At 43.3% G+C, this 71760-nt stretch overlaps 2 protein-coding genes and 1 long non-coding RNA gene across 10 annotated transcripts; 2 read left to right on the top strand and 1 right to left on the bottom strand.

The window, feature by feature from the left end:
* Window positions 1–12979: 12979 nt before the first annotated feature.
* LOC308471318 (uncharacterized protein) lies at window positions 12980–18322 on the bottom strand. Its single transcript, XM_080995221.1, has one exon. The coding sequence runs from the start codon at window positions 17754–17756 to the stop codon at window positions 14889–14891; it is 2868 nt and encodes a 955-aa protein (XP_080851347.1). The 5' UTR covers window positions 17757–18322; the 3' UTR covers window positions 12980–14888.
* A 179-nt stretch (window positions 18323–18501) lies between these two features.
* ARHGEF37 (Rho guanine nucleotide exchange factor 37) lies at window positions 18502–66667 on the top strand. 8 transcript variants are annotated; one of them, XM_080995230.1, is made up of 14 exons: window positions 18502–18638; window positions 37868–38286; window positions 45033–45241; window positions 46171–46294; window positions 48878–49025; window positions 50885–51084; window positions 52875–53005; window positions 54591–54695; window positions 57462–57572; window positions 58265–58594; window positions 60717–60845; window positions 61850–62048; window positions 63174–63346; window positions 63920–66667. In XM_080995230.1, exons 3-14 carry the CDS (start codon window positions 45041–45043, stop codon window positions 64151–64153), a joined length of 2085 nt encoding a protein of 694 aa, XP_080851356.1. In that variant the 5' UTR covers window positions 18502–18638; window positions 37868–38286; window positions 45033–45040; the 3' UTR covers window positions 64154–66667. The 8 variants fall into 8 exon arrangements, with proteins under 8 accessions (XP_080851356.1, XP_080851357.1, XP_080851354.1 ...); XM_080995232.1 differs by lacking the exon at window positions 18502–18638 and adding an exon at window positions 44383–44451 and having other exon boundaries at window positions 37788–38286; XM_080995231.1 differs by lacking the exon at window positions 37868–38286 and having other exon boundaries at window positions 18505–18638.
* On the top strand, window positions 21719–25047 carry LOC308471361. Its single transcript, XR_013982916.1, has 2 exons — window positions 21719–21901; window positions 24326–25047. It is a non-coding gene; the product is annotated as an uncharacterized lncRNA (long non-coding RNA).
* Window positions 66668–71760: the final 5093 nt, after the last annotated feature.

The following is a 71760-nucleotide window of genomic DNA, read 5'->3' as shown; positions in this document are numbered from 1 at the left end:
TAAGGGGCGGGGGGATTTAGCAGTCCCTTACCTCGCCTTCATCATTTCTCCAAACCTTAACATAGCCTTAAATGACTGTTTGCCAATACAGTGGTACCTCGGGTTACAGACGCTTCAGGTTACAGACTCCGCTAACCCAGAAATAGTACCTTGGGTTAAGAACTTTGCTTCAGAATGAGAACAGAAATCGCGCGGCAGCGGCAGGCCCCATTAGCTAAAGTGGTGCTTCAGGTTAAGAACAGTTTCAGGTTAAGAACGGACCTCCAGAACGAATTAAGTTCTTAACCCGAGGTACCACTGTAGATTAATTGATACAAAACTCCTACTTAGCAAACCTGTGTCTGTAGCGTTTCAGGCTGCAGTTGGGGACTTAGGTGACTGAAATGCTCCATACAAATTTTCCCCTCTCTATAAAATACTAAATGTCTGGGAGCAGGTTTCCAACCTAGCCTTCTCCCTGACCTGCTAGTTTTCTATATGTAGGGATTTATTTATCTTGTTATTTTTTACTGTGGAGGATTCTATTATATCAGCTCAACTGCAGTCTGAAGTACTGCAGCACTGCCCAGACTGTTGATTTAAAGCAGAGTCTCGTGCCCAGCGGAAGGATGAGGAGTACGTGCTGCATACTCTATATTGCTTTATTTACAGTTCAAAGCTGGTATATTACAGAAAGACATCTTGCCTCTGCCGGAGCAGAAAATGCATCCTCTCTCCTCAACAGCTCGGAGAGAATCACACAGTGAAAAACAGGAAACCAGTGTACGTCACATCCAGCCTCCCTTTCCCGTGAGAAACTCCAACAGTACAGACTGTGGAATGTAAACACCTGTCTCGTGACAAGCCCTTTCGCTGCACAGTGAAGGAAAGCAGAAACCAACATCCTCCCCCTTTCTGTGAACATCACTGGGCAGCGTGTTCGTACAATATCAGTACAAACCCAACTTCTGCACATAGGTACAGTGTTGATCCCTCGATACAATCTTGGACAATACATCAGCAGGAATTTCATTACCTGGCATATAGGACACCGTTACGAGTCCCTTCTGAATACATTCCCTAGCATGCTGCAACTTTAATTGCAAGTGCTTCGTGCTTTGCTTACAACCTTCAGACTTCAGCAAAGCCAAACATGCTTTGTTGTCCTGGTAAACCTGGATTGGACATTTGACAGGAATTTTCATATCTTTGCACAATTGTATTAACCATTCACAATCCTTAAGTGAATAAGACAGTGCATTCAGTTCGGCTTCACAAGTACTTAAACTAACTGTTGTTTGCTTCTTGCATGACCAATCAAACAGACCTTGATTGTACATGTAGCAAACTCCAGACGTACTTTTCCTGTCTGTAGTGTCACTTCCAAAACTTGCATCTGCAAATATCTCAAGACCACCAGACTTCTGATTGTTAAATCTCAGTCTGTAATGCATAGTGCCTTTCAAATACCGCGCTATGCGTTTCAGAGCTTTCCAATCCTTGACACTAGGATTGTTGACTTGTCTGCTTAGCAAATTACAGCTAACAGCAATGTCTGGTCTTGAACATCTGGCAATGAAGTTTAGCTTGCCTAGCACACTTCTGTACAGTGTAGTGTCAGAAAATGCTTCTTCAGTGTCATCTACCTGATAACCTGTTGTCATCGGTGTGTCTACAGGGTTAGCATCCATCAGATTTAGTTTGCTTAACACATCAGCAATTTTCCGTGACTGGTGTACTAGAATGTTACCATCTTGATCTCTCTCTATTTCCAGAGATAGGTAGTTGTTTACCTCACCAAGATCTTTCATGTCAAAGTGCTCTTTCAGTTGAGCTAGGGCGTTATTGTACATTGCGACATCTTTCCAAAAGAATAATAAATCATCAACATAAAACAAACAGTACAGTTTCTTCTGCCCCTCCTCTTTGACAAATACACATGGATCAGCTTTCCCTTGCTGAAAACCTAGAGAAAACAATACTTCAGTGAGTTTTGTGTGCCAACACCGTGCACTTTGTTTGAGACCATAAAGGGATTTCTTCAGAGCACAAACAAATCCCTGTTTTACCTGTACGCCATCAGGTGGAAGCATATAAAGTGATTCATCTAGAGATCCGTACAGAAAAGCTGTATTAATATCATGGTGACTAATGTGTAGACTTTCCTCTGCAGCTAGCTTGAGCATAAGCCTAATGCTTTCATATCTCACTGTGGGTGAATAGGTCTCGTGATAGTCTTCACCTGGTACCTGTGCAAAACCTCTGGCTACCAATCTGGCTTTGTGTCTGACTATCTTGCCATTTTGATCTGTCTTCGCTTTGAAGACCCATTTGCTTCCAAGCAGTTTCATTCCTGGAACTACTGGAACTAGCTCCCATGTGTTGTTCCTTTCTAAGGAATCAAGCTCAGCCTTCATGGCATTTAACCATGGCTCAGCTTCCTTTGAATCCAAACCCTGGATGTCTTGGAAACTTGAAGGTTCAAATACCTTCTTGGAGCTTTTAACAGCTGTTACTGCTATCGTAGCAAACTCATCAGCAAATCTCTTTGGAGGTCTGCCTTTTGTGGCTCTCTGTGACCTACGAATTAGCCTTAAGTCTTCAACACTCTCCTCTTCCTTCTTAGGAGAAAAACGACCTACTGTGAACAATGGTTCCTCCAATTCTTGATCAGAGCTTTCAGAGGGTCGCATAGAGGCTTTCGCACTCTTGAAATCCCCTGAATCACCCGATTCAGTTTCAGATTCAGACTCAGAACCTTCATCAGTGGGTTGTTGTGGTTGCTTTTGACTATCCTCAGTCTCATCACCGTCATCAGGATAACATTGGAAAATTCCCACATTCTCCCCCCACTTTGCATTGTACTCAACACTTCTCGTGAGCTTAATTGTCTTAGAGTCAGTCATCATTATTCTGTAAGACCCTTTCTGATAACCTAGAAAGATACCATGCAATCCACGCTTGTCTAACTTGGAATTTTGTGGTGAGTGAACCCACATGTCAGAACCAAAAATCTTCATGTGTTTGATGTATGGCTTCTTGCCAAACATCTTCTCATAGGGGGTACAACCAATCGCTGAAGATAACCTGCGATTGTAACTGTAAACAAAACACGAGAGAGATTCGGCCCAATAACTCTCTGGAAGATTGGCATCATGCAGCAAGGTTTTTAACCCTTGAAGCAATGTCTGATTTGCCCGTTCCGCAAGTCCATTCTGCCATGGCGAGCGAGGACTAGACAAATCGTGTTGAATTCCTTTCTCAGTCAGAAAAGCTTCAAACTGCTGAGAAGTGAATTCTCCCCCGCGATCACTGAAAAGAGTCTTTATCTTCTTACCGTGCACATTTTCCAACCAAGCACAGAATTCCTTGAACCTAGGAAAAGCCTCTGATTTGTGCTTGAGATTGTACACAAAAATATATCTAGAAAATGCATCAATGAGAACCATGAAGTACCTATTTCCACCCAAAGAGGGCGCTAGTGGTCCAACTAAATCAGCATGAACAACCTGGTATGGTTCTGTAGCTTGCCTACTAGACACCTTACCTTTCGCAGCCATTTTCACCTTGTTTGCTGCGCATGCTTTGCACTTCATGTGGTACCTGCAGGGTTTAATAGTCATACCTTCAACCAAGGCAGGCATTTTAGATACTGCCTCAAAATGCAAATGACCAAATTTTCTATGAAAATCGTGAATACATCCTGCATGCAAACTTTTGTTAGAACCTGCAATGCAACAAGTGTCATCCTGCACAACATCATCATAATACAAAACAAACAAACGATCAACATATTCAGCATGCAATACATAATCATTTTTCTTTGTGATGATGCACTTCCTGTTCTTGAAGGAAACGTCAATGTTCCGCTCATTCAGCTGTCCAACGCTGAGCAGATTATGTTTGGCGTCTGGCACGTAAAGCACATTCTGTATCGATAAGTCCAAACTGTGAAGAACAACAGTTCCGTAGCCTTTACTGGGAATAGTGTGGTCATCCGCCTGGTGAATCGCATCTTCCTGCGGTGTAAAAGACACAAACAGTCTCTTATCGTTGCACATGTGGTGGGTTGCCGCTGAATCAACAACGAAGAAAGATCTAGACGTCTTCTGGACCTCTGCAACCTTTGGAGTGAAGCGTGAAACCATAGCCTTGTGCTGCGTTGTCCTAGACACCGGACCTTTGCCTTTGCCTCGGCCTTTTCCGCGCGATGAGCTTTCGCTGCGCTGCTCTGTCTTGGCCCTGGGATATCTGCATTCCCTCTTCATATGGCCTAGACGTCCACACGAGTAGCATTTCACTGCCTTCAAAGCTTTGGCGCCATCTGGTGGTTCCACTGCACTATGGGATGACGTTTGTGAAGACTCCCCCTTGCCCATGCAGCTAGCACCCCGGCGATCTGCTTCATTTAAAATCACGGCAGTTACATAGTCCACTGTTAGCTGAGCGGTTGGCTGCACAGCAATCTGGGTTGCAACAGACTCCCAACCTGAACCCAAAGATTGTAGTATCATGAAAGAATACACAGCCTCTGGAAAGTTGAGTCCTCTCTGTTGCAGCTCATGTCTCAGATTTTGCATCTCCATCAGATGTAAACGCACATCTCCACCTTCAGCAAGAGCCATATTATGCAGCTTGTTAAAGTAAAACATAGTGGACCCAGCTTCTGTCCTTAAGTGAGCTTCTCTCAAAGCGTCCCAAATTTCTCTGGCTGAGGTCTTATCACGCAATAGACAGAGCTCTTCTGGGGATACTATCAATGTAAGAGTTCCCCTTGCTTTGGAATCCTTAGCTTCCCATGCATCTGTAACTGGAACTGGGGGGGTTTCTGTAATCACCTCAAACAAACCCTCTTTCCGCAGAATTGCCTCTGCATACAGAACCCAGTCCGCGTAATTTTTCTTGTTGAGCTTAGGAATCCCACAAGCATCCTGAAGGGCCATCATGACTCTGGCATTAGCCTTCAGCGTCATATATGCTGCTTTAAATCTTGCTGCGTCACTGCTGCAGCTGCCTTATTCCAAAAGCGCACTTAAAAGTTACTTTCGATTTCCCCAGCATAGTGACTTGTGCCTGGGAGCCTTTTGCCTATTCCCGGCAAAACGGCTTTGAAAGTTCAAAGTCCAGCCATAAAGCCATTAACTAGAAGCTGGCAGGCTGCCCGGAGCAGTAGCACATACCTCATCAATCACTTTTACGCGCAGAGCAGATTCCGTTCCGATCTGTCCCTCTGCATTCCGATCCTTTGCCGGCACTCCAATTCGACTTCTGGGCCCATAACCACGTGTTGATTTAAAGCAGAGTCTCGTGCCCAGCGGAAGGATGAGGAGTACGTGCTGCATACTCTATATTGCTTTATTTACAGTTCAAAGCTGGTATATTACAGAAAGACATCTTGCCTCTGCCGGAGCAGAAAATGCATCCTGTCTCCTCAACAGCTCGGAGAGAATCACACAGTGAAAAACAGGAAACCAGTGTACGTCACATCCAGCCTCCCTTTCCCGTGAGAAACTCCAACAGTACAGACTGTGGAATGTAAACACCTGTCTCGTGACAAGCCCTTTCGCTGCACAGTGAAGGAAAGCAGAAACCAACACAGACATGGCTTTATTACCTCAGCGAGAATAAATCCAGTTGAAACGAGTGATTCATATTCATGACAGGGTGGCCTACTGATCTCATCATAATGTGGGCGCTACTAACCTCTGGACTGGAAGCAATAGTTTGCTTAAGTACAGGTAAGTGCAGTTTGGTTTCATGAGCATATAGTAAAGAGTTCAGCTTCATCACTGAGCTAACTAGTTTTTCAAAGCCACTTTCATTTTATTCCGTTTTCATTTTATTTCTCCTCATCCTTTACAACGTTACTGTCTTTATTCTCGCAAGAAAACTGCAAGATGGATTCTGCGGAGACATATGGGTCGTACAGATCAGCCACCTTCATACATATAGCTAACCTCTTATGTGCCAGTGGCAAGAAGCAAGGCTTTTATTTACATGAGACAACCTTACAGTAACTTCATCATGCTTCTGACATCACCCACATCCTGCAGGGGCGCCAATTTGAATAAAAAATTGAGAGGGACCAGGAAAGCCCCGCCCTGTATAATTGATCAAATGACACTGTACACGCACACCAGTTGAATGGCAATGTCCATCAACTTTGGGGGCCCCCAGCCCACTCAAATATTTTATTGTGGGGGCCAAAGCCACCACGGCCCCTAGGAGTTGGCTCCTATGGCATCCTGTCCACATCCACAAAGTTCTTCCATATCCTAGTGAAAGGATCTGCTTATTCCCTCCCGCCCTTCTAGAGGTAAGTCCTCATACCTGACAGAATGGTACTCCAAAGGATTCCCCGAAATGCAGGGAAAGCTTATGCCGAGGTGGGAAACACGGGGCTGTGCTAAAGAGCAGTGGCCAAAAAGCTCTCATGGCCTGGGTATCTCTTTGAATCACAACCTATACTTCTGTTCCTACTAGGAAATTTCAAAACCGCTTACTCAGGGCTGCCTGTGATTTCCAATCTAAGCACTTACCAGGTTCATATCCATAGCTTCCAAAATTCTACAGTGTCAGGTGTTCTCAGGTCTTTATTTAAGGCACTGCAGCAAATCCAGCTGAACTGGAACACACAGGAGGAAGTAGGTCATGCTTGCCTGGAAGTTCTTCATTTTTCTTTTTTTGGCACTTTAGCACCAAAATAGAAACAAGAGCAAAGTGGCGGAGGAAAATTCTTCTGGCTCTGCAGAACACGACTGCTTCCCCCAACCCATGATTGTTTCTGCCTCCCATGCATCTCACTTATTTAGTAACCAGTTTGCATGGAAAGCCTGGTTAGCCAAAGGCTACTCTTAAATATTTGGCTTCAGTTATATCTGCTGGATGATGAAAATATTTTTAAGCCTACCTATAACTGAGATGCCAGCTTTTTATATTTAAAAAAAGATTCACTCATGTTTGCAAACACATAAGTGAGATTATTATGTATACAATACATAATATTACGTATATGTACAGGACACCACGGGGGGGTGATACAGGGTCTCCAAGCTGAGACAGAAAATGCTCCTTTTCCAAGTTTGATTTAAAGCCTGGAGAAAACTGAAGAGTAATCAAGTGCTGCTATATCCCTTCATATTGCTACGTCTTTTACTGCTTTGCCAGCAGCCCAATTCTTTGCTAGCAGCTCCAACTGGAATAACTTGTAATTTGCTGTAACCCTGAATGTTGCTGTAACTCTGAATTTTTATACAGTGCATATCCATGCATGATTGTAAGCCTGTTCTGCCATACTCTTGCAAGGTTATTGTTAGTTCCTGCCATGGGTGTAGCCAGGATTTTTGTTGGGGGGGAGCAGGATTTTGTTGGGGGGGCAGAACTTTTATTAGTGGGGGGCAGAACCGACGTGATTGGTCAGATAGTTATTTGTATTGTTTTACTTGATGGGGGGCAGCTGCTCCCTGCCCCCTCCCCTGTTGGCTACACCCATGGTTCCTGCATGGCTTTATTTAAAAAGTAAAAGGTCTTTCATGGATGGCTGCGCCAAGTTTTAATATCCTTGTTGTGTCTGATAATTTTAGTCTGTTTAATGGGGGCTGGATGTTTTTAATGTATGAATTTCCACCCCTTGATTTTAATGGGTTTTCTTTGGTGTTTTGTAGGTTGTGCCGAGTTGCACTGGCAGGAAAAAGTAACTAATCAATATATTAAATAATAAAAATATACAACATCTGTTCATGCATCTGTACTATCTGTACTTCTTTTTAAATACCTTTATATGCTTCCCACTTAAATTTAGGCTTCATTCCTCTTTGTACCTTGTCAGGTACATCAAGGAGGCTCAGGCCACAATCCTAGCCACCCTTTCGTTGGAGTAAGAACACTGTGGGACTTACTCCCAAGTCGACGTGTTATAAGATTGCTTTGTTATAGAGATTAATGTTAAGTGCCCAACTTCAGCTTTTAAAAAATACATTGAGTTATATTTGGCACCTCAGATTGCCTGCTATTTTGAGACTGCTTAATTCTCTCCTTGGAGACATAATGGGCTGAACGTGGAGTGGAATGGCGGAGGTCCCCACCCCCCACTCCTCAATTTCCTTAATACAGAACCACTTTATATTTCTTTGGCAGGTCTAGACCAATGTACTTTGATGTATCTTCATGTCCTTGATCAGCAACCAGCCTCTCTGGATTGCTTTGGCAATATGCATGCCATGCAGTTAAGTTCTGCAGATGCATTCCTGCTGGGAGTTATCAAATCAGCTGTTCTAATTTAGCACGGCACTGTGGTGCTGGTAAGGATTTTCCAGCCCAACTATCTTGGTTGTCGTTTTTTATTTGTCCTCGCTTTTGCTCTCATCCTCCAGCAGTTTCTACCCTCCAGAGAATTGCTCGTTGCTGAGGAGGACTTGATATTTTTCATTTATTTGTACTTCCCCCTGCTTCGCATGTGTGCTAACTGTCCCTGATCTCCCAAAAGAAAGCTGGCCCAAGAATAGTTTTAAGAGCCACCAAAAACAGCTTTTCATCGATGGTTGTGATATCTCTGGTACATAATCTCCCATGATAGTTTTGTTGCTAAGTGAGGTGCTCTTTTGTCATAATGCCCTCTTGTTCTTCTTTGGATTGCGATGTGCAAATGGTTTATGGCTGAGAAGCACACAAAGCACTTCTAGCTTTCTTTTATGGGTGCTTTTTATGAGAGCTGAGCCGTTTGGAAGCTTGAGTCATGCCTACTTGGAGAATCAGGAAAAACAGGTCTCCATCTAGGTGCCTGCAAGTAGACCATATATGGGTATTAAAAAGCAAGCGTGAACATTCTTGCTCCAGATTTACAATGTTGTATAATGCTGCCACCTAATGGATACCTGCATTATTGTTTGAATGATTTCTGTTGATACATGGATAAGCAAGGGGATATAATTGCCGTGAAACCAACCCTCCTTGCCCCAAGTGACTTAAATCCTTATCTGGGGACCAGGACTTCAACTCAAGAAATCACTTCAACTCAACATTTTTGGAGTCAGTGTTGCAATAGTAGCGAAGTGAATCTGAGAATGAATTCAAAATCAGGTTGGCAGAATAGTTAAGCATTTGCGTGTGTGCTTTCCCCCCACAAATCAGCTCAGAGGACAAAGATCCCACAGAATGTTGCTATGGATTGAGTAAGCACAACACATGTGGGGGAGTCCTTGAACCACATTCTTGTTCACACATGGATCACAGTCACCTGGTTCAGCAGTAAAGCAGTATTATCCACGCATAACCTTATATTTACAATATTGAAATACTTCTCAGGAACTAGCTTCCTTAAAACATTTCCTCTTTCCTGCATACTTCTATTCCCAGTACACCTCTGCATGCTCATGCAAACATTTGAAATAGCACTGAGATGATGTGGCCATGATTCTGACTTGCTGTGGAAATGTGGATATAAATTATGCTCAGACCCTCCAAGTGTCCCTGTTTTCCAGGAACAGTCTCAGATTTACAGAAGTCATCCCTGTTTCCGATTTGATCCTGGAATGTCCCACTTTTCATTAGGATGTCCCTATTTTGACTGAAGAAATGTTGGTGGGCATTATGTGACCTCTGATCCAAGGAGAGAAGTAGCTATACAACCTTCAGAAGATATCTGAAGGCAGCTCCTGTATAGGAAAGGGTTTTTTAAATGTTTAATGTTTATTATGTTTTTATATATTTTGGAAGCCACCCAGGGTGGCTGGGTCAACCCAGTCAGATAGGCAGGGTATAAAAATGATGATGATGACCATGATGATGATGAAATAGGACATCCCTGTTTTCGTCAGAGAAATGTTGGAGGGTAGGATTATGCCTCCTGAGTTGCTTATCAGTGAGCAGGTGCATGAGCATATTCCTATTTGCAGAATGCCATTGGGATGCTATACCTTGAGAGGTAAGCAACGAAAGAGAAGTTACCATTCAATGATCTCGGCAAAATAACAATAATTGGCTATTACTTCCTACCTGTCTCACAGTGGATCTCTTTGTGTGTGTGTGCATTGTTGCATCCAGTCTGGCATTGCAGCAAACACAGGGTTCCCATGATTTGGTGCACCAACAGCAGAAGGAGTTGAGTGGTAATTTCTCCTGTCTCTTAATTTTGGGCCCTCCTTGATGAGCAATATACAGCCGGGACCTTGCTCCCCCGCCCCCACGACCCACACAAAGAAAAAGGAAAGGAGCCACAGAAACCGCAAACTGGAGAGTTGAGCCTGGAATTCCTGCCCTTGGAGCCTTTCTATGGCTCCCCTTTGGCATCAGTTTCCTATCAGTTTCCTACCTTCAAGTCATGATTGGCTTCTGACTTGGAGGAGAGTGGTCATATATTGCTCCAGTTGATGCTGATTCCTGGAACTTTCCCATACAGAACCCCCAAGGAGATTTCCAAAGAACCTTAATGGAACACTGTCACCTCTGTGAGAGGTGGTGGTGGTGGTGAGGATCTGTGTATCCCAAAATATTAGCCTAGAATCTGTCCTCCTAGGTGTTTGTTTTGAATAAAAACAGGAAAGTGATATATGGGTCACCCAATAAAACATCTTCCTTGCTTCCTTGGGAGCCTCAGTACACTCCCAGCTGCAATGCAATTATTTCTGCCCATTGACTGGGATTTTCCATGCTTTGATCATTCTGTCTATACAGCCAAATATGTCCAAACCTCTGCTGTATCACTCAGAGGTCTGAAATGAGCCTAACAGAGCAAGTGGCCTACCATCTTTATAGTACAGCACTGACGGCAGAAAAACTCTGAGAAGAGAAACACACAATAATTATGTCTGTTTAGCACCAACAAAAGAAGGGACTTTCAGGTTTGGGCTGGCTCTTTATTTCCTCTCTAGACCATGGTGCTGCTTAAGGTATTTATCACTATCTTTGCAATGACAGATTCAAATCCCTGCTAAACCCTTAGAGCTGGGTCAAAAGCCACAGAAGTCGTGGAATCATAGAATGGTAGAGTTGGAAGGGGAACCCTAGGGTCATCTAGTCCAACCTCAAAGGATGCAGAGCCATGGCTAAAGGCCATGAAGGAATCTCAAATTGTATTTGTCATTCTCCCTTAAAGCAGCTCAAATGTAATGAAAGAAAAAGCGGCATCTGTGTGCTTTCTTTATGTTTGTACAGTTTTGAGCATTTTTAAATAGTTTATTTCACTTCTTCTTCTTAAGGGAAAAAAAGATTTGGCATCCAACGCTGCTGTTCTGCTTGCACAAGAGACTTTCACTTGCACAGCAGAACTTCCCCTCTTCTTCACTGCAGTGTGCGCCCCCCCCCCAAGAACCAACCCTCTGGAACAGCTTTGGGGGACTTGCAAGGAGAGGAGAGGAAGGGGGAATCCTGTTGCATGAGCAGATCCCTGCTCACACAGCATTGGCTACAACCCAGTATTTTTTAGGACAAGTGCCTTTCTGCTGTACAGGGTTGGTGTTCCTAAAACCCTTTAAAATGCAGTAATACATCAAAAGTGGGCTGAACCGAAGCAACTTTGTTGCCTGTGCCCAAGTTAGAACACTTCCTCTTGATGTTTGCTTGTGTTTTCTTTCCTGTGAAGGATGTGCATTTCCCATCACACACACTGGAGCACATCGCTCCTGTGTGTTTTTGTTCAAAGGTGAGAGGCAGCTTTCCTCTTGCAGCAAAACCAGGTAGTCTACCTGAACCAATGCTCTTGTGTCCTAGGTTGCCTACTGTACATTACGTCTGCTCAGTGCTTTTTTTCTTTAAAAAAATGTTTAGGGGTACACTCATTCCATCTGAGACTCAGAAAACACCGTGACAGCAAATGCGGCCGCCATCGGGGGTAGCAACGGAACTGACAATTCACCATGTTAGAGAAGAAACTTAAAATTATAACTTTTTCAGTTTCTTCTCCTGTTAGATTCACAAAATGTTTAGGGGTGTGCGTCCCCCTGCGTCCCCCGCAGAAAAAAAGCATTGCATCTGCTAGCCCAACACCAAAAGCCCCCCAGCTACTGCCTTGCTATGGCTACCAAATTGTACAGCATCTCTGCTCGGATTTCTAAGTTTCACATTTTGGAGCTGGCATAATAGGGTGAGATAATTAACAGTGCCACTGCAGGAACCTTAAAAAACACCACCACCATGCGCATGCTTTTGCATGTGGGACCTTGTGTTTCCCATGCTGCTTGCAGCTGGGTAGTTCTCTATAAAATTAGCTCCGGATGACTGGATTCACAGACTTTGCAGGATATTGCTTTCAGGACACCCATTCTGTGCTAGCATGCGCAAGCAACCTCTCCACTGCCCCCTCCCCCTTGCCATGCCATTATGTCAGCACTTTGCCCTTTATACAAGGGCACAGCCCCTGCTAATAGCTTCAGTTCTGAAGCAGATCTGTGGCTTTCCTGTGACCTTGGCTGGTGCATTACTACAGGAGACAGGAGCTTGTTTATGAGGCTACTTTAGAGCTGCCTGTTGTGCTTTTGGCTGCAGATGAAGAGAAGGGTTTATGCTGTTAGAAGTCAAATGGTACACAATGAAATATAGGGACAGAATTCAGAGATAGCTAAATAGCAAATGATGGACTTCAAAATTTGCAGATCTCCATATTTTTCAGTGCAGTCCTGCAATCGACTAATCATGCGTACAAAAAGGCAAAAGTTTGCACAATTTCCATATATTAGTGGAAATAAAATTATGTTTAGGGAAATGGCTTGCATCCAAAAATGTGACCATTAGGAGAAATGAGCACTAGAATGCTGACAAATTTTCATGAGGACATAAGAATAATAATCTCATACTGTTGTGGAAATGTGACAACTGGCTTTAAGATTGGAAAATGAGAAACAGAGAGAATCCAAAACTGTGTTTGAATGTCCTGCCCTCTAGTGATTTCTAGGATTCCCTCATGCCTGTCAGTTGTAGTGCATGTTGTGCCAGAGATTCCCATTGTGGTGTGCCCCAGCCCACAGTTTGGGAGTCACGTCTTAAAGAAAACAGACAAAGAGGCTCAAAACTTTAAAAATGCAGCTCAATATAAACAAAAAGAATTACACAGAAATGAAACTGGTAAAAGTTAATATGAAACAGCAAAATCGTTCAGCAGCATCAGTTGTTATTGCCTGCCCTTCACCCAGCAGGTCCCAGGGTGAGTTACAACAATTTAAAATTCAATATTAAAAAGAGTTGAAACAAATTACAGCCACAGAAATAGGGTGGGTGCTGAAAACACATATCTCAAGTGTCAGAGGCCAAGGTAAAGCAGTGCATCTTCAGCATAGATAGTTTCCTAACTATATAACGACTGTGCCAGATTCACCTTTGTGGGAAGCAGGGGTGCCAACTTGAACAAACTTTTGGGGGGGAGATAAGCCCTGCCCCACATAATTAATCACATGATGGGCCACCCCCACACCATTTGAATGGCAATGCCCATCAACTTGGGGGGTGGCCCCTCAAATATTTTATGGGGGGGCTGACAGGACCTTGGCCCCTAGGAGTTGGTTCCTATGGTGCGAGGGGAATTCCATAGACCAGGAGCTGTGCAATCAGCTTGAATTGATCCCCAATGCACCTTGGAATAAGTGCTTTGCAGTGCATATGGTTCAACTAGACCTACTTTCTGCCTCCAGAAACAACAGATTATATGCAATATATCTACCCCAAATATGCAGAAAGTAGCATGAGATTTTCACCCCTCTCTCATCCCTGCTGATCAGGAATTATTGTTAGATCCAAATAGGTAGTTTTTATGACTCTTAGACAAAGTTTCTTTTTCCAATCAATATTGCCACCCCCTTGTTTTGGAAGATCCCAGAGCATAGGCTTGGTCGCCTAACCATTTGCCCTTGTGATGTTTTACCTTTCTACCCCAACTTGGATCTTCTGTATCACATTTACACCTGGGTGTTCCTTTTTCAGGATTGCTTCTACTCTAGAGCGCTTCATGGTGGATCCCATGCAATTACCTTTAAAGCAGGCGGCACTATAGCCATAGCTTGGGGAAAATGGCACTTATCTGAGATGACAAGAGGAGGGAAGGAGAACATGGTAGTAGGCTTGAGAATTAATTGCATGGCACATTCATCTCTCAACAGAAGAGAACAACAAGAACAACAGCAGCAGACTTTGGTAAATAAAGGTGCGTGCAGCCAAATATTTTTGAAGATATAACTTTAGTAAAAGGTTTATAAAAACCTGAAGTATATGCCCTCCTGTATATCATAATTCCATACAGGAACAGAAAGGATTTTGTTAATTTTATTCTGGCATTGTGATTCTTTTGTAACTCAAGTTCCCATTTTATTCTACTTTCCATCTTTCGTGAGTATCTGTGGGTGGGTCTCCTTTTAGAACAAAATATGGTCTAGGAACATATGGTACGATGGCAGTTAGGAGTGTCATTGTTTAGATATTATTTACCCACCACCTACAGTCGCCAGACTATTGCTACACATGTCCTTTCCTCGCCTGCCCACCCAGAGAGGTGGAGGTTTACTCAGAAGTAAGTCCCACTCTGTTCATGGGGATTATACTCAGATGCACAGGATTGCAGCCTGTAATCCTATGCAAACTACATGGGGGTAAGACCATTGAACATAGTGGCAATTGCTTCTAAGTAAGTATGCATAGGATCAGATTGCAAGTTTGGATTTGCAAGAATCTCGTATCCTGCTCAAACCATTCCCCCACCATCACTGAATGCCACGCTCTCCAACTATATTTTTCCCACATCTATTATTCCATGAAAGAAAAGGTTTCATCACAACTGGCCCTGTGAAACATACCTGATGGGGACAGAATGGTGGCTGTCAGTGCCAGTGGCTATTGTTGTTATCTGTTTGTAATGCCACTGTATAAAGTGTTGTGTCGAATGAGGTATAATATACATACAAGGCATTTCCCCCCACAGACTACTTCCATTATGGCACTTCATCCGAAGCAAATCTAGGCAAAATGGGGTATTCCTCTTCTTTTCCTTCACCTGTCTTCATAGCCATGTCGAGCTTTTGCCAAAACAGTGCAACTTCCTTCTCATCCTGGGGCCATTTGAGGTATGTCTTCTTCCTAATAAGTTTTCTCATTCTATGGTAGGGTGATAAGTACTCGCTGGGAATGTCCTCCAGAAAAATGAGAATCAGAACATCCTTGTTTTCATCAAAAAGGCGAAAGCTGGCCACCTGGATCTCCTTGGAGCACCACTCACTTTCCAGGTAGTGACGACTTATGATACAAATGGTTTTCCTGCTCATGTAGATGTTGTTTACAATATTTTCCAGAATGGACCGTCCTGGCTCAAAGTCTCGGTGATGAAGACAGAGCTTCCAATGATACTGGTTTTCTAGCACTGGCAGGAGGTCATTTATCACCCACTCTTCATTGTGTGTGTTGTAAGAAAGAAAAGCGTCGTAAGCATAACCCATGACTCGCTCCTTCCTTTTTTCCCTCTTGTCAATGAAGTATGCAAGTAGTAGGTGGTAACTGTAGATCATGTGCAACCTCCACTGATAAATGAAGCAGATGAGCATCAGTAAAATTGCTGCAGATGTGTTTGTGATATACAGGATAAACCCATAGTCAATTATGCAAGAAGATGTCTCAAAGGTCCACAATTTCTGCCCCTTTTGTGTTGAAGGGGAAGCACAGATGTACTGGTAGAAATGGAGCACCTGAGTTTTAGGATCCTTTAGTGACCAGTTGAGGAACATTTCATTACTACAGGAACAGGCAAACGTATTTTCCCTGAGATCTAGAAAACCAAGGGCAGGCAAAGCTCTTATTTGTTCTTTTGTGATAACGTCTATTTGGTTTTCAGCTCCTCTGAAAAGAGTTAACTTGGAAAGGTTGCCATGGGAAACAAAGCTGAGTGAATTTAGTCCGTTTTTATTGAGGTGCAGTTCCCTCAGGTTTGGTACAGGCCAGAAGAGCATATTGCTGACATTGTTAAGAGAATTATCACTCAAATCAAGCTCTTCAAGCGTAGGGGTATATTTAAAAGTCTTGGGATCCAAAAAAGATATTGCCAAGTTGCCTGCATGGATTTGCACAATGGACTGCAGTCCTTGTAAGAAGTTAACTGGAAAGTTTTCAAGTCCGTTATGACGTTGGCTGTTTATATTAAATTTGTTTAAGGACTTCAGCAGTTTAAAGGGAGGATTGGCAAGCATTTTGGAGGACTTGTAACTGATATAATTGTTAAAAAGGTCTAGTTCTACCAAAGAGCTTAAGCCTTGAAATAGCCCTTCCTGGAAAGTGTCTTTGGTGATCTTGTTGCTACCAAGAACAAGGCTCTGCAGGTTACTCAAACCTTCAAAGGCTCCAGGTTCTATAGCAGCAATCTGATTGTCTGCCAGGTTAAGAACCAGTAGAGAAGTAAGATTCTTAAAAACGTCTTTTTTTATCGAATCCAGTTTATTTTGCCTTAGTATCAGGGTTTCCAGATTCTTTAAGCTTCCTGGGAAAGGTTCGTTGATTTCTGTTAAAAGATTTATTTCAAGATTCAGTTCTTGCAAGCTGTGTAGGTCACCGAAGATATTTGAATGGACATGAGAGATACGGTTTCCAGTGGCATAGAGACTCTTCAAATTATTTAGATGGGCAAAGTCATCTGGAAGAATTCTATAGATCTTGTTAAAACTAAGATCCAGGCATTCTAATGATGCCATGTTAGAGGTAGCATTTGGCACCATAGTGAACTTGTTGTTTGCCAAAGAAAGAAGTTTCAAAGAATGCAAGGACTGAAACAGTGTCATTGGCAGCACTTTCAGCTTGTTAAATGCCATATTCAGATACCTTAGATGTGTGCAGTTTTCAAAGGCTCCTTCATTAACACTTGTGAACGAATTGTGCTGTAAGTTAAGAGTCTCAACATTTCCATGCCTTAGACATACCTGCTCTATAAGTCCATCTGTTTCAGTCAGGTGTAACTGGTTTAGGTGGATAGCCTCTAGCCAAGTGCAATTGATCATTTGGATCACCTCTGAGATAGCTGGTGGTTTCATAGCTATACCTCCTAAAAATAAGGTCTTTAAGCCTTTTAAGAAGCAAGGGTCTTGTATCAACCATATAATGGAGATATTAGGGATAGAGAAGGATAAATCAAGTGAAGAAAGGCTTTGTAAAACTGAAGTTGTAACATCAATGAGAGAAATAGGGTTATGAGATGCATCCAGTTCACGAAGCTGCTCAGGTACACTAATGATCTGTTTGGTTGAGAAATTCTGCAGATCATTGTCTTTGATGTGCAGTTCCTGCAAGGATTCCACTTTAAACACAGCAAGCATAGCATTCATGGTATACAATCTGTTTGAAGATAAATCAATTACCTTTAATTTCTCCAAATGGGCAAAGGCATAAGGTTCAATCTTGAGTATTTGATTGTTGCCAAGCATCAAGACCGTGAGATTTGTAAGCCCATCAAACATGGAGCTGGAGAGAAGAGTCAGCCGGTTTGCAGTGAGGTTCAAGAACTCCAGGTAGCTTGTGTGTATGAAAGCACCTCCTTCGATGTGTTCTATTTTGTTCTGAGAAATGTTCAGAACTTGAAGGTGACCCAAGTTTCTGAAGTCAGTCCTCCACAGACTTCTAATTTTATTCTTAGACAAGTCCAAAGCATCAACTTTGCCAGGTAGGTGGGATGGGACATTTTTCAAGTTCCTGTTGTAGCACAGAACTTTTGTTCTGTTCCCCAAGACTTCATGCACCTCACATTTCTCAAATGAGTAAGGTGTCACCCTTTGGTCTTGGCTGAAGAAAAGGAGCAGTGTTGATACAAGCCTCAGAGAAAACATCCTCCGTGTTGTGTAACTGCTCCCAGTGAGTTTGAGAGCAAAATGGGTAAATTGACGCCGTGAAATATGTGCATTGCTGCATCGGAAATTCAGCTACTTACAAAATGAGAAGAAATGTTCCAAATGCGGAACATGAAAGTGCTGGCTCATTGGAGATGTGTACAGGAAGAAAACGGAACTGGTATGGCCAACTAGTTTCCACGCCTTACTATAATTCAGTCAAAGCATGTACAACTGAATCATAGAGTTGGAAGGGACCATGAGGATCATCTAGTCCAACCCCCTGCAGTGCAGGAATCTTTTGCCCAAGGTGGGGTTCAAACCCACAACCCTGACATTAAGAGTCTCATGCTCTAACAATTAGTGTTGTTTCCTTGTTTGTCAGAGCAATTTGTTTTACACGTTTCTTAGTTGCTTGATGCTGTCATATGTAGATGTATGGTGCGATCCTATGCATGCCTTCTCAAAATCAAGTTCTTGAGTTCAGTGGGGCTTACCTCCAAGCAAGTGTGTATAGCATTCTAACCCAAGCAAAACATTTGGTTTAAGGTGCACCTTCCCAGCAAGAACCAATAATTTGTATGTACGGCAGGGACGCAGCCTCTTAGGACACACGTAAACATCTTTAAATTGCATCAGCACAGGTGAGGGAATGTTTCCAGCAGAGCTTGTGCTCCAACAGGCTCAGCAAGATTTTCTCTCTCTGCTTCATAATGCGTTCTTTGCAAGCCTTCCATTCCAGACTTTTCAGCCAATCAGGAAAAACAGAGATCAGATACTGCAAACTGAGAGCGACTCCCAGAGACTGGCGTCTTAGCAAATGTGGAGTAAAACATGGATGGTTAAACAGTGGAGATAATAGAAAAGAAGAACACAACTAAGGTAAGAATCTGCCTGTATTTGTGTTTTCAAAGCTTTGGCTGTAAATAAAATGCTCCAAAGGTGCTTCCAGACTGATGCTTTTTTGGGGTGGGATTCAGTCACATACCAGCAAACTGAGGCTGTGTAGTAAAGTCTGACTGGGAGCTTTTGCACAACAAACCTGTTTCCCCCTAAAGGTGGGAGTTTTTGCAATAAGGAAAGTGATGGGAAGATGCGCTCAAAAGTGTGGGATGGCGTCATCTAACTTCCCTGCAAACAAATCAGAATGAATGCTCAATAAGCAGGTTATCTGGAATCAACCCAAATTTGTGACACGTAGTGATGGAAATATTGACAGCTGCACAAATTAGAGGTAGGGGTGAAATAATGTTTGTCAGGATCCGAGTTGAAGACAGGGATGTTCTATTAGTTCATTGCATTTCTTAAAACTTATATAATCACTGAAGTTTGCTCCAACCACATTTTACCTTTTGCAGAATAGTCCTCTATGGTTTATTCAACACCAGTGGTGTATCATCCAGACATAAGGCCATGTTGTGTATTCTGCAAAATGTTCTTGACACCATTATTGGTGGGTTTGTTCTGCTTCAGTTTGTTCTGTGATACTTTTGTGATGCTATCACACAATTGCTGTGTGAAGCGGCTATTGTACAACAAAACTGGGACGAAAATAAGCCAAAACTTTTGTAGTACAGGAAGTTATGGGATATGTACTGACTGGAAATGAAGCAGTGTGACTTCCCTAAAACAATTGCACGTGCAAGTAGTATGGAAAACAGGATTGCCTCATGAATGCACATTAAAAAGGACTCAGGCCCATAACAGTTGAGGCACGGGAGGCAGTCTTGCTGTGGTGGAAGAATTTATGCTTCAAGCAAAGGATGAGTAGATGCTTCCCGCCCCCGTCCCCCTGGAATCGGGAGTGTGGAGCTGCCAGAACACTTCCCACTCGCACATCCTGAATCAAGACCAAAGAAGAGGGGTGTCTCCAGACTATCAAACTTTTGCAGAGGGATTCAAGTGCATACTGGAACTAGGTTTGCACATTTAAAGTGCTCTGTCTCCCTAGCGCAACAAATCCACTTTTCAAAAGAGCTGGGGGGTTTTTGCCGTTCGGAAAGTGGAGAGGAAATACATTGAAAAGTGTGTGATGAACTAATGGCAGATAAGACATGTAAACACCCCACGGCACATGTGAATGAGGACAAATGCAGGATGGATGTTCATTGTCATATTACCACACTTTAAGCAAATTGGAACGGATGCTCAATAAAGGTTGGATATAATCTAACTACCACTCCATGTAAGCTTTGTGCTAGTAAATCAGGATGAAGCTCAGTAAATAAGTTGGCTGGTGGTGGCATTAAAGCAAAATGCTGCTGAAGCGGGGAGCCTAGCCTTCATTTTTAATAGGTTACATGAGCATTCACCGTCTTAGGCAGCATGGTGAGAGAGCATTTAGTCTCCAAAGACTAAAGATGTTCAACCATCACTTGTGGGGGGGGGGGGAACCTTTCAACATTAATGAGCACAGCTGGGTAGTTATGCCACCTATTTCTCCCAATGTCACTACAAAATAAATAGGCAATGAACTGGCCCAGCCACATACCATGCAGCAGTCACTATCCAAACACATCAGCTGGGGAGGGTGAGGAGATTTCACCCCTCCCATATCCAAGAATCTCCTGAGGAGTCTGCTGATTCTCCAGAGAGGAGGAGGCGTGTTCTGCTCTCTACTTATTCTGCTCCAGCACCGAGTCAGTCAGTCAGTCAGTGTCGGAGAGAGAGAGAGACTGAGTGTTAGAGATCGTGTGTAGAGATAAGGTTGCTGCTAAGAGCAGCTGCAGACACTCAGTGCAGTGCAGCATTTATTTATGCTTAGACCTATTTAGCTCTGTATATAGTTGTATAATAGTTGTAGATAGAATAAAGAAAATATTCTACAGAGCTGCTCTCCGAGTTGTTTATATACTCTTCTAGACTCTGCTGTATTCTGCTGTGCGACGACTGTCCTTTTGTTGGAGTGAATCCGGTGCTCACAACTCTAAGCTGTGAGTCCACAGCACTTTGACCTGTTCCTGTGCAGAAGGTGGTCTCTGGAAGTGCTACCCAGCTCGCCTAGCCCAGTCGGGGCTGAAGTGGATGAGTCCAGTTGGTGGCACTGGCTCAAGGGCGATGCTGACAGAGGGGACAAGACATTGCCAGTAACAAGATGTTGCCAGTTGAACAATGGGAAAATGTGATATATTTCCAAGAGAAGCATTACTTTCAGGGGCTATCTAATTTTAATGTATAAAATAATTACCTGAATCTTTGCAGCAAATGAGTGAGAATGCTTCATGTGCAGGGTAAGCATTAAATTGGCACTGGCCTAGGGAATGGTCTGACGGCACAGGATGCCGTTCTTCTACCACTAAAACTAAGCTTCAGTGGCAGGCAGGGATGAAACATGACCACACATTTCACAGCTGGGATGATGGTGAAGTTTCCAAGAGTGCTATTTGCTGATTTCTTGCATATCAGATAAACAACATAGGAAGCTGCCTCCTATTAAGACAGACCGTTGGTACACCAGTCACAGTACTTTCTAAATTAGCTGGTGGAGACTGTCTGCGGTTTCAGGCAGGGTTTTTCCCAGCCCTGTCTTGGGACACCAGGGTTTGAACCCAGGACCTTTGTTTCTTTATTTGTTTGTTTGTTTGTGTAATTATTTTACAAAGGTGTTATTGTAATTCACCAGATCTTAACCTATTACAATACAGTGGTACCTCGGGTTAAGCACTTAATTCGTTCTGGAGGTCCGTTCTTAAACTGAAGCTGTTCTTAACCTGAAGCACCACTTTAGCTAATACGGCCTCCTGCTGCCCCCGCACAATTTCTGTTCTCATCCTGAAGCAAAGTTCTTAACGCGAGGTTCTATTTCTGGGTTAGCGGAGTGTGTAACCTGAAGCATCTGTAACCTGAAGCGTCTGTAACCCAAGGCACCACTGTATTTGTAAGAATGGATTCCAAATATCATTGAATTTGTCCATGGCGAGTCTGTGTTTATATGCAAGTTGTTTGTATGTTGTGAGTTTTATAGGTCTTCCATCCAATCGTAGAAGGGAGCCGCATTTTTATTTTTCCAATTCACCAGTATTGGTCTTTTTGCTGTGGTAAGGGCATGAAGAGTCCACTCGTATTGTCCTTTTGTAAGGTTCCATGTGCTGGGTATATAATTCAAGAGGATACTTTGCTCTGTAAATGTAAGGTTGTTCCGTACAGTTCTTTTTTTTTTTTTTTTAAATGATATTTATTAAAGTTTCACAAAAATACAGAAAACAAAGAAAAAAGTATAAATTACAGCAAAAAAGCAAAAAGTAAGAAAAAACATACAAAATAAAACAGTTAAAAACACACTAATGTTCCATAACCTATCTTCCTTACTCTTATTTCCCCAGACCTCCTCATACCTCCCTTCTTTGTATTCCAATTCAGTTTGTTGGTTCAGCAAATCCTTACCATTAATCTTTTACCCAATTGTTAACCTTTTTTTTTCCCCCCATGTCTCTTAAAGCATTACAGCTAAAAACCTCTTAATTTCTATCCAGCATCCTTCTAAAGTTCCTTAATTTTACAATATTTCTGTAAATAGTCCTTAAATTTTTTCCAGTCTTCTTTCACCGACTCTTCTCCCTGGACTCGGATTCTGCCAGTCATTTCCGCCAATTCCATGTAGTCAATCACCTTCATCTGCCATTCTTCCAAAGTGGGTAGATCTTGTGTCTTCCAATACTTTGCGATAAGTATTCTTGCTGCTGTTGTAGCATACATGAAAAAGGTTCTGTCCTTCTTTGGCACCAGTTGGCCGACAATGCCCAAGAGAAAGGCCTCTGGTTTCTTCAGAAAGGTATATTTAAATACCTTTTTCAGTTCATTATATATCATTTCCCAGAAAGCCTTAATCTTTGGGCACGTCCACCAAAGGTGAAAGAATGTACCTTCAGTTTCTTTACATTTCCAACATTTATTATCGGGCAAATGATAAATTTTTGCAAGCTTGACTGGGGTCATGTACCACCTGTATATCATTTTCATAATATTCTCTCTTAAGGCATTTCATGCCGTAAACTTCATACCTGTGGTCCATAACTGTTCCCAGTCAGCGAACATAATATTATGTCCAACATCTTGTGCCCATTTAATCATAGCAGATTTCACCGTTTCATCCTGAGTATTCCATTTCAACAGCAAGTTATACATTCTTGACAAATTTTTAGTTTTGGGTTCTAACAATTCTGTTTCTAATTTTGACTTTTCCACTTGGAAGCCTATTTTCTTATCCAAATTATATGCCTCCATTATCTGATAGTAGTGGAGCCAATCTCTCACTTTATTTTTTAATTTTTCAAAACTCTGCAGTCTCAATTTATCTCCTTCTTGCTCCAAAATTTCCCAATATGTCGGCCATTTGGCCTCCATATTGAGCCTTTTCAGAGCTTTTGCTTCCATTGGTGACAGCCACCTTGGGGTTTTATTTTCCAATAAGTCTTTGTATCTTATCCAGACATTAAACAATGCTTTCCTAACAGTATGATTTTTAAATGCTTTGTGTGCTTTGACCTTATCATACCATAAATATGCATGCCATCCAAATACATTGTTAAAACCTTCTAAATCCAAAATGTCTGTATTTTCAAGAAGTAGCCATTCTTTCAGCCAGCAGAAAGCTGCTGATTCATAATAAAGTTTAAGATCTGGCAGGGCAAATCCACCTCTTTCCTTGGCGTCAGTTAATATCTTAAATTTTATTCTGGGCTTCTTGCCCTGCCAGACAAATCTAGAAATATCTCTCTGCCACTTCTTGAAACAGTCCATCTTATCTACAATTTGTAATGTCTGAAACAAAAACAACATTCTAGGCAATACATTCATCTTTATCACAGCAATACGGCCCAGCAACGAGAGTTTCAAATTTGACCAAATTTCTAAATCTTTTTTCACTTCCGTCCAACATTTTTCGTAATTATCTTTAAATAAGTTCCCATTTTTGGCTGTCATATTAATCCCCAAGTATTTCACTTTCTTTACCACATTCAATCCTGTCTCATTCTGAAACCTCTCTCTTTCAATCGGTGTTAAGTTTTTCTCTAAAACCTTAGTTTTTAACTTGTTCAATTTAAAACCTGCCACCTGACCAAATTCCTGAATTAATTCTAAAACTCTTTTAGTACTAGATTCTGGCTCCTGTAACGTCAATACTAGGTCATCTGCAAATGCTCTCAATTTGTACTGTTTAGCTCCGACCTGTATGCCCTTAACCAACCGGTCCTTTCTAATCATATTTAGCAAAACCTCCAGGACCGATATAAAAAGCAGTGGGGAAATTGGGCACCCCTGTCGTGTCCCTTTTTCTATCTTAAATTCTTCCGTAACCACATTATTTACAATTAATTTAGCCTTTTGTTCAGAGTATATTGCACCTATACCATTTTCAAAACCTTGGCCTACCCCCATCCCATGCAGATTCTTCTTCATAAAACTCCAAGAGATATTATCAAAAGCTTTCTCCGCGTCAACAAATATCAATACTGCTTTGGTGTTTATATTCACTTCTAATTTTTCCAAAATATCAATTATATTCCTCAAATTATCAGACAGGTGTCTTCCCGGGAGAAAGCCCGTGTTCTGTACAGTTCTGTTACTAGTTTCAGTTACCTTCTGCCAAAAATCTTTCAATATAGGACAATGAAAAAACATATGTTTTAGAGAAGCATTATCCCTATTACATCTCCAGCAGTTAGATACCTTAGATAGCCCTTATTTAAACAATCGTAATGGGGTTCAGTATATTCTAAATATTATTTTTTGTTGTATGAGCCTCAATTTAAGGTCCAAAGACACCCTTGTAATATCAGTTAAAACAGTTTCCCACTGTGTGGTGGAAACTGAGATCTCTAGTTCTTTATTCCAATCCTTTTTTGTGGAATATAAGATTTTCTCAGAAAGAAACTCACCAGACAAGCTGACCAGAGGAGGAGGAGCTTTCATGAGTGTGCACAGCTAAGTATTACAATGTTGCTTTTGTTTTGAAAAATTCCAAAACCCCTTTTATTATGACTATCCAAAAGTAGCGAGCAAGCTTTTGAGTACAACATACTGGTAAGTCTTTGGTGTAAATGGTGTAGGGAGGATAGAGCGGTGAGGGAAATGTTACCTTGGTATTGAAGCCATACTGTCTGCCTTGGTCAAAAGTTCATTTTTATTGTATTGTCTTAGAAGAGGCATGGCTATGGAGGTTGTCAGGAACGATGCCTGCACTTTAGGATTTTCTCACTGTACTACTGCGTAAAAGGCTGATCACTTGGGAACCATACTGCTCCTACTGTGAGCACTCTGGAGTCAGAACAGAGTATAAATCTGATACATTTTTTTTAAAAAAAAAGTGGTAAAGCTATTACAAGTGGAGGAGGAATGTTAGATGCCAGATATGTGCAAATGTTTGTCCTGACCCAGGGAATTAATGTTGTTAGAAAGTTAGTACTTTCTAACTTTTGCAGAAACATGGAGGTGGAACACTAATCAGGGGCAGGACTTGGGATAAGGCATGGGCTGCACAAGCAGTTGCTGAGCTTCAACTATATACAGTATCATGCAATTGTTTGCTGATGCAGAGTGCAAACATACCTCAACTATTGCGCAAAATGTAAGGAGTGCTGTTGTAGAGATCAAAGTACAAGGGTGAACGTATGTCAGTTTGGAGATGGCAGCAACTTCCAGCAGATATCATTGAATGATCTACCGTATTTTTCACTCTATAAGACGCACCAGACGACAAGACGCAGCTAGTTTTTGGAAGAGGAAAACAAGAAAAAAAATATTCTGAATCTCAGAAGCCAGAACAGCAAGAGGGATCAATGCGCAGTGAAAGCAGCAATCCCTCTTGCTGTTCTGGTTTCTGGGATAGCTGCGCAGCCTGCATTCGCTCCATAAGACGCACACACATTTCCCCTTACTTTTTAGGAGGGAAAAAGTGAGTCTTATAGAGCAAAAAATACGGTGTGTATGGTACTAGATTTCCTTATTTACTTGCAAACAAGTGTCCTGCAAATAAGCCAAGCAGGTTGGATTTGTTCCTTTGCTTTACAGTAAATTTGCTTTACCCAACACATCCAAAGTACTTATACCCCAATCTGTGTCTCACATATAGAATAGTGTGTGTCATTCTTTTGAGGATCTCCATAAAAGTATTGAAATAGTTCACATCCTGTGGTATCTTGATTCCACCCTACCAGAAAGCACCAACAATCTGCTAGATAATCTGAGTATTTACATCTTATAATCTTTCTTGGATAGCTGAGGAAATTGTTCTGTGCTTTCCTGATGCTGTTATATATGTTGAGTAATGTGAATGATATTGTGCCATTTGCAATTAAGCATCATTCTTTCTAGCAGTAGCTGGAAGCAAGTGATTCAACAGGCATGGTTGTTGGGTAGTGAGTGGGTAGCATAGAAACCCCATTATGCTTTTTCCTTTGTGCATTCACCACAGAAAGCCGTGGAAAGTGTTGAAAGGAAGAAAGTGCATTTGGGGCACAAATCAACACACTAGGGGGACAGGAAGTGGAATGGCATGGTGGGGTCTGTGTAAAGCCCCAGATCAAAAAGTAAGGCATTTTATTAAATAGACAGGAATCATGTTCACACATTTTAGCTGACAATATCCAACTTTGTACTTAGCATTATTATCCTGGCTTTTAAATATAAAAAAGATCATCACATGCAACAAGGAAATGTTGCATGGGTGGAATACTGCAGTGTTGAAATCTGTTCATCATGTTTATATGATACTGCACTTTGGCTTAGTGGTTAAAGCGTGTTGCTACACCTAGAGTTAATTGATGGAATATTTGAGTCATCATTTTCCACATGCCCAGCTCTAGCTGTTTTACAGTTTACAGTGTTTTCATGAACAAAAAGGAGCAGTGGAATTGTTATTTTGGATGTGCAAAGGATACCTGTTATTACTGCCATTCTAAGCTGTCAAAGAATGCAAACTCTCAAGTTTTGCAGAAGGAATTTCTTTTCTTTTTTGCAAAACTTTATGAAGTTGAGAGAAAGTGGGGGAAAGCTCATTCTCAATAGAATATTATTTCTTCTGTCAAAATATAACCTGCCTGGATGACCACACACAGACACACACACACACACACACAGAGAGAGAGAGAGAGAGAGAGAGAGAGAAAGAAATCTACCAATATACTTCAGGGCCTCATTTTTTCCATTTACTACTACTACTGCTATTGCTACTACTACTAAAGTTGTCAGCAGGTGAGCCTCTCTAAGGAGGGCATTCCGTACACAGGGCACCACAACTGAAAAGGCCCAATCTGTAGTCAACGCACACCTAAATTCAAATGGTGAGGGGATCCAGAGGAGAGCCCTCAGATGAATTAAGCCCTCTTCATGAGAAGACCCTCCCCTGAAGAGGACGTCACTGAGGGCAGAGGAAGCCCCAAAGAGACCAGAGGCTCAGCAGGACTTTGTTTAGGCTGCTCAGCCTCCCCACCTAACAGCTGGCATGCGTGGTAGCACAGCAACAGCAGCCCTTTTCCCACTTGTCCTCCAGCGTCCAGCTGGCCCCAAGCTTTAATTCTGGTTGTGAATGTTTATGAATACAGTGTTTTGGGCATGGATTGTAGAGAGAGTGGCAGAGAGGGTGTTTAGAGGTTGCTCCCCACTTGACGCAATTTCACTTATGTGTGTGGGGCCCCAGAACTTAATGCCTGTATATCCAATTCTCCATGTCATGCAGGATGAAGGATACTTTAAAAAGCAATGTCCTCTATCCAACCAGGTCTGGATTGGAACCAGGGCTGTGAAGATGAAAGCCTCTGCATCTTTTTACCACTGTATCTTAACTGTCCAGTCTAGGCATCTTTTAGGACTTTGTCTGTGGCTTAAAATGATTTCATAATATGAAAGCATGAATTAAAAGAAGGAACCCGTTTAACAATAGACACACCTGCATCCTTTGCAATGCACAGTTTGCAGTAAGAAGGGGAAGAAAAATAGCTAAGTAATACTTTCATTGTTTAGCATCTTTTAAAAGACGTGATTAAGAGGATGCTGAGAGCTCAGAGGAAGTTGCTAAAGAATAGAATTCTTGCTTTAAATAATGAGAGAGAAGCAAAACTTTCAAATGAAAAGGGAAGTGGGGAAAAGATTTATGCTTCCAGGTATTAATCATCAAGCTCTGCCTATAATTCCCAGGCTTTTTGCTCATCATTAAACTCAGACTGGTTCTAATTTAACTGGACGGGCTGTCTCCCTGCCTAATAATGCAAGGCTCCATGGACCTTTCCAGGTGATCATCATTTTGCAGTGCAATGAATGTGCACTTGTTACAGCGCATATAAAAATGTCTTTCCCCCAACTAGCACCTGAGTTGTGGGGGAAATCAGGGTTTTCCAGCACTGAAACTGCTTAAGAAACAGCATTTTTCAGCCCAGCAAGTGCATCCACTGTGACAAATGTTACACTGATGTTGAAGACTGCTTGTGCGTGGTGTTTATACCATCACAGACAGTAAGCAGTAAAATGCTCCTCATCTATGCCTGTGCCATCTTGTTTTCTTTTTCTTTAAAAAAAGGAATTCGAAAAAGAACTTTAAACGCCATTTACTATTTCTACTGTCAATACAATCCTATGCCTTATCTACACAACTCATTTGACTCAGGAACCAGTCAGAATAAAACACCAAGAACAGATATCTCAGATTTTATATATTAAGAGACATGGAGCAACACCACTCCCTGTACCCACAGATCTGTGAGCATGCCAATGTATAGGTAGGGCCTGCAAAGCAAAGGGATCCAGGCCCTTGGCTGGAGTGGAGAGACCAGCTGTGGATTTTACATGCAGATCTGCCTACTGGTCTATGGAATAGGCTTGTTTATTCTCACTTGAATGGCACTTCGTCCTTCTCCGCCCCACCCTCCTGCTCTGGATCTGGCTTTGTAAAAGAGGTTTTCGCGGAATCGATAAAATGTCCAGGAAAAACCCAGAGTATGACAAATAGGGTGATTTTTTTTTAAAGAGAAAAGCTGGTCAACAACTTTGCCCGGATTTTCACTTTTGGGAATATGGCAACCCTGACTGTGGGAGGGGAGGGGGTTCAAGCCTCTTTCTATGGGGAGCTCTGGAGCTTGTGGCAGCAAGCATCAGTTGCTGTATTGATACACACTGAGCCATGGGAGGATCTGATAGACAAGGTGCTGTGGGCTCTTCAAGGGAGTATGATCACCATGCATTAAGGTTTAGAGGTAATGTTTCCATGATGTCATCATGCATTCCTGCATGGGTAATTTGGGGGCAGTGTGCAGTGTTGTGATTGGTAGGTAATGGCGCAGTTGCCAGGGATGCTGTGGGAGTGACTCTCGGCGTTGCTGCATTATCTTATGTTCATACGGTATTGACATTGTTTACTATTTTTGGCTGCGTTAGCCAACATGGTGAGAGGCCAGGATTGTTTTCTATGTCCTCCTCCCCCATCCTTCTAGATGTGAAACTGCTAAAGCATAACCTTGGAGAAATTGCAGGGAGTAAAATAAATGGAAGGCACTGGATTGGGAGAGGAAGCTAATGGAAAACATAAGAGACGGTGCTCTGTTCAGGAAGCAACAACCCATTGCAGTTACCGGCAACCTTAAGAGATGGTTTCCTATCACCCTGATTAGCTGCATTTAAACTGCTCAATTGAGACCCTTCAAAGGATCAAGAGATGAAGGTTAATAGCAACCATTTCTGCCCCAGGAGAGAACAATTAGGTTTTCAGTGAAGATTTTCCATTCTTTTATAAAGTTCAAATGGGAGGAGAAAGCTGTAGGACAGAGGATGCATTAGGACTAGATCGAATTGTGTGGGTGGTGGTGAAATTAGAGGGAAGGTTGCTTAAAATTCTGAAAGATAATGTTCTGCTGAGTGCAAGCCTGATCACCGAAGAGACCTTTATCCTATATTAAATGGGCAGACATCAGAACAGCCAAGCCTATTACAGGCTCCCAGCCCATAAATACACCTCTTGGAACTAAAATGCTGACATTTAATATGTTCTGCTCACCTCAGGTCCCCTATGCTGATATTCATTGCCTTCTTAATTTTTTTCCTCTTGCTGTTTATGCTGTGACCCACACAATTAAGGTGGTTAGAGCTCATCATGATTGGGCTCATCCCTGATTGGGATTGGGCTCATCCCTGAAAGGGAGGGTGAAACGGATTATAGAGATGAGGTGGAGCGGCTGACAGAGTGGTGCAGAGCTAACAACTTGCTCATAAATACAAGGAAGACAAAGGAGCTTGTGGTGGACTTCAGGAGACAGAAGAGCAACGTCCAGCCACTTTTGATTGATGGGGTCTGTGTGGAGAGGGTAACAACATTCAGATTTTTGGGCATTGAATTACAAGAGGATCTGTCCTGGAGTGTCAACACAAGGGGGCTTGTGAAGAAGGCGCAGCAGAGACTGTACTTTTTGAGAATACTAAGGAAAAACCATCTTCCGCAGAAACTGCTGCTTGCCTTCTATCACTGTGCCATTGAGAGCGTGCTCACTTATGGCTTATGTGTGTGGTACGGAAGCTGTACTACCCAGGACAGGATGGGGTTGTGCAGGGTTGTTAAGGCAGCAGAGAGCATTGTTGGCTGCCCACTCTCTACCTTAGAGCAGATTTATGCCACAAGGTGCCATAGGAAGGCACTGGACATAGTAAAAGATCCATCGCATCCTGGTCACTGTCTCTTCGAGCTCTTGCTGTCGGGACGGAGATACAGGACGATGAAGACAAGAACGAGCCGTCTTAAGAACAGCTTCTTCTCCAGAGCGATCTCGGCCCTGAATGGGAAGCCTGGACTTTGAAAGTCATCTAATCTCCCTTGCTGTATTATACTGTATTGATTAATTAATGTTTTTATGGAGCAGTCAAGTAATTTCGTTGTCCCCGAAGGGGGCAATGACAATAAAGATATTATTATTATTATTATTATTATTATTATTATTATTATTATATTAGAGAGGCAGTACCACATGACACAGACTTTCCCCTAGTCTTTCAGTAATTTTTTATCTATGGAATGAGTGATAATTCTTTGCTATAACAGTGATTCTGTGTCTAGAGCCTTTATTGTGCATGAAGTAATATTCATTGAAACAGAACAGTTATGTATATTTCTCAGTTAGGGTTCTGTACGCATTCAAAACTCAGAAGCAGGTGTGAAAGCTCATTATGACTAAGTCAATAGATTAACCATTCTGCAGCTCAGGCCATATGCCGGCTTACTCAGGTGTAAGTCCCATTGAGTTCTGAGATGCTTACACACAAGTGTGCATAGGGCAGCATTTGAAAGCGGGGAGCCCCCAGATGTTGTCAACTCCAGCCAGCATGATCAGGAATAATGGGAGTTGCAGTCCAGCCACATCTAGAGAGCCACAGGTTAGTCGCCAAAAGCTTTAGCTAAATAGTAGGTGGAGAACATTTGTTGGGGCTGAAGGTTAAAGGCAAACTTTGCTTCTCAAACTATTTTGGTTTGGGTGTGGCACTGTAACAGGAAAAAATAAGATGCCCTTTCCACCCAATAATGAATGGTAGTGTTTGCTTATTAAAATAAGAATAAGAAAATTGTAGAGTTGCAGGGCACCCAAGGGTCATTTAGAATCATAGAATCATAGAATCATAGAGTTGGAAGAGACCACAAGGGCCATCGAGTCCAACCCCCTGCCAAGCAGGAAACACCATCAGAGCACTCCTGACATATGGTTGTCAAGCCTCTGCTTAAAGACCTCCAAAGAAGGAGACTCCACCACACTCCTTGGCAGCAAATTCCACTGTCAAACAGCTCTTACTGTCAGGAAGTTCTTCCTAATGTTTAGGTGGAATCTTCTTTCTTGTAGTTTGGATCCATTGCTCCGTGTCCGCTTCTCTGGAGCAGCAGAAAACAACCTTTCTCCCTCCTCTATGTGACATCCTTTTATATATTTGAACATGGCTATCATATCACCCCTTAACCTCCTCTTCTCCAGGCTAAACATGCCCAGCTCTCTTAGCCGTTCCTCATAAGGCATCGTTTCCAGGCCTTTGACCATTTTGGTTGCCCTCCTCTGGACACGTTCCAGTTTGTCAATGTCCTTCTTGAACTGTGGTGCCCAGAACTGGACACAGTACTCCAGGTGAGGTCTGACCAGAGCAGAATACAGTGGCACTATTACTTCCCTTGATCTAGATGCTATACTCCTATTGATGCAGCCCAGAATTGCATTGGCTTTTTTAGCTGCCGCGTCACACTGTTGGCTCATGTCAAGTTTGTGGTCAACCAAGACTCCTAGATCCTTTTCACATGTACTGCTCTCAAGCCAGGTGTCCCCCATCTTGTATTTGTGCCTCTCATTTTTTTCATTTAGTCCAACCCCATCAATGCAGGAATCTCAACTAAAGCATCCATGACAGATTGTTATCCAAAATCCTCCAAGGAAGGAGAATCCACCCCCCAAGGGAGTCTGTTCCACTGTCAAACAGTTCTTCCTGATGTTTAGTCAGAATCTGCTTTCTTGTAACTTGAAGCCATTGGTTCGGCTCCTAGCCTCTGGAGCAGGAGAAAACAAGGACCAACTTACAATGAGTCTTGTGGTTTGCCATTAAGTGCAGGATTTTACTTTTAGAAATAGCCAGCACAGACCAGGAGAGGGGAAGATCTGGATCAGGACTGCAGCAGTGAGCAAAGGGTTAAGATCAGGCCCCCGTGCTGGGAAATCATGAAAGGAAAATTCTACACTGGGGCAACGCCCAATTTCATAACAGATTACACTTTGCAGTACACACTAAACCTTTAAACTTTCCTTAATATCTCAGAAAAACTCAAAATAAGTTTTGGCTTTCTTGCTTGCTTGCTTGCTTGCTTGTTAGTTAGTTAGTTAGTTTTTTAAAAAAATACTGGTAGTTATTTGATAAATAGAAGGTGACATGCTTAATCAACCAGAAGTTGGTGGACAGCTTTATTTAGATGTTGCTATCAACCACTATCTAAATGATCAAGGAATCATAGGGTATTTCAACTGCAGCTATGTGCCCTTGTTATCTATCTAATGGGTTTCATAAGCAGATAAAGGGTAAAGGTAAAGGGACCCCTGACCATTAGGTCCAGTCGCGGACGACTCTGGGGTTGCGGCGCTCATCTCGCTTTACTGGCCGAGGGAGCCGGCGTACAGCTTCCGGGTCATGTGGCCAGCATGACTAAGCCGCTTCTGGCGAACCAGAGCAGCACACGGAAACACCGTTTACCTTCCCGCCAGAGTGGTACCTATTTACTGGTATCTACTTGCACTGTGTGCTTTCGAACTGCTAGGATGGCTGGAGCTGGAACAGAACAACAGGAGCTCACTCCATCGCGGGGATTCGAACTACCGACCTTCTGATCATTTCTGCAAATTCCATGGATCAGAAATAGGAAATGATGAATGAAAGGGGTTCTGGACTCAGAATCACAATCAAGTGCTTATGTCCAAAAAAACAAAAGGCTTTCTCTTGCAAATAAAGTAGTCTAGTGTTGTAAGCAGTGCAACATAGGAAAAATGGACTTGAATGAAATTGTGACACAAAGTAACACATGAATTGGATCTCTGTTTCAACTCACTTGAACATACACAATATGTATCACCATTCTTACTAGGTGGTATTAAAACCTGTCTGAAAGTGAAGGGGAAATGGAAGTGTTATATCCTGCACCACTTTAATAACTCCACATCTGTGGCAAAAATGACCTGACCTTTGGTGTATGTTATAGGCAAATGATTTTTGTCCCTTCTTCCTGCTTACCTTTTGTTTGTATTTATTCCTGAATCAGAACATGGGCTTGACAACAGATTGAATTTCCAGTCTCATAACATTTGAGTGCATTGGAAAATGAGTACAGCAAGTGACCGAAGCCCCATGTGGTAGCATGATATTCCATCATTAGGATGATGACACCAAATGAACATTAAATGGAATATCACCTAAGAGATGTTAAGACCCTACTTACCTTGTCTGGGCACAATGTGCTAATGACCTCGCTGCTGTGATTAGTTACTGCTCTTCTGTCACACTTCACATGTACTCATCTCTCTGTGAGGGAGGTCATTTTAAACGATAGTTTTCAGAGCAATCATTTTGGAAGCATCTCAAGAGCTTGATGTTCTTTCAAATCGTTGGTTATTTTACCATTAGATCATGTGCACCAAAACAAACAAGATGAATTTTAACAGGGAGAAATGTAAAGTATTGCACTTGGGCAAAAAAAATGAGAGGCACAAATACAAGATGGGTGACACCTGGCTTGAGAGCAGTACATGTGAAAAGGATCTAGGAGTCTTGGTTGACCACAAACTTGACATGAGCCAACAGTGTGACGCGGCAGCTAAGAAAGCCAATGCAATTCTGGGCTGCATCAATAGGAGTATAGCATCTAGATCAAGGGAAGTAATAGTGCCACTGTATTCTGCTCTGGTCAGACCTCACCTGGAGTACTGTGTCCAGTTCTGGGCACCACAGTTCAAGAAGGACACTGACAAACTGGAACGTGTCCAGAGGAGGGCAACCAAAATGGTCAAAGGCCTGGAAACGATGCCTTATGAGGAACAGCTAAGGGAGCTGGGCATGTTTAGCCTGGAGAAGAGGAGGTTAAGGGGTGATATGATAGCCATGTTCAAATATATAAAAGGATGTCACATAGAGGAGGGAGAAAGGTTGTTTTCTGCTGCTCCAGAGAAGCGGACACGGAGCAATGGATCCAAACTACAAGAAAGAAGATTCCACCTAAACATTAGGAAGAACTTCCTGACAGTAAGAGCTGTTTGACAGTGGAATTTGCTGCCAAGGAGTGTGGTGGAGTCTCCTTCTTTGGAGGTCTTTAAGCAGAGGCTTGACAACCATATGTCAGGAGTGCTCTGATGGTGTTTCCTGCTTGGCAGGGGGTTGGACTCGATGGCCCTTGTGGTCTCTTCCAACTCTATGATTCTATTCTATTCTATGTAACAGTTTGAACAGCATGATTTACTGGAATAGAAGCAATTTAATGGAGACAAACAGACAGAATTGCCAAGATTCATCCCTGTAACTTCTTTAAGTACCACGTCTTAAACATTTGCTGAGTTGGGTGTGCATGAAATACTACATGCTCCCCTTGAAGCTTATATGGAAATAGTCTGAAACAAAAACATTGCTTTCTGCAGAGAGGTAACCTAGTGCTGCAGGATTAAGGAGATCAGTGAGAGATATTAAGAATGTCAGTGCTAGATAAATTTAAAGAAAAATAATAAGATGACATGTTAATGCTTTTGGAAAGCTCAAGAGCATTTGAAATAACAGGAACAATCTCAGTAAAACTATAAAGGGAAAATATTCATTTGGTGTTGAGCCCAGTAATGCTGGGTTGATGAGAAAATGGGACTAAAAGATTGATCACAGAGATGGGCTAGTTGAGGAACACATTAGGGGCAAGGTGACCAGATGGCAAAAGCTATGAAATTAAATGGAAGGCCTGAGAATTCGAAGGAGGATCAATAAATAACTCAACAAAGAGGACTACACTGATTTGGCCTCATAATGCGAATGGAGTGTCAAAAGACCGCAAACATGAGTTTTTAGATTTCATTGTGTATTAATAAATGGAAAAGGGCAAGACCAAGAAATATGTAGATTCTTGTGACTAAGGAGGCTTGCAAGTAAAATTGGAAGGTAGCAAAAGCCGTGAATATTATGACATTATATGGCTGTTCCTAGTGTAATTGCTGGACAGCTGAATAGGATAGATAGCAGTGGGTGGTGATTAAAGAGGCAAAAAGTAACTTCAGCTGACCTGGAGGAAAAAGTGACATTGATAGATTAGGCCTTCTGAGGAAATAGTGCAAGCTTCGTAAGTTGGAAGGTTTAAAATGAGAGTCTTACCCAGCATACGGCCTGCATAGCCAAGGTCTCTTTCGAGCCCAAGAACATACAATAAGAAAATAGGCCTGTGGGGCAACCTACATTCATATCCTGGCTATCCTAACTTACCTGTACTGACTATCCTGAGGTTTTTTGACCCAACTCTGGAGCCTCCTTCAATTGCTGGGCACTGTCAACCTTTGTAACCCGACCTGCCCTTCTCTTGGTTCTTTTATGCGACAAACAATTCTAGTATCATACCAGAGGTTAAATGACCCAATCACTATATCTTACTATTGCGGGTTCCTATGTTCAGTTAGATTTGTCCACTGAGCATTCATTCAAGGATCTGTTGGCTAAAAACAGGTACACTTGGAATCTAATCACCAGTGTGGGAGGCAATGCCTTGGATGGGGAGAGGATGGCTGTACTATTCCTGCATGGAACATGGGAAGCTGCCTTATATTGAGTCAGACCATTGGCTGAGTAGAGTCTATACAATGACTGGCAATGGTCCTCCAGAATTTCAGACATGGTGTCTCCCACATAACCCTATCTGGAGATGCCAGGGATTGAACCTGGGACTTCCTGTATGCAAAGCAGATGCTCTGCTGGGGAGCCACCTTCCCCAGCTGATGAGGGTCATGCCTACAAGCATTTTGCAATCCTGTATGGGCTCGTCCACACTTCTGTTTGTCCCATGCCTAGGAAGCATGGATCTGAACAGTTTTCTGCTTGTTCCATGCTTTCTAGGCATGGGTCTGAGCAGTTTGGCCTTTCCCTCACTGCTTTGCCCTGGAAAACCTACTCTTTTGTCCTGAATCGGAACAAACAGCAATCCACAGAAAACCTGAGTGTCATTTGTGCCAATTCAGCACTAATGACTGGGTTTTCTGGGGGTTGGGTGGGCAGTGGAGCAAATGGAAGAGTGGATAAGTCCCATCTTTCGGCTTTTTTAGATGTGGAAGTCATTATGCCATGCTCACAGAGCAGATATTTTATGGCTAGCACTGACTGAACATTCTCAAAGTTCTATATGTGTCTACTGGTGGGAAAGAGTTGGCGATCTCTGCTTTAAAGTATGCCCTCCTGGTTGACTGTTCCCCTTTTCAGCCCTTGGCTGTTTTTTTGTGTCCTGTTGACCGTGCTCCAGTGTCTCCTTCTGGGCCTGTTTTGGGATTTCCTTAGCAAATCTAATTTTTAATCTGCAGGTCTCCATTTGCAAGATCCCAGTATACAAGGCTGCATCTAGTGCTAGAACTTTTAAAACATCAACATGTTCTTATAAGTTGCCTTTCTGTAGAAACCTTTGCTTAAAGCAAGTCATCAAAATAAAATAAGCAAGCAGAAGTAACAGCACAGCTGAAAACCAACAGCCTAAAAAGTAAAACAGCTACCATACAGTAAACAATGGTGTCAGGCTAGCAAATCCCACCCCTTAAAAACATGCAAGCTAGGCTTTGTTAAATGTTGTTGACATTAGATTTGTTAGCAACAGGAAGACAAATTTGGGAAGAAGATGCAAGGCAAATATGCTGAAGCCAGTGAATTATAACAGATTCTACTGATCTGACTGGTAGAACTGGGAGATATGCCGTTATGCCATTCCATCTTCTCAACCTTCCCAGGTCACCTTGAGGAAACCTACCTACAGTCACACACACTATCAGAAAACCGCCGAGAGAGCCAGCTAGGCCACGAGAAAGCCATGCCATCAAATCTGAGAAGCTTGGCTGGCTGGCTGCTGCTTTTTGGAGTCATCGCCTGTGCCGCCCCCGGCATGATTATAAAGATGTGAAATTTAATAAACATGAATTAAACATTAAACCTCCCTCCTCCACTGGTACAATTTGTGCTCCTTCCCAATCAAATCTGTTTTGATTTGGGGCTATTATGGTGCAAAAACCTGTAATTACCAAATGCTCAGAAATCAGCCTCTAGGGAGAGCTTATGTCCCCACCTGTCAGGCATAGCGGCAGGAATACAGACCGCAGTTTATATACTTTCCGGGGCATCTTTTCTTTTTAAAGCAAAGCCTATTTGCTCATGGCTGTCATAAACCTCCAGACCACGCTTGTTAATAAGAGTAAATGAAGCTGCCCACGGGACATTGCGCTGATGCTAGAACATGCTGAGGGTTTGCCAGTTAGTAAACAGGCTTTGAGGGAGTGCCTTGGAGTGAGAGGTGGCCTACAGCCAAAGCTCAGTCAGCTGAGTTGCTGTTTGTGGCCTGCACTGCTCTCGGCTCCCCACAGGATTTTCCTATTGTGTGTGAAGGTGTTTCTTTTTTCCTGCAGCTGGCCCCCCTGCCAGGCCGCAGGGCCCATTCATTTCCATCTAGAAATCTCTACAGCTGGCCTGCTGCCACCCCGGCAGGGGTTGCCTTGGATGCATATTCTCTTGTTTTGGAGCACTGTGAGTGAATACACTCATCTGACTCCCGCCTGGACTCGCGCATAGCCTGTGTGGCTGCAGTAAACAGAGCAGCGAGAGAATGGCAGCGAGGGAACGGAGCCTGGCCTGGCTCACAGACACTTACTTGCACACAGCTGAGAGGGCCAGCCAGTCCTCTGCACACATAGACACAAACAAGCCTGTGCTTCTGCAGCTGGAACGCAGTGGGTTGATCATTAACTCAGAGGCGGCGGCAGCAGCAGCAGCAGCAGCAGCAGTGAGGCAGCTTAAACAAGTCGAGAAGTCCCCAGCTAATTAGCAGGTAAGAATTAAGAAGCAGAAAAGCCAAGGAGAGCTGACAGCAAGCGCTTTGCTGATGGAGGAGATGTCCTCCGAAAGGGCAGGGGCCAAGTCCTTGGAATTGTGTGCGTCTCACAAAATCTCCCGGGCAGCCATTAATCAGGGACGGCTGTCTCTCCCTGCATGGATGAGTGGGAAGGTTGCATAACCACATTCCAGATCCTGCACATTCACTGACTTCTGCAGGGAAGAGCAGGTGCCTGTCACAGGAGGCGGTAAAAGGGAAAGCTGCTTTTTCCATAGTTTTTAGAGAACCAATATGTTTGCCACTTTTTTTGCTTTCTGGCAGCATCCCTGAGCATTTAACAGCTGCATGGCAAGCAGGGATTCTACAGGTGCGGTTGAGTTGTGGGAAGCATCGGCTGTTTTTAATCTCCCCCTCCCAATTATTAACAGTACAGAAGTCCTGCTTGGGAAAATGAACAACCCGAACTGGGTGGCAGCAGGACTCCTTCAGCAGGTACAAAAAGGGACTGTGGATGATGCAAGCTCCTGCCTGCCTGGTTTCTGTGTGGTGTTTGTACATGTTCAGAAAGTCCCTGCTGGGACTGTACCACTTCAGAGTGAAGGTGAGGGGTGGCATCTTTACGGATGGCCTGCAAGACAGAGCTGTTCTGCTTGGCCTTTGGTTTAGACTCAGTCTGACCCTTATGTTTCCATCCCTTTATGGTTTTGATTTATGGGCTACTATTAAAATGAGGCTGCTTTTTAAATTGTATTTTAACCCGTATTTTAATTAACTCCCACCCCTATTATGTTTTATTGTAATTTTATTGGTGTTAGCCACCCTGAGCCCAGTTCTGGCCAGGAAGGGCAGGGTATAAATAAAAAATTATTATTATTATTATTATTATTATTATTATTATTATTATTACATACTTTCCAGCAGCATCTGGAAAAATAGTATGTGTGAGAGAAGGCTACATTCAGAGACCCAGACACGGTAGAATTTTGCAGGCAGGTGAGAGCCCTCAGTCATGGAATTCTCTGAAATGGCATGTCCCAAAAGAGTCATACCACATGCTTTTTCTGAACATGCAGATAGGTTCTTCTATTGGGCCCAACACAGAGTACTCAGCTTACTGTCATTATTCAGCGCTGTCACTTGTTTGCATCGGGCCTTCTCTCCCTCATTTTTGCCATATGTTGATTGGAAAATTTGGGAGTTCTATAAAGCAGGCTGTCTCTCAGGTATATGTAGGGCCAGTGACTTGCCCAAAATAACAGACCAGTTCAGCAGGAAAGGTAGTATGAGTTCTTCCCTATTGACTAGCTTTTCATCCACCTCCAGTACTGTCAAAGTTATGCACTTTCAAGTCCCTGTAGAAGCCTTCAGCCAAAGAATGGGCTGGTTAGTTCAGATGAGTAAGTGAAATTCAGCTTCCCAACATCGTTTTGCCCTTTGCTGCCCTCCCTATAGGGTTGCCATGTCACAATGTTCTCTTTTCACTGATAGAGGCCGTATGCCTCTGAATACCAGTTGCTGTTGTGCTCAGGTCCTGCTTGTGGGCTTTCCATAGCCATCTGGGCCTTTGGCCTGATCCAGCATCACTCTTAATGCTACAGTGACAGTAGAAGCCACAGCTGGATGCAGCAAGGATGAAGTTCTTTGTGTCCAGATTCTGGACCCAACAGCTCCTGTTTCACTGATCCAGAGTCTACCAGAACCATCATTATCTTTTCACTTTCTGTACCTGTTGTCTTTACATCAAACAAGAAATTTTGGCCCAGGCCTACTGTTCTCCTTATCTTCCTTCATTCTTCCTGTCCCATCACTTACAGTTTCCTCATGTGTAGGAAAGAGATGTCATTAGCTTCTTGAACCTTCTGTGGAGAGACTGCTATGAATCCCAATTAAAAGAAAAAACTTCTTCTTACAAATATTTTAAGAGTACAACTCCAGATTCCTACAAAAAAGAAGACCTTATAGTCTCCTCTCCAAAGGCCTCTTTGGCAGTCATCAAAATTACGGTATATCAGACATTTATGCAACCTGTAAACAAGCTCAAATGCAGTCACTTAATTCCACAACTAGATAGTTAAAATTCCTGCAGCATGTTCAAAATTTCCATTGTAATTTTCTTGTTTAGCCCAGAATGCTTTGATCTGCTTGATTACCCGCCTCTGTTCATTCTTCTTCTTCTTCTTCTTCAGCAGCACACATCATGTGGCCTCCTCAGGCCCAGCATTTGATGATTGCTTCAAAATCAATAGATGTTCCAGGGGAAAACAAACTCTTCCATACTGTGATGAGAGCTGACACAGGTTCAACTATTGTTTCTCTTGAAGATCTTCTTCCAAGGGTCTTGCCTTGTGATTCTGGTTGGAACATTTTGTCCGTGCCTCTCTTGCTTTCACTTTGAAACAAGCCTTACAGAGAGTTCAAGGAAGAAGCTATCAGTTTCATTTCCTTCAATTTTCTGCCAGCAGGAAAGAAATAAGACAAAGGGAGGAGGCATGCTTCTTTCCATAAACAAGTGTTCTCCACTCTTTCTGTAACAAATGGCACATATTTTAAAATCAACCTCTTTCACTCTCAGAAATGTATTTCAGAAGGTCTGCTGCAAAGTTTGTAGAACTGAAGGAGGGGCAACCCTTGTATACTGGGGTTAAAATCCTTAGTAGCAAAAATATTATATTTTCAGATATTTGGACACATGAGTCTCTTCCACAGATCCAACTGCATATCTTTTTTGCTCACATAACAACAGCAACAACAATGACAAAAGGCACAATCAAATTAAGCAATATCAGATTTGTAGATTTGACAATTCCTAACACACTATTTGCTGGAGGAGTCCATATAGTGGCAGTGTTTGCACACTGCTTTAAAAAAAGAGTCAAACTTAGGTATGGTTTAAAGGTGACAGTGCAGCATACTGGTACACAGAGCAGAAACTTGTGCTTGTTCACCCCTCCCCTCACCTGCTCCAGCTGCTGTTGTGCTGCCAAGATGGGCTTATAGTTTGTCTCGCCCAAAGAGTGGAACAAACCTAGGTTATGTTCTTGTGGTTTTTTTGAGAGACACAAGACACAAGCCTAGGTTCAGACAGCACAGGAGGAGCAGGGGAGGAGTGAAGTGATTGTGATTTTCACCCCATGCAGCAGCATGCAGCACATTCACCTTTCAGTCACAGTTGAGCTTAACTATGGTTTATAGCAGGCATAGGCAAACTCGGCCCTCCAGATGTTTCGGGACAACAATTCCCGTCATCCCCGACCACTGGTCCTGTTAGCTAGGGATGATGGGAGTTGTAGGCCAAAAACATCTGGAGGGCCGCGTTTGCCTATGCCTGGTTTAAAGTGAAGTCAGCATTCCCCATAAATCCTTCCAGCTACAGCTAAACCTCTGAATCAACTATAAGGCAAAAATGGCTGGCATCAAAACAGAAGGAATATTCAAGTGACTTAAAAAGCAACAACCCCAAAAACAATAGGGTGAAAGCCTAGGGTGATAATGGAAAATAAAGGGGACTGTGTTTTGCCATCTGCCTTCATTACAATAGGAATATGCCTACCACGTCTGGCACCAACCTGTTTTGAAAGTTGATAGTATTAGTCACATATGTTGTCTTGTGTTATTACAGTGATGAGGATTATGCTACAGCAAATGTGGGGAACCTCTCGCACTCCAGATATTGCTGAACTTCAACTCCCATCATTCCTGGCCATTGGCCATGCTTGCTGGGGCTGGTGGGAGTTGTATTTCAGCTACATCTGAAGTGCCAAAGATTCCCACCTTTGCTGTGGAATGCAACCATTTTTTCCCTAGCAGTTTTCTGTTTCTGTAACAACTTCAAGACAGGCAGTAATTGAATAGGTAAAGTTTCTCATCAACTTTACTTCCTGAACTTCCCTGTTGCACAGCTGTTAAAAGTACACAAACTCTGTCAATGTAGCAAACCTAGTTTATACCTAATAACCAGGGTCTCTATACTTTAAAAAGTACAGAGTTCCCCTTATGAGCCCTGATGAAGGGCAGCAGCAATCAGTTGATAGGTAGTTTTGTTGTCCCCATCACTAAAATACTGTATAGCAGGACTGCATCTTTGGAACTTTTACCTCCTTCAGAACTTTTAACTGAGACCCTGGACTCAGCTACCTTAGTAAAGAAAAAGTGTTTTATATGTGTTATAACACTCTGACACCAGATGGTGCTGTGGAGTCCAATGTTTCATCAGCGTGATTTCCCATAACAAAGTTTACAACACGTTTTCCTGAAATGCTTTTTGGATATGCCTAGATCCAGCCCCTTTGTAGTCACTGTATAGATTGGGAATTCTCAACTTTTGTGACAGTGGGTTATCTCATTACTTGAGCCTCCCTAGGAGCCTTTCTTCTGGTCCCAGGCCTAGGAATCCTGGACAGGTTCTCAACTACATTAACCTATTTTAGAAATGGGCAGTCTCAGTCCATCTTTCTCTTTTTTTTGCTTTTGCTTCTTTATTCCAATATCATCTCTCTAAAATGTCTGTCAGCATAATGGGATACAATCAGAACAAAAGGTTCCAGGCCTGACAAGTGCATCTATTCTCAGGTAAAGCAGCCCCTTTGCGGTCAGAATCCAGGAGGATAGAACAATGATGACCAGGGTTCCAGCTTTCTATTTGCTGCCATTCTGTTGCATTAATAAATAGTGTTGAATTATTCAAGTGAAAGGAAGCTTCTACATACGAGCCATCTGTGGTTCCCCTTGCTAGATTCAATAGATTTTAAAGTGTCTTTTGCAATAGCTAGCCTGCAGTGAATACAATTGATCAACAGCAGCAATCAGATAAAAATAACCCAGTACTATGGATGTATAGCACAGACTGGCACGCTGTTCAGAATATAATACTGTAGTGTAAAGACACGGTCTTGTGGTGTACAGAAATCTTCTCTATGGTCTGTTTATTTATGTGGACCATTTCCATTCAGTTCTTAAGTCTTCTGGTTTTATTTTAGGGGTGAGGATGCTACACACACAAAAATGTGCATGTTACTAATTTTCAGTAGGATATCCAGGGAACTTTTCTCAAGGTATACTGAAATTTTGTCAGCTTAAAGAGAATGAATGTTTTGTCAAGTGAGAATATTGTTATACTTTCTTCAAGCAGTGAGAAATTCTAGGAGTACAATGCTTACCCAGGTTCGGTTTCTTTTGGAAGATCACTGGAATCTTATGGGGTTCTGTATTATTCTGTATAATGCTATACTTCTATGTGATCATTTGGGAAATTGCCTTGGTCTAAATCAGTTGCTTCTGATCTATTTGGCTGTATTTGGTTACTTTGCATATACTTTGGTTCCCTAGAAGGGTGACAGCCTACTGGTTAGGGAGTTGGGTTTGACTCTGGACTCCTTAACCTTGACAAGTCTTACTATGTAGGCTGCTCCTGGTTTAAATCTTCCAAGAGACAGCAAAATCCCAGCCCTCCATCTGATCTCCAGTCTTAAGAAAGTCCCAGCTCATTGGGTGCAATCAACCAGAAATTGCCTTCAAAAAATGATTTACTTGGCAACTTTTGTCACTGACTTATTATTGATAATGATATTAATATTATTATTAATAATAATAATAATACCCCGCCCATCTGGCTGGGTCTCCCCAGCCACTCTGGGTGGCTTCTAGCACATATAATATGTTGGCGGTCTGCTTTTGTGACCCATCTTAGATCAGCCCATGACCCAAGTAGTGGGTCCCGGCCCCCCAGCTGAAGTTCACTGCTTTACAGTATTATTATTACTATTTATTGAATTTGTATATGGACCTTAGTCAGAAGACCATAGGGCAGTTTACAACATACAACGCAAATATAACATATAGAAGTCCTTAGTAAAAGTCATACAACATGGGTGCTTTATGGGTAAGATGACACTTAAGCACTCCAAAAGCATTTGGGTTGCCACTTTGGGCAACAGGATGTGGACAGCATAGTAAGGGAGTGCCTCACAGAACTTCTGGCTCCATTAACCCTCTCCCAATTTTACAACAATATGATATTCTCCAAGATAGCGCATCTGTTTATATTGAGAATAACATGCTGAATCCACCAATTTGTAAACTTTATTTTTGTAGGGTTTTAGAAACTTCTTTGCAAGCTGAACACTCATCCTGTCCTGTCCTGAAGCACATTTCCACATTCTAGTGAGTGCTAAGTGGCTTACATGGGTGACGGCAGAACCCAACCATCAAAATATTCTGAAAGGCTATCTCACAATTCCAGGCCAACATCAAAATTTGCTCTTTAGTGATTTTAAGTATATTATGTAGATATATATTGTAACTTGACTCAAGGATGGAGATGTGTCATTGCAGCACAAGCCACTTCAGGGGCATCTTAGGGGAACGTTATGTGATTCTCAGCTCGGGTTACTTGTTGTGTACTCATAAATGCTGCAAGCTGATTTGAGGACTGCAGTCAGAAATAAATTAAGACACCTAGTGACTTTCAGGGCACAGACAAGATTACAATAAGCAGCTTCCTGGTTCACAACTGAAATGTGATGGCATTGCTGCTCTACAAAGGCTCTCTGCCAATGGGTGGAGCAGCTAGCCTCATGGCAGAGCATAGGCAGTAGTTTCTGCCTTAAGACATTTGCAAAATAATAAACCCAGCAGCATGTTCCCACTGAAGTGTGGAGTTAGAATGGGCCTGAAGATTATTAAGTGGATTATGCGCACTCATGACCCACCTTTTCCTCTTGTGTCTCCCTCTCTCTTTATAGCTCCCAATATGGCAAATGACAGCACAGATGAACTGACATCTGAGGAGACACCAGAGGCTGAACCCATATATGAAACTCTGACATACCTGGACAAAACAGAGCAGAACCAACGGCTGGCTGTGGAGGAGCTCATCAACACAGAGACCAGTTATGTACAGAACCTTCAGCTGTGTATTTCAGATATCCGTAATCACCTCCAGAAAAAGCAGGTGAGGCAGGTCCTCCACACCAGGGGGTGCCCACCCCAGACGATGATGCACACCAACTCCCATCATAGCCAGAATGATGGGAGTTGTAGTCCAGCATCATCTGGAGGGCACCAAGTTGGCTATCCCTCCTCTACACATTTCCATGGGTGTGAATCATGCAGCAAAATGTTTTTAAAATCCGCAACAGGCAATCTCAAATTCTGAAAACAACGACGCATTAAGGAACTTAAGAAAGCTAAGCATTTGTTCCTAGTAGTGAAATTCAGAACTTGGGGTAGGCTAAGGCCACGCTATATATTTAACAATGGATTAACAGTCAATCCCTCTTCACAGGGAACTCTGTGAATTGTAGCTTGGGAGGTGAGGGAAGGTTTCCTAACAATTTGAAGCACCTTTCACAAACTACAGCTCCCAGAATTGTTTGGGGGAAGCCATGTCTGTTTAAAGTGGTATCATAGTACTTTAAATATATGGTGTGAATGTAGTCTAAGAAGCTACCATGATAGTCGGTGTGTAGGCTGCAGTGTGAGATGCTTTGGGTAACAGTATGTGGTAGCTCTTTGGGGAGATGCTGTACATTATAGACTAAGACAAGGCAGTTCTTAAGCTGGTGCTATACCTTTCCCCAGTCCCTTCTACAGCAATGCAGAGTACCTGGCTATTTAGAGGTCTGTCTACAGGTGACCACTGGGTCCTGTTGTCAGCAAGTTTTCTCCTGGTAGACAATGACAATTAAGCCCCATCTTTGGTACATCCATTCTGCAATGATGTGATCTCTGTTTCTCCAGTCCCAGAATGCATAGGTGTTTGATTCTAGATGTACCTTTAGAAGCAACATTCGGATTACTGTTCAAACAGTAATCATTTGCTCACTCATGGACGCACAGAGAAAGAACTGATGCATTCTCCTAATCTATTATGCCTTTTAGCTACCTGAGATTGACCTGGAAGGACTTTTCTCCAATATAGATGATGTCCTGCACATCTCCAGACGTTTCCTGAAAGGACTTGAAGCTGCAATGAACCAGGAGCACGAGCAGCTCTACCGTATCAGTGAGTGGGAATATAACAACCAGCCATCTGAGACAGATGTTATTAAATCAGTGATATGCTTTGTGTTACATTAACTTCTGTTTATTGCTAGCAATAATTGCTGTGATGCTGACCAGCCAGATGGATGGGATATAAAGATTATTATTATTATTATTATTAATTCCTCCTGTGTTTTCAATATTGATCCTACCATCTGTAGAAGCAGAAAAGAATTATTCTGAAGGTGTTTACATGGCCAAGGAGCTAAACAAACTTTGGTAACTTGTGCTAATATTTAATTCATAACCCCAAATCATGGACAGGACAAAGGTCATAGTACAGTTTCACTGGTAATGCAATTGCACCAAGCCATTAAGAAAGGGGAACTATAACTGCGCTGCATAGGTTGCACAGCTGGAACAGAAAAAGAAATGCAGGGAAATCATCAAGGTTGCAACCAATTAGCAGAACATAAAGAGGAGTCCTCAGGCAACTGCTACCTGAGCCAACCATGCATTGTTTTCTAAGCTAGAGTTTTCCTGGGCTTCTAGGTCATTCTTTTGTGAAGAGAAAACAGATGTCCTTTATACTTTTCCCCAGCTGAATGGGAACTGCTTGTGTGTAAGGCATTCCCACATAACTGGGTGAAAGTTGACATGGTTCCACCATATTTAAATGACTGATGGACTGCGCCTTTCTCATGGAATTGGCACAATGCTGTGAAAGGGTTGCTAATTCTGGGAGTTGGGGTGGGCAGGAAAAATGTGATCAAAACCTAGCCTCGTAGCAGGCTCCTAAACATTCTCTCAGCTGCACAGGAGTTGCTCACGGACAAGTGACTCCTGCGTGTTTAGGGAAATGTCTAAAGGGCAGTACGGTCAGTACTAATTCTTTAGGTCATCACAACATGTTTTCATGTTATCTCATTAATAATAATAATAATAATAATAATAATTTTATTATTTATACCCCGCCCATCTGGCTGGGTTTCCCCAGTCACTCTGGGCAGCTCCTAACAGAGGACTAAAAACAGAATAAAACTTCAAACATTAACAACTTTCCTAAACAGGGCTGCCTTCAGATGTCTTCTAAAAGTCAGGTAGTTGTTTATTTCCTTGACATCTGATGGGAGGGCATTCCACAGGGCGGGTGCCACTACCGAGAAGGCCCTCTGCCTGGTTCCCTGTAACCTCACTTCTTGCAGTGAGGGAACTGCCAGAAGGCCCTCGGAGCTGGGCCTCAATGTCAGGGCTGAACGATGGGGGTGGAGACACTCGTTCAGGTATACTGGGCCGAAGCCATTTAGGGCTTTAATGGTCAGCAGCAACACTTTGAATTGTGCTCAGAAACGTACTGGGAGCCAATGTAGGTTTACATTGGACCGGTGTTTAAGGACCGGTGTTATGTGGTTTCGGTGGCCGCTCCCAGTCACCAGTCTAGCTGCCGCATTCTGGATTAGTTGTAGTTTCCAGATCACCTTCAAAGGTAGCTCCATGTAGAGTGCATTGCAGTAATCCAAGCAGGAGATAACTAGAGCATGTACCACTTTGGCCAGACAGTCTGTGGGCAGGTAGGGTCTCAGCCTGCATGCCAGATGGAGCTGGTAGACAGCTGCCCTGGACACAGAATTGACCTGCACCTCCATGGACAGCTGTGATTCCATAATACTCCCAGGTTGCGCACCTGGTCTTTCAGGGGCACAGTTACCCCATTCAGGACCAGGGAGTCCCCCACACCCGCTCACCCCCTGTCTGCCCAAAACAGTACTTCTGTCTTGTCAGGATTCAGCCTCAATCTGTTAGCCACCATCCATCCTCCAACCGCCTCCAGGCACTCACACAGTACCTTCATTGCCTTCACTGGTTCTGATTTGAAAGAGAGGTAGAGCTGGGTTTCCGCATACTGATGAACACCCAGCCCAAACCCCCTGATGATCTCTCCCAGCAACTTCATATAGATGTTAAAAAGCATGGGGGAGAGGACGGAACCCTGAAGCACCCTACAAGTGAAAGCCCAGGGGTCTGAACACTCATTCCCCAACACCACTTTCTGGACATGGCACAGGAGGAAGGAGCGGAACCACTGTATAACATTGCCCCTTTCCTTTTTTAGCAGCATATCCTGTCAAGGATTCCTTACTGGGAAAGTGATGCTGATGGAATACATAAGAGTTCTGCCATCTAATAGTTTGTAGAACAACTTCCGTGAGGGAAGAGAAAGTTGTCAGCTTGGCAGGGATTAAAACATCCCACAGTGACAAGCTGAAGACTAGGAAGAGGACCCAGGTGGTAGGGAAGCTAAAGGTAGGGAGCCCAGAGCAAAGGAGATTGAAGGTAGTGGGTCAGCTTGGTAATTTAGACGCTGGACTTATTGATCTTATGTTTTAATTTTAACTAACTTGCCAGCTCTGGATACAGGCTTTTAGTTTTTCATAAAAAGGAGAAGGGGGCCTCTTAAGTTCCATAGGTAAGGATCAAAGATTAATTGTTTAGAGGACAACTATTGCTGCTGTTACTTTCGTGGTTCTGAGGGTTTTCTTAGGCACCTGTCTTGGAGATGTGATTGGTGTGCTGCAGAATCAATATTGTACCTTTGCTATGGTAGGCACCTTATTCCAAGAGCTCAAAGAGGAGATGGAAAACACCTATAAAATTTATTGTGGTGACTATGATCAAGCTCTTCTACTGCTGGAGATTTACAGGAATGAGCCAAGGCTGCAGAAAGAGATTGTGGATACCCTGACTGTCACAGTGTAAGTAGCTCCCTTGATAGTCAGAAACATGTGACCCAGACTTCAAATGTGAAATGGAAGTTGGCTTGTGAATGGTTGTCTACTTAAGGGGGAGCCAATGTGATGCTCTCCAGATGTTGTGGACTACAACTCCCATCATCCCTCGTTGTTAGCTATCCTGGCTGGGGCTGATGGGAGTTGTAGTCCAACAACATCTAGAGGGCACCACATTATTTCTGGTTTACTTGCTCTCCACAATGTATAGTTACTCCTCACATTCGTCTTGCTTCTGTTGCCTGTGTCATTGTTGGTGGTTAATCCGAAGGTCCACCAATGGCAATGAGGAACTGAACCAGGAACTTCTGTTTTTCAACCTATTCAGCAGTGTGTTTCTGGATATGGCTAAAAAGATCATGGCCATGTTGTGATGCAGTGCCCACTCGGAGGCCCTGCTGCAGGCAGCTATTCCCAGGCACTGTTACTTCTTCCTTCCATCTGTTGGAGAAGAATCAATCCCAGGGTGAGTTCGTTAGCTAAACAAACATGACACTGTGTGTAATGAGGCAAGGACATCAGTCAGTGGCTGGCAGCATCTGTGTCCTTCGGGTCAGTCCATCACTTCAGCTGGCTGAGACTGTTATCTGAGTGACTGAGCACGGCTGTGAGAGGCGACAGTTCTCTTCTGCAAATGAGCAAGGACAAGCTCCCCAAACCAGAGAGTGGAAATCTGCCAAGGTCTACGCAGGTCAATGGAACAAAGCGTACATTAGTTAACCCCAGCTAGTTTCTAGCCCTGAATCTGTGTGTGTGTGTGTGTGTGTGTGTGGAATCAGTAAGAGAATGAACAGAGAATAAAGGGCAAGAGCAGAGTGCAAATATGGTCTATGTTACATCTTCCCACTGTTGTTCCATTAATTTCTTATAGTTCCCAGCATCCAGCGTCCATGATGTGCCATGCATATGTGGCAGCATTCAGTGTTCAACCCCATACTGTGGCCTCCATTGCCAAGAACTAAAGGCCTCTTGGCCCCTCTCCTGCAATTCTTCACATAACAACTGATTTATGGAATTCACTGCCATAAGGTGTTATGACCACCAGCTTAGGTGGTTTAAAGGATTATACAAATTCATCATGGAGGATATGTCTGTCAATTGATATTGCTATGGGCAGCTATGCTATCCCCATATTCAGAGGCAGTGTGCTGCTGAATACCAGTGGTTGGGGAGCAACAACAGGGGACGGCTCTTGCTTTTGTGCCCTGCTTGTGGTCTTCCTAAAAGTATCTGGTTGGGCACTGTTGAAACAAGATGCTGGAAGATGAAGCCTTGCGCTGGTCACGGATGGCCTCATTCATAATGTCAATGTAACAGCAGCAAACGAATTCTCCAGGCCCTGCTGCATGGTGTAACCAGTTAACATGGCAATGATACAATCACCATGCACCATGACAGAATAACTAGGCACCTGGCAATGGTTCCAGTTTTCTTACAGGCTTCAGCAAACAAACAAAATCAAACTAGTAGGGTACAATTACTGCATGGGCGTAGCCAGGATTTATGTTAATGAGTGGGGGCGGACCAAGCTACCTGTGATGTGATTGGTCAATTCACGGAATTCAGGCCTATCGCTCAGTAGGGTTGCCAGCTGTGTCACTAGAATCCGCCACAGTATCGTCCAAGTGACCTCAGCAAACATTTCAATTTCAAATATTCTGATTCTTTCTACTTTTAGTTAAGTATTTTTATTTATTTACTTGACCCCCTGGCCATGCCCATGAGCTTCTGCCTGTTTGTATTACTAGAGAAACCTAGGGAATCACTAGGTTAGTAAGTTCTGAAGCCTGCTTAAATTTTGCTGTCCTTCTGCCTCTCTTGGACAGGCCTCACATTGGGGCTTCAGACCTGAGCTTCTTCCTGGTGATGCCAGTGCAACGGGTCACAAAATACCCACTGCTGCTGCAGAAGATATTGGAAAATACCCCAGTCAGCGACAGTGCCTATGGAGCTCTCCAAGCTGCAGCTGCTGCTATGACAGACGTCAATGCCAATATCAATGAGTACAAAAGACGCAAGGAAGTAGGTGAGGCAAATGGATGCTCTCTGGACACCATCTGCTCTACTCCAGGAGCCCTGTACTGTGTGGGTGGTTTCAGTCACTTGGGCTTGTTTATTCTCCTGAAGCCACTCTGGGCATATGTTTGATGCCTCCTTGTGGGACCCTGAGGTCTACATTGAGTGGGTTACCCCAAGGATGGCTGTGTCTCAATAATGACAAGAAAAAATGTAGACAGCGTAAAAAAGAAAATATTTTTTAAAAATGGTTGTATTGAGCTATGTTTTACTCAGAGTAAGCCCGCTGAAATTAATGAACATGGCAAACTTACTTGTTTTATTTAATTATTTCATATAATTTATAAACAGTTTGAGTGTAGAAAAAAAATCCTCACAGCAGTTTTCAGAAAGAGTGAAACAAATTTATCAGTAAAAACACTTTAAAACAGACATCTGAAACATTCAAATAATAATTAAACTCAGCAATAAGCTAAACACAGATTAAAATACATGCAAGCATTCTATATATCTTGGTAGGCTTGCCTAAACAAAAAGGTTTTTAGCAGGCACCAAAAAGAGTACAGTGGATGCGCTGATGTCAAACTTAGTTGAATATCATTCAGTAACTCTAACGTCAGTTCCACCTCAGCACTGAGAGTAGTTTGCTAAACCAGCCCAAAGAAAATTAATAGGCTAAGAATCAGGAACCATATACAGACAATTGGATATGGATCTGAACCATCCAAATCCAAATCATTATTACGGTCATAGACCTCCATAAGTAAAAGCACCTCCATACATAAATAAAACATGCTAGATTGGCAATAGGCAACTGCAGAAGTAGAGGGTACATACACTCATTCTCTCAATTACAGTAGACCAGCATAAGATAAAGACACACAATAGACAGCATGATCTCTTGATAGCTAATTTTTTGCTCAGTGTTATGGACACCCACGCCCACGCCCACACAAACACAATCATGCAAACACATGAAGAAAGCATCCTTCCATTTTGCTTTGGAGCTCTTGCCCAGTTACACCTGAGGAGTTGGGCTGAGTATCCCCTGTTGAGCTGGCAAAGTTAGCACTGAAGCAAAAGGGGCAGAGTGTGCACCTCCCTTAACTGTGGTCTCAGAAGATGGACACAGTACATGCTTAAAAAAAAAGGCAGCCATTTTCTCTCATTAAAAAAAGCCACAGTAGGGCAATTCCTTTTTTAGGCCAACCAAAATTTCACAAAACAGTGTGCAAGGTTTTGAGTCCTCTGCAACTCTTCACCAGGCTAGATGGTAAACAAAGCAGAGTGAAAGGGTAACAGGGAAGGGTAACAGAAAGAGACGAGAGGTGTGTGAGAATCCCAATAATTAATTGATATGCTGCTTCCTTGAAAGTGGTCAACCCAAGAAATATTTTTCTTACCAATCCTTTTTGAATGCAACAGTTGTACTAATGTTGATGTACTAATGAAGAACTGTAACAGAGAAGCAAATAAAAATAAAATAAGAAAGAGAGAGAGAGAGAGAGAGAGAGAGAGAGAGAGAGAGAGAGAGAAAGAAAGAAAGAAAGAAAGAAAGAGGCCAACTCGGCAAATCCTTCATGGCAATCTTAGGGCCAGTTTTAATTGAAAGATAGCTGATACTTTAAAACAGAACAAGGTGCTTCTCCACCACCAAAACCCTGTCTCAGAAACTATAGTCTTCTTTTTGTATTGGGACGGTGTTCTGTATCACCAAATGCCCAGGGCATTCATTTCCACCTTGTGTAATGTGCTCCTTCCCTGTTTTCCTACCTTCTAACCCGTGTGACATGAGAATAGCAAATAAATATAACAAGCCTGGGTATCTGACTCTGCGGGAACGCCTGGCTCGCCTCAACCCCCACTCCATTGCCAAGAAGACCACACGACTGAGCCGCCTCTTTATGCAGGAGGCTGGAATTGTGCCTAAGGTGAGTGCCCTGTGCTTGTCTTGTCTCCACTATCCCAGTGAAATGGTGGGCTGGCAGAATCCTAGAGTGGCAAGGGAGGGTGAATTCAGAACACACGCACAAACTGGCTGTTGGAAAAGCATTCTTCTATGCCACCCATAGTTTCTATTTCATCAGACTGAACTCACTGACTTGATGTCTTCAGGCTGCTTCATAGATAGCAATAAGCTATCACATTTTAGCCTCTCTGAGCTCATGCAATTGGTTTTGGGATCATGACATCAACATTGAGGAGATCACATAACAGCACCCACTTATGACCTGGCCAGGAGTGTTTCTTTCATAATTAACGGCAACACCAGTAATTTGTGCAGTGTGGTAAGCACGCAGAGCTTTTTCCTGTCCTCATCACATTCCTGCCAAGGTATCAAGCTCAAGGTGGTTCCTGTTTTACAGAAGTTTAAGCCCTTTGACCCTGCTTAAGAACAGCCGATCAGTCATTAACCACAATGGGAAGCTGGGCTGGCAATCTGAAACGAAGTCATGGTTCTTTCCATCAGCAGAAAAATTAGCAGTGTCAGGGCATTGCAACCTGGTTTATGTGGTTTCTGAAGTGTGAGAATGAACTGAAAGAATCGGGGGGGGGGGATTCAGGAATTGCAATAAATCCTCTTGGCCTTTTTATTTCAATTTTAATCTGTATAGTTTTAAATTTAATCTCCTCTCTCCATGTCCTAGTAGTCATAGGAAAGTAAGAAGCTACTGTATACCGAGTCAGACCACTGGTTGGGTTAAGTCAGTATTGTCTAGATTGAGTGGCAGCACCTCTCCAGTTTTTCAGACAAGGGTCTCTCCCAGGCGTGCCTGGAGATGCCAGGGACTGAACCAGAGACCTTCTGCATGCAAAGCAGGTGCTCTGCCACTGAGCTACGGCCCTTCTCCATAGTTCTTATTTTTTAATCTTAATTTTTTATTAGCATAAATTGAAAATAAAATGAAATAATTCCTTTCAATATCCCAACTCTGCTGCTTATGCAGCAGGTATACAACAGGAAAATGTTATCAGGCACCAGGGTACTTCAGAGGTACAGAAGAAGAATTCACATAGCAAGTCGTATATTAGGTATTTAGTTTCCTGCTGATCTAAGGTGTGCATATATCAGGAATGATGTTTAATTTCCTGGAAGACTCCAAAGGTGACAGGTGCTTGTTTTGTGTAAATAATAATGATTCATTAATGTTTTGTTCAACACTGCATGAGAGGTGCAACAGAGCTTCCTCTCCTGTCCTTGTGCACCCCTGAAATCTGCTCCATGGCACCCCCAGCCCTCTTGAGCAGATTTTGGGGGTGGGGCTGCAGAGGAGAGGAGAAGGAAGTTCCACTGAACAAGTAGAAGTCTGTCACATGAACAGAACGGTAGTATTGGATTCAACCCATTATTTGCAATATAAATGTAAAGCAATGATGCACAGGCATCACTATGTACTGTTGCTACGATGCCAACACATTTAGTGTCTCATCTTCTCTCCTAGCATTCTATAACTTAAGGCTAACCCTTTGCTGTCCATTGGGGGTATAATATAATTTCCTCTCTCTGGTCTTTAGACAAAGGACAAAGAGTTTGACACACTGGAAGAAAAGTTCCAAGAGTTGTCATCAGCTGTAGCCGATCTGAAGGAGAATGTGGCCTCTTTCCTGAGCAACACAGAGGTATTAATATTCATTTATCTCATGTTGAAGCTAGCTCATGGGATAAGTACACAGAGTACTCAGCAGGGATTTCTTAGAGTACCCTTGACAACCCATCATTGTCTCTGACAACGTTTCAGTAGCTGGTCAGAAAGTACTTGGAGAATCATGACTGAGGTCTGCCCATTTGTATCAGAGTTAAAACTTTTAGTTTGCATGTAAGTGCCTGGGCCCATTAGTTCTGATTTCCGCAAGCCACAGAGAAACAGCACTAATCCAAATTCAATTTGGGGAAATGAGTCTGCATGAGGGATCTAGCAGGAATATTTTTATGCTCTTAAAATGGCTGCAGATGCACATCTTTACATTGGAGAACATTTTCAGATGCTAGTCTGACATAAACACCTGGCTACATCTTTGGGGTCTTCCTTGCCATCTGTGCATTTCAGGTTCATATCTGCGGATGGGATGCTCATCCACAATTCCTCCGGTATATTAACAGGTAATTGAAAGGAAAGGAGTAAGTATGAATAAATGCTCTTCTGGGAGGGAAGCTGTAATCTTCCTGCAGGAATTGAGATAGTTTCCACCAGTATAGATTTTGAAAGCAGATAGGGAACCAAACCTTAGGAAACACATCAATCTTTCTTCCGCTGAGCCTGAGAGATGGCCTGTGTCACAGTTTAACCTTTCATTGTAGTATTATTGCTTCATGCCCAGTCTGCTCTGGTGTTTTGCTAGCAAGAAAATGAATCAGAAACAGTGTCCTCAAAGCTAACAGTGCTTGGCACATGCTGCAATCCCCTGCTCTTGAGATTCAGCATGTCAAACATACTCAGGCTCCATGCCCTGGGGGAGATCCTGTTGGAGGTGTGAATAAACTCCCGGGATTATATGAACCAAGGGCGGAAACAGCCTGACCTCCAAATGCATTGTTTGGCAGGTTGACAACAGCTTTTAAATTGCTCTGCTTTTCTCTTCCTCATACATCTGCAAGTATCAGTCCTTGGCCACAAACAAAGAGCCCAGACTTCACCCTCAAGCACAGTCTCAACATTACGGAGTTCAGAATGGACTTCTTGAAAGAGGTTAGACAGAGGGCTTAAACACACTTCCACTTGTCCCATGCCTGGAAAGCATGGGTCCAAACATTTTTTCCCTTGCCCCACTCCTTTCCCAGGGAGAATCCGCTCTTTAGCTGTAATTGGGAGCAAATAGCAATCCACAGAAAACCCAAATTGCCATTTGCTCCGATTGAGCTCTAAAGAGCAGTTTTCTCCAGGGGAAAGTTGCAGGACAAGAGGAAGTGTGGATGAGCCCAGAGTGACCAGAAAATCCTCCCACTTTCTTTATTCTCATAACTGATTCTGATGCTTTCTTTCACAAGACTCTATTTTCCTTAGGGCAGATACATCCCCACACCAGATCTATCCCATAGTGGTACTTTGGAGCACAATGGCTGTGTACACATTGCCATCTTAAAGTGCAGCTAGGCCATTCATTTTTCAATTTGGATCCACTGGGATAGCAGGGCCCAATTGCCTACTGAAACCCTTTTGAATGTAGTGAGCAGCATTTGGGTGGTGAATCTTTGCTGCAGTCACACACAGAGAGATGCTTGTAGGTGAGAAAATGATAATGTTATTTGTTTTAGGAAATACATAACATGGATGGGAAAGTTTCAAGTTCTGACCTAACTAATTAGTCTAGGAGGACAGGGCAGTCATGTCTGCTCCTTTGTTCTCTTAGAGGAAAGCAGGAAGATGACCCTCTTATCTTGAAGTCGAAGAGAGGAGTGTGAGGAGGAGCAGGAAGTTGTAAACAGGATGCAACATATCAGTCTAAGAAACAAGGGGATAGAGAAGAAGTAGGTTGACAGGTTAAAGGTACAGGGATAGTCTGGGAATATTTATGTTCCTCACTCTTCTTTGTGTTAACCCATGCAAATCCCTCTTCTGCAAATGCATCAAAATGCAATATTTCCTTCAAAATGAAAGGGTAGATACAGAATAGATGTGGATTGTGGTTAACATTGTGTGTACACCACTTCCCAAAGCAGAAGTGGGAGCTCACTGGATGCAGAGGAAACAGAAGTGTGCCCATCTAAAAACACACTTGCCACTGAGAATTGGTGTGAACGGCTCCACACAATAGGCTGCTTCACTCATTCTTTGAGTAGGTTACGTTTCTGAAGTAGGAGCTGGCTGAAATCAGAAAAATTAAAAATATGTTGACTTTGCTGTTAGTTACACAAAGTAGTGATCTGTGATCACAATTCGCTGCTTTGCAGATTCTATGGTTTTGGGACTCTGCGGAAGTTTTTATTGGTATACAATCAGTCTCACAGTAATAAGTTATGAGACTTCAGAGCACCATCTAAAATAGATTTGTTGGTACTAATGGCCCCATTCAGTCACATATTTCACTGATACTCTAAGCAGGTTATGTAACCAAAACAGAAAGGAGAAGAATGTTTGGACTTGAAGATGAAAGACCACCCAGTGCATTTTGAAGAAAGTCTCACGTCAGATCTTCCTTTACTGGATCAATGCCATAACTCATGGTTCCTCTCTCATAGCATTGTTAGCTACCCAGTGTTTCGGAAAACCAGGATACAGATGGGTCAATTAATTGAAAATTAATTCCCTACTCTGGGACCGTAGGGAGCTGCTTTCTACCAGGTCAGAATACTGGTCCATCTAGTTCAGTATTGGCGACACTGCCTAGCAGCAAAAACATATCTTAATCACTTCTTCATGTAATCAGGATCTTTTCTTTGTCTCTTAGGTGTTCCTCAGCTATAAACCGCATGAGAACGAACTAGGAACAGAAGGAGGGACTATCCAACAATATTGCCAGCTTGCAGGAAAACTCCACAGCACTATCTTTGCTGAGTTTGTAAGTAGCGTCTTGGTTCTTTCTAGTTACAGCCTGGTTGTGGTGTAGGGAGGAAGAATGTAGTAGATCTACCTTCCTCCATCCTGGCTGCTTCAGAGCTTTTCCATTTCCTGGTAGCAATTTGATGGCTGCTTATCTCTGAATCATCCAGAACACATGTTCTACTGCTCTACAACATCTGCCTTGATTCTACAAACACTGAAAGTTTGGCTGTTTACACACGCCTGCTTACTATAAATCCAGTGCATCCCCACTGCTAGTTTAGGAAGCAGTGTGCACACAGCATTCACCACAAACCCATCTCTCTTCTATATCTACCCTGTTACTTCTTATGAAATACTGCATTCCGCCCTCCAACTTCAATTTGAATTGGGGGGGGGGGAGAGAGACCTGGCTGTATACATAGCCTTTGACTGTATTCTGACCCATGTTGCTCATTGTTGTAAAATGATGCCGCAAATCTTTGTTAGGAACTGGGTTCCTTTGGGCTTGGGCTGTTCATGTTGCATAACAGGTGAGAAGGTGGAGTCTGGTGATGGGACCCAGAGCATGTTCCTTGACCTTTTGGAGCAAGAATTCCTCAGCACTTCCCTAGTGGAACCCCAAAGGGCCCCAGTCCCCGATGCCTCCCATCTGCTGAGTCAGGGGAGGCCAGGATTTCAGAACTGTATTTGATTTTCCTTGCTTTGCAGAGGAGACGACTGGAGAACCTGGTGTACCTTCCGCTGGTCAACTTGTCAGAGACTCTGAAAGGGCCTCAAAAACTGATCAAGAAGCGCTTGGACAAGCAGCTGGACTATGAGGAATTTGAGGAGAAGAGGAACGAGACAGGCAGTGTGACATATGAAGAGGAGGCTGCCATGAATACCTATCTCGCCATAAATTCGCTGCTTGTGTCTGAGCTCCCGGTGTTCAACCAGGTGGCCCGGCAGTGGCTGGGGCATATTCTGCGTACTTTTGTGGCCCTTCTGAGGGATCTGGCCAAGCAAGTTCTCCAAGAGGCAGAACGGGAGGCTACCCAGGTAAAAAGATTGGAAGGGAGGATGAGGATGTGGGGTTATGGTGTTTGTGCCTAGAGACAACAGATAACTGTATTGCCTCCCAGGCTTAGGGACATACATGCACTGGCGGATGGAGTGGGAAAGGGTGCTTAGTGAAACTATTATCTCAGTTAAAGATGGTTCCCAGGCTCTACCTCTTGGTCATATGCATGGGTGACCAAGAAAGGGACCCCGGGTTTGGACTGTGACATTTGCTACGTTACCAGCGAGGCTGTTGGGGAAAGACTAAAAGCCGCTTCCCCTCTCCTCAAACAGTTCAATAGAGAGAGGAAATAGGTTTAACTGTGGCTAACAGGTGCCCACTGCCCTCTCTCTTCCTTCCTCCCTGCTTCTGATAACAATGAGCATTACTCTAGCATCTATTAGCATATTTATTAAAGAGAGCTTCCATTTATATCCATGAAGCTGTATGCCTTTTCTTTGGAGAGCTGATTCTGTTCCTCCTGCCCAGCCAGAGACATGTGCTTCAGCAGTGTTAGAATCCTGCCCAAGCAGTGAGTCACCTGACTAAGACAGGCTTGTTCTCAATCTCTCGGAGACTCTCCAAATTTTAAAAGACTCAGAGTTTCAGATCCTTATATGATCCTTTCCCACACCACCAGCCTTTCAACGCCCTTTCCTGCTATGCCAGGATCTGTGCTTGCTGCTTCTGTTTTTCACCCAGATCTGGTAAGCTGCCCCACTGCCTGCTCCACAAGCAACAGTTGAACATATTTTAGTTAATTGTTTCTAATTTAGTCATGCCTATTAATTTCAATGGGTCTTCTCTGAGTAAACTTAAGTAGCATACCACCCAGTGAGCAAGACTCAGCTAATGAGCCTGTTAGCGGATGCTCTCTGCAAGGACATGTGCAACAGGGTTGCCCTGTCTCTCTGCCCTGCAAACGTAGCTCAGGGCAGGTTGGGAGAACACCTGAAACAGGACATGGAGGACAAGAGAGGAGGGATCCTTCCATTTGGCAAGCCAAAAGCCTTGCCCCGAAGGAACTGTCAGCTTAGAGCGAGGTTGAATTCCTCCAAATATGACATCATTGCCTTGCCACTGTGTGCTTGAGGCAATGCACTATAATGTAAACCAGCAATAAAACTAACTAGTCTGTGCCCTTTTTTCACATGTTAAACTCACAAAACCATGAAAACCAACTTGCGAAGGTGCTTTTGCAGACAGCTGAAAACATGCAGTGTGGAGGGGAGAGGTTCTTCCATAACATGGGCCCCACCATTGAGAAAGCCCTGCTGGATGCACTAGAAGAACGTACTACCTTAATAAATCAAAATACAGAAGAATAGCTCTTTTGGATCACACTGAAACTCTCATTTATTCCCCAGAAGGAAACTGCACAAGCAGGTCATGAAGGCAATAGCCCTTCCCCAATTCGTACCCAAGCAACTGGTATTCCAAGGTATATTGCTTCTGAACATGGAGGTTCTGTATAGCCTTTGCAAGAAATAGCCATGGATAGCCCTAATCTCTAGAAATCTGACTAATCTTCTTTTAAAGCCATTTAAATCAGAACTCTTTACCATTTCTGGGGGCAGGAGTGTATCATACATTAATGATGCATTGTGTGAAGAGGTGCTTTCTTCACTGAGTGATACAGCACTCTTGGATTCTTCTGGGACAGGGAGAAATTATATATATATCTCCATCTCCGCACCATACATCGTTTTATAAATCGACTACAGAGAGCAGGACTTGCCTTGCAGTCCCAATGGCTATAGGAGATTACTTCCTTCTCACAACCTCATCCCTTCCACACACAAAAGGATGCAATTCATCTCTGTCCCTCTTCCAGTGACTGTAAACAAAGAAGGAGCAAGGAAAATGCAAAGTAAGCACTGGCAGAGACATATGCTGCACACAACAGGATGGACTTAGCTTGCAAACAGGATGGATCTTTTGCATGCTTTCAGAAACCTCTAGCAAAATTTATATTTGTACATAAAATCCGCTACGAATCTCATCATTATCTTCTGTTATTATCTTATTTTTTAATATAAAAAGTACCTTTCTCTGCTTTCCATAATTCACCCCCACCCACCCCCCACAATCTCCAATTAATTATAAGGTTCTTCTTTACAGCTGCCACACAGACACCTCCCTGCACCTGATTTTGGGAAGATGGTGAAGGACTCTTTAAGCCAGGCTGAAGCTCAGCTCTACTCCTACTGCAAGAAATTTGAGACTGTTATGCCAAGCTCTGTTGCAGAGGTAGGAGACTGATGAAGGTTAGAGGGTGTTCCTGCAACCTTTCTTCCCCCGCCTCTCCCACAACTCCCCAGACACGATGGCTGATTGATACATGAATATGTGGCATGGGCATAGAGGGGGGAAGTTACTCATACCAGTGGTGTTGTTGCTGCTATCCACCAGGTCCCCATGACATTTGCATAAGACTATTCTTCACTATATATGTCCTAGTTTCAGGCAGTAACTGGATTCCCACCCCACCCCCGTATGCTAATAAAATATTGGAATTTCAGTACTCAGGAACCACAATAATCCCAAGACAAAATACCAAAACAAAAATGAAACAGAACCAACTTTTGGACAGGATCAGGTAGGCAGCAAAAGGCAGCAGGTTTCAGAATATCTTTACAGGGAAACAAACTGTCTGTTTGAACATTATAGTTTCTCACTCTTGCACACTAAAATGTATTGTGGGCTGTCTCTCAGGCAAGGTGTTTGTATCCCCTGCATTCTGTGATTAACTACTGTGCATTTATTTTTATTTAAGTAAATGTTTATAAAGGCCTTAGCACTAGCATTCCACAGCCACCCCCAGCCCAGAGGATCTCTGTGGAAGGAGTGCAGCTGTGAGTACAGAAGCAAATGCAAATAATTTCCTTCCCCTTTTCCCATCAGAGTTTTTATTCACAGCTAAATTCTGCAACAGTATAGCTCATCTTTAACCCACAAAACGTCTGCTTCCTCAGTGCTTCCCGGCTGCAATTTTAACTCTTATTTTCTTAAAAACAACATAAATCTACCCCATAGGAAGCATATATCCTGTTAGGTTATCTGCACAAACCCACTGTTCAATGCAGTAAAATGTAAAGAATTGGTTCAATTTGCAGGATTTGTTTCATCATCTTCTAAGATATTTTGGTTCAGATGTGGCTGCACCCTACTTATGATGACTCATCCTCCAGTGCACTAACGTGGTCGCACAGTTGACTGCAGTTTCTGACCCACTTCTCCCTGTGTCTTTTCAGCAGCCTCTTAGCCCTGCAGAGGAGAGGAAAGTCCATTTGCTCATGAGCAAACATGGCCCAGAAAAGCTATATCAAGTGACAAGCAACACCAGCGGCAGCAAAAACATGGACTTGGTATTGCAGAGGGGGCAGATTGTGGCTCTCTTGCATGACAGGGACACCAAGGGCAACACTAACCGATGGCTGGTGGATAGTGGAGGTACGGTAAGGGTTGCAACTACACACTTAAACCTTTTATTTGCTACCAAGGACCTCACCAGGTCAGTACTTATGACACAGATCTCCCTGCCTTAGGGTGTGACAATTGCATCTGTCATGATGAACTCCTGCACTTCTAAATGGACCGCTACACTGCTGTTCATGGTCATGGGATGCCTAGGCGCAGGGGGGCAGCTCATATAAAGTAAGGGAGCCCAGTGACCCATTGAACATACTGGAGGGGGGAAAGTCTTCAGGCACATGTGGGGTAGCTGGACTGAAGCATGCTTGATGCTCCCAGAAGGCTCCGTGTGTATTGTCTAGTGCACACATTACTGCAGAAAAAGAAAGAGCAGCAAGTACATGGCCAACCCTGTCTCAGCAGCCACCCTGCTGCAATTGCCTGGGCCAGAACAACAACAACAAAAGATAACTAGCTGAAAAGTGGCAGGCCAGCTGCTAGTGGCAAGCCCATTAAGCTCAGGGGAATGGAGAGGATGGGTGGTGGCTGGCCTGCAAGCTGCCTGCTCCTTGTTTGAGCCTCACTGAGAACAGGGTCAGAGAATATCTACACCTTTTCCTTTCTTCCCAAACCCTCCTTTCCCTTTTTGCTTTGTGTCTTTTTCTGAATACTGCTCCTCTCTCCACCCCTTCCTCCTTCCTCTTCCTGCACTGGTTTTCCTACCACTCTATTAATCTTTCTTTGTACTTTCCAAATTACTCCTTCCACCACTTATTCCCCCCCCCGCATTGCTTCCAAATCCTCCCCTTCTCACATCTTGTTCCAAGTTCCACCTTTCTCTGTCTTTGACTTCCTTTATATAATTTGTTCCCGAGGTCAACATCCTGCACTTGTTTCTTATTCCTCCCCACCACTCTGTTCTTCTTTCCTTCCACTAGTACAAACCACACATCCTTTCTCTCTCCCACACAAGAGCAGTGCCTTTCTGCCTGCCTTTTCCCTCCCCGCCCATTACAAATCTTTCCAATAATGCCAAACCCTTTCATTCTCTTCACTGTATTTATAGTCCACCCATCAATCCAAATTATCAAAAAGAAAACTGCTGTACCCGATGAGAGGACCCTGCTGCTCAGCTTGACCATAATGGTTTTATGTGCCCTACAGGACCAAGAGGTTATGTATCACCTGGGAAACTCCAGCCATATCATCTAGTCCAAAACCAAAAACCCAGAATGCAGGTGTCAGTCCCAGGTGGTAGTGGTGAACAGATGCATCACCCTTACAACTTGCCCCAAGCTCCCAGCCCAGCACTTCATTTCAGGACACAGGCTTTACATGTGAGTAGAAAATTTCAGCAATGAATCTTCTTTTAATTCTTTTCATTCATTTATTCCCAGCATATTGTGGCATAGATACATGTGTACATGGCTGGGCAGTGGCGGATGGAAGGAATTTTGCGGTACTGTTGGGTACATCTGTATTTCAGATATGCAAACTTGTGCAACCATCCCCATATAATGTGGGTATTATGTTTAAAAGATGATCTCGGCTGGTGTGACAGAAACCTGGAATAGCATAGCCTTAGAATAACCCAGCTACATGGTTTGTGGCCAAGGCATTTTGCTGCCTGAGGCAGAGCAACCAGTGGTGAACCTTGTGTGGGGTCCAAGTCAGCGCTGCTGCCCAACAACATCAAGAAAGCACCAGGCCAAGGAAGACTGACCTGGCTACTGCTGTGCCATAAACTTCAATATGCCTGCCTACCTCTCCATGATATTCTTACAGCTGAGACATGCAGCCCAGAGGGGTAACCTAGTTTACCTCTGTGGCTGGGCAGCCCTTGTTTCTCCCTTCTCCTTTGTGTGGCATATGTATGCAGTGTTATTATTCAATCTCTGTGCTTTCCTCAGGTAGTTGCTGGTTATCCATTCACAGCCAGGAGCAGTCATGAGGTCAGCTTGCAAGCAGGTGAGCCAGTGACTGTGTTGGAACCTCATGACAAGAAGGGATGCACAGAGTGGAGCCTGGTGGAAGTGAATGGCCAGAAGGGCTACGTGCCTTCCAGCTACTTGGTGACGGTGCCTATCCCAGAACCACCTGGATGGGGCTCACCTGCTTGGCCATATCCAGCGCCGCAGACATAGCCATAAGGAGGTGCTCAATTTCAGAAGTTAGCTGTGCTGTCACATACCTGCCCTTTCCATTTCCTCCACAAGACTTCTCATATTATGCAGTGAACAAAGAGGCAGGCCAAGGGACCAGCAGTTCTGTGGATTGACATGAGTGTCAATATGTCCTGCACATAATGAAAAGGTGTGATTGGATATGGATGCGTGGCTGCTCATAGTGGCCTGATTTTTTGAAATTGGCGTTTTCTTAACCTAACACTACTGATAAGATTCTTCCACAAGTATTTTGAGGGAATGTTCTCATACAGATGTAGCCTTAGGCTCATCACTGGCTTTACTTGATAAAGGGGTGTTCACATGTGTCAAGTAAATTACAGGGACAACAGACTGATGTATTCATTCCAGGATAACCATCTCAATTGGCATCAGCAGGCCACCTAAACAAAGAGATCGTGTGTCACAGGGCAATTGAGCGCCTTTTTTGCTTTTGTTGAAGTGATGTTCTCCTTTTGACACAACGTTAGTGGGGAAACAGCCAAAGAAACTGGCTCAGTGTTTTCCACTGATGTGCATGGTCTGCCAGCTCCGAAGATGCTAAGCCCAGTCCTGATCTCTGATAATAAATCAGCTTTAATAAACTAGGCAAAGGTGCTGCAATATATGTTTGCTAGAGAGAGAATCATAATGTATTTAATAAGTAGCCATCCTCTGATAGGCAAGGAGAAATATCTAGAGCAAAGTCAGATAACAAAGTCACAAGCGAGAAAGCATGTATGCTCTAGATAACTTTTATCTTTGGGTGTGGAGTAGTTGTCTACCTCTAGGAGAGAATACAAAGTATTATGGGGTTGTGGAGGAAGTCAGATGCCAGACCCTAAGGTCTGATTCGCACAAAACATTATGAATATGAGCTCTTTAATTCTTTTTAGTTTGCTTTCCTTCAGAAAGAGAAGTGAAGGCAAAAAGAAACATGAACTGAGGTCCTTCTCCAGGCTTATGAACAACATAACGCAAGGAGCAGATGCAGATTGCTGCATGGGGCAGAGCTGCCAGACTAGATTCCTGGGCAGGTGGGTCTGTTTCTTACTGAGGGAGAGAGAGAGCTGGCAGGGAGGTCAGTGTGGTGCAAACACACAGGCAGAAATCCTGGATTAGCTCCACAGGTGCATTTCTACTGTGCTGTTTTACCACAAACACAGAAAAGAATAAACTAAGAATAATGATAAGAATATCATCATCCATTCTTTGGTGCCAATGATGATGATGATGATGATTTCTTACTTGCCCTTCTCCATAAGGTCTCAGGGTGTGTTATAATATAGAAATACAAGGGGTGGGATTCAGCTAACAAGCCCTGTAAAGTGGAAGTCCTGTGCAAGGACTTCTGCTAGTGCAATGGGCTTTTCTCCCACTCCTCTCCCTTCATGTCCATGTGCCCCCCAAAATTGTCCCGGGGGGGGTCTGGAAGAATCCCCCAGAACATTGTGCAAGGGGAGAAGAGGGGAGGAGTTGTTCTATCTGGCAAGCCAAAATGCTTGTCCTGATGGAATGATCACTTTGGTGCAGCGCTGAAGCCCTCTCAAGATTAAAATCAGTTAAAGCAAAATACAGTCAGAAGAATAGGGCGAGTCTTTAAAATATATATCTCAAGTATCAAAGGCTAGGATACTGAGTGTGTCTTCAACATAGGCAGGAGAACTTGGAGTGAGGGAAGCCATACCTGTGAGATCACCGTGGCCTACAGGTATGCCTAAATATAGATGTACTTTCCATGCCACCCACCAAAAGAATATGCTCATCCTTCCCACACTCATGTCCTCACGACCATCTCAGAACGCTTTTGGCACCAGCAATGAAAACTGATGTCTTCATTGACCTGAGCGATCAAGACTATGTGAAACATTTAGATCTACTAATGCTCCTGTGTGTGGCTGATAATGCAGCTTATGCTGTTTAAAAATTTAGCAGAGGCTCTTCAGGTGTAGCTCTTGAAAAATGCATGGGATTGCTCTTTGATGTACAGCATTTTATGTGAGCTGGAGGACAAAGGAAGTGGAAAACATTATGTTGTAACTCACCCTTAATAGAAGATCCCTTGGGTTCGCACTGCGCATCCCAGTGCACGGGCAGAAGTCGCTCCACTTTGTGAGAGGTTGGTGGGATGGCAGCCAAGCGTGGGTCTTCCTCCTCAAAGCTTCCCTTGGTTTTTTTAAACTCCAGTTGCTATTCTGTGTTTATGTGAACCTTGGCAGAAGAAGTAAGGTCCTCATCACAACACTAATGGGCTATCCCAGTCATATGAATTGAGCGTGAAATGTCTGAATCTTACATGTGGCAGCATCTGCAATCTGTGGATGCACCTAAATAAAGTGGTGGATGCACCAGTAACGACAGACGATGAGCCTGCTCCAATTCCTGTTTGTACGGGCTGTTTCCCTCCTGCAGTTATGTTTAAGGCACTTTATATTTACAATAGCTGTTTTGCACTGCATTGATTGCAAGAAGTAAAGAGTTGCTCCTCTACTCAAAGATGGCTTTGAGTTTTGTGTTTAAATTGTGAGTTCATATTACTTGTGTTGAATCCATGCTTACAAAACTGTTTCTTCCAGTAATCATGCCTGCTCCATGTACCAGCAAGTTCAGAGTTTCACCACCAGATGGCTCAGCTACCTCATTTGTCAAGTGAAAACGTGCCAGACAGTCCTAGAACTGGGTGCTTGCCTTACGCTTTGGGTGCTGATTTACAGAAGGCAAAATTTTCTGCTTGTTATCCATTTCCCCATAGGTAGGATTTTATTACTTCTTGAGAGAGTCTTATACTTGCTTCTAGTGAACCACCTCTTAGTGTAGCTTAAAGGCAGGTTTTCAGCTGTACAGTATCTAAATGGGAACAGAATATTGTGCTTCATCTACCTGCAAGCCCTAGGTAGTACCAATGCCTCTTGCAACAAAGCTGATGTAAATTCACTGAAAGGGAGAGCTGGGGGCTATGAGGGAAAGCCAGTAGCCACTACTAACATAAGTAGTGTGAGAGAGCAGGGTGGGGAAGAAGCAGAGAGGGAGGATGCTGCATCTGTAAAGCCACAGGTGGGTGTTTCTGATAATAGATGTGACATCAGCATGCAGTGTACATGCCTCTTCAGTTGCCCCTGAATCACTACAGCAGAACAGGGTGCAGTACAAAGTCATATGTAGAGTGACCCTGGGCCATGCAAGAAAAGAAGGAAGGAAGGGACAGACAGGAGAGGAAATCTGTTGTTCAGAACACTCCGCCATAAGTAACATCATAACTCCCTTCCCAGATGCATGATATCAGGCTAGGATGCTTTATACTGTAATAAGATTCAGTTCAGGACTATTTTGCCATCTCTGCTGAGTTATTCTTGCAAAATGCCATCGCATTTACCATTAGGGTGAGCAGACACTCAAGATATATCTAGCATTATTGGCCAGTTCTGTGGATCAATCTACAGCTCCCAAAGTCAAGCAGATACTTGGACCCTTGCATAGGTATGTGTACCTTTCAGGATTCTGACAAACAGGACAAGGGCTGCCAAAATGTAAGTGAGACTCAAATCTCATGTTTGTCTCAGGGCAGGGGCTGCATAACAAGTGTAGGGTTTAAGTCATCGTGCTCATTTGTCATTTTGGGGAATCTGTGATCGGGTCCCATACACACACACACAAACAGCTGTCTCTTCCACTCTGTCACCTACTTGTGTGTATCATACAGGGTTTCAAATGAAGTTGGCTCATTCTATACCTTATGATTAAAATGTATAGGGTGTTATTTATAAAAATGAATCCTACCTGACAGGAATGTTATGAAGATGGAAAATAAATACAAGTTACAATTCTCTTCCTATTGAAGGCAATGCAAAGGTTCCTTTTGTGTTTAATGGAGTAGGATTACAGCCCAAGAATGTCAAATGCACTATGTAAGTAGCCATATAAAATGGCTCGGCCACAAATATCTGAAAGCTCCTCCTCCCACAGACCTGCCTGAGTTAAGGTCAGCAGGGAAGGGTCTGTGCATAGTGTCACCACCTGCTGTGGTGGCCATGAGAGTTCATTTCCTATGGAATGTGGAAGGGCCTCCCTTTTGAGGTGCATCTTCTGCCATCACCGAATGCTTTCTGATAATTGGCCAAGATGCACCTCTTTACCCAGGCCTTTGGTTAAGCAGGGTTTTTTTCAACCTTGATATATTGCTGTTCTGTGCTGCTCTTTTTACATTTTGCCCTTATCTTAGTTATCTTAATTGTGGGTTGTTGTTTTTTTGTAACCCATCCTGGGACCATTTGGTGAAGGGCAAACCATAAGAAATAAAGCAAATGTGTCCAGGTTGCAAGCCAGCAACCCTTAAAAATCATCACGGGAGAGCGGAGCTTTCAGCACCATTGACCATAATTTGGAAAACTGTTAGCAAAGTGCTCCCTAGGATACTGGCACCACTAGGTGTACAGTACAAACATTTCTGTGTCGTCATGCTGCACTGATGATAATCTTGTAGATCCCCTTGGTCAAGAAGATGATGACCACATAAGGCATACATTTTTTGCAGTTTCCTCAACAGGGACAGTATGCTGGAGAAGGAGCAGGAGGAGAATGGAAAGGGAGCCCTTTCAGGTCCCTCTCTGCGTGGCCACCTCCTCCTGCCTTCTCTGTGCTGGTCACAGGACTCGGGTCTTTTCCAGTCCAGGCGGTTGGAAGAATAAAGGGCAGCATGCATGCCTTTAAATAGCTTGGCAAGGGCATACCCTTCCGTCAGGAATGCTCTGGCGGGCTTTACTGGAACGTGTTGTGTTTGTAATTTGGAGGGCAGGGGATGGTGCAAACAGCACTGGAGGCTGGGACAGAGCCTGGCCCAGCTGGTTCGTTCAGCTCACAGCCATCAGGACAAGGTTAAGAATCTCCTACTTCTTCACACTTAGCAGCATCTGTTGCTGCCCCCCACCCGGCTTCAGAGCAAGGTCGGGGCAAGGGTAGATCAACACTCCTTTCTGTCTCCCTCCAGCAATGTAGACTTTTAGCAGCCCAGAAGCTCTCCAAAGATACTACTAAGCTGCAAGAAGCCAAACTGTCTACTTGTCGGCTTAGGTTTGCTGCCTGACTCAAGGGCACAAGCAGAAAATTTATCCTGATTTTGTGCTAATTAAAGGATGGCTTATAAGGCCTCACAAAGAAGAAGCCTGCAAGCTCACCATGGGTGAAAGGGACATAAGCAACCACCTGGGTGTGACATGGCATCTGACTGTGTAGATGGCACCTGGTCAAAGAAGGAGAATGGTGCAAGTGGTGCAATAAGGCTGAATTGCCAGTGCTAACTGCATATCCATCAAAGAAGGCAAGTATAGGCCTAGTAAATTTCTGACATGTTGGATTTGATGGACCATGAAGTCACTCCAAGTCATGTGGAGCCTACGAGCAAAAAAGAACACACATCAGTTTCCAAGCATATGGTGGCCTTTGCAGATGTTGTCCATGCATTATGGTTCACAATACAAATACAGTGTGTTTCTTGGGGTGCTTCCACACAGGTGTTTATTGTGGGATGGGTGCTCCTTATGCGTGCACACCTCCTTTGTTGGCCACTGGCATCCATCAGTCAAAGCAAAGCAAAATGCCATGCCACAGCCTCCTTTTTTAAATCCAGATCTACCCTTTCTGTCTCTCTCTTTTTAACTGCCAATGACCAGTTTGCAGTATCTGAATGACCCACTTAGAATATGAAGCCCCTGTCTGGAAGGACTCTTAATGTACTGAAGGGCACACAGGCTAAACCCAACATTCAGGGTCAGTATGAACAGTTGGCATAGCTGGACAACTGTTGCAGGCCATGGCTTGGCAAGGAGTATCCCACTGCTGCTCCTCTTCTCCCTGCTGCTTACTTTCCTACCTACCCATAGTCGCCAAGTGAGTGAGCAGTTGGCAAGGGAAAGTACCACTGTCTGTCTACTCAGTTGCCTACTCGCCCTAGATATGGCAGTATCTATATATGTAGCTAAGTTATGGTTAAATGTAAACAAGGCTCATTTTTAAAACTGGAGATGGAGGGAGTCATGTTGGGTTTCCCCATCCATCATCTCTCTGCACCCTTTTTTCATCTCCGTGTAATGTTTTTTCATGGCTGCCCTCACAAAGGCCTTAGCCGACCACCTTGGGTTTTGGTATCAGGCTGCGCTTGCACACGCAAGGCAGCAGCTCACTTCACTGGGTGTCTGCCATTCTAGAAGAAGGCTGCCCTGGCTTTCCATATTCAGAAAGTGTCCTCAGCACCTTGATGCTGACAGTGCTCAGAATGTAGCTGTGGGTAATGGCAGCAGCTATAGGGAAGAGTTTCTTTGCACTCCATGTTCTATCAATACGGATGCAACACTCCAATTACTTCTCTGGGAACCTGCTGCCCCAATCTTGTAGTTCAGTAAGCCAGCGCAAGAGGGAGTGAAGCCAAGGGAAAACAACAAATTTGTTGTAAAGAGTTAGTGTTAAGCCTGTAGCATCAAGAAGACAAAAAGTACTTTGGCACCTTAGAGACTAATTAGTTTATTGTAGCAATGTTGATTAGTGCATTCCAGGTACTAAACCGATGGCAGACTGTTTCAGATCCAGTCATTGCCTTTAGTCCTTGTATTTTTGCTTATGCATTACCTGTGCACTTTATTTCCCCAATGCATTTATGGCATCAATAATTATGCAATAAATATGTCAAGGTATTGGCATCATATATTTTCTTTTTAAAAAATCTTCCCACTACTTCCTCATACAACATCCCTCCAGCAAGGCAGGAACAGGAAAAGCAATGAAGACAATTCCAGTGAGCAGAGGCAGCCAGGCAATTCTGGCAAGCAACAGTGAGGAGAAGGTAAGGGGCCTCCTTAGCCTGGGCTGCTCAGAGTGAAGTTGAACAATAGGGTTTACTACATGCAAGGAAACAGGAAGCATGTACACATTATTGATGTTCCCTGATTGCCTGAGATCATGTGCTGAGGGGTGCGGGGAATGGTGTGAGATGGGCAATAGCGGGGGGGGGGGGGGCAGGGACTGGAAGCCCATGTTCCAATACAAACTGTTCCTGTATTTTGAGATATATTGAATGTTCAGAAATATAACCAAAAAATAGCTTTTATCAACATATTGTAACAAAATTTCACCTTGGGTCCAATCCATACATGTATATTATTAGATGACACATACCTCAGTTACTCACAGCCGATCGTGTGAACTGCTTCCAATGAAAACTATTGATCCCCATTAAAATGAAGATGTATGTGCACTGTGTAGGTACTAAGTAACCCAGGACAATGGCCTTAGGGGGATTCCAGACAGTTGCTATTTTAATGTGGGATTCAAATACGTCTTGGCAAATTCAGGTTCACAATTACTTGATTTGGAAGTCTTGCACAATGAACCTGCTTCCCCCGAAGACTGGACTTTTGTGATAAGGAAAGTGATAGGGAAATGCACTGGAAAGTGCACTGGAAATGCACAGGAAAGTGTGTGTGGGGCATAACACTTGCTTTGATGCAACATCATCTAACCTCCCCATGAACAAATCAGAATGAACGCTTATTAAATAACCATTACCTAATCAGGACTGATGCTCAATAAACGGTCATCTG

The sequence above is a fragment of the Podarcis pityusensis genome (genome assembly GCF_964106645.2).
Source record: "Podarcis pityusensis genome assembly, chromosome: 2".
NCBI lineage: Eukaryota > Metazoa > Chordata > Lepidosauria > Squamata > Lacertidae > Podarcis > Podarcis pityusensis.
This window is presented reverse-complemented; position numbering and strand designations above follow the sequence as displayed.

Excerpts from the sequence above, each read along its gene's own strand:
- LOC308471318 (XM_080995221.1), bottom strand. The coding sequence starts at position 17,756 with ATGTTTTCTCTGAGGCTTGTATCAACACTGCTCCTTTTCTTCAGCCAA.
- ARHGEF37 (XM_080995226.1), top strand. The coding sequence starts at position 43,441 with ATGCTTACCCAGGTTCGGTTTCTTTTGGAAGATCACTGGAATCTTATG. Across the intron at positions 53,006-54,590 it reads AGGCTGGAATTGTGCCTAAG|ACAAAGGACAAAGAGTTTGA; the intron begins GTGAGTGCCCTG and ends TCTGGTCTTTAG. Across the intron at positions 60,846-61,849 it reads TGCCAAGCTCTGTTGCAGAG|CAGCCTCTTAGCCCTGCAGA; the intron begins GTAGGAGACTGA and ends GTGTCTTTTCAG.